This window comes from Lycorma delicatula, chromosome 6 (assembly GCF_047948215.1).
Source record: "Lycorma delicatula isolate Av1 chromosome 6, ASM4794821v1, whole genome shotgun sequence".
Lineage (NCBI taxonomy): Eukaryota > Metazoa > Arthropoda > Insecta > Hemiptera > Fulgoridae > Lycorma > Lycorma delicatula.
Window position 1 is genome coordinate 31,941,677 of NC_134460.1, and position 72,089 is coordinate 32,013,765.

Sequence of the window (72,089 nt, forward strand, 5' to 3'; positions counted from 1 at the left end):
TTTATTAGAAAAGTATCACTTTCTCAGTTGGCAGCATTGTTTTTAAATTATTTACAGCTGTTTGTTTGGAAGCTTATGTTGAAGACTAAGTATGGATAAGAGGTTAGTTTTTAATTTTCATTATTTTTTAAATTTACTCTAATTTTTATTTATTTCATTAAAAAAAAAAAAAAATCTGTCAATTATGTTTAACCAACAAGTATGCTAAAAATGTTGAAATTATTAATTTAATACTGTGTAAGTTGTGTATGATACGATACATCATATACTGAGCAGTAATGTGTATTTTTGTTCAAATATTTTGTCATCATAACTTTTTAAAACTTTTGTATATTTTATGTTATTTTACATTACTAATCTGTTAATTCTCTATAATTTCAGATCTATTGTTGAATATATTCTTTTGTGTCGTACTGAACTAGATAAGAAGGAAAACACAAAAGTGATAGAGCAAGTGAACAATGGCACAACACAGATGTTGATGTATTTTTGCTACCTCCCAAAGATGAAGATGACAGTGACAGTGATGATGCTGCAAGAGATGATGAAAACAATCCCAGTTTATGAGTTTAGGTAAAGATATATTGGTTGAGTCAGCTAAAGTCAGGTTAGTGACCAAGTTGGTTCTGAGTTCTTGTAGAGCACGAATGTGTTTCGGCAATGCTCTGCGATTTACTTCCGTTAATGTGATTTTTTTTAAATTATCCTTATTGTTCAGTGTTTTGTTTGTAGTTATATTTTGTTGCTGTGTTTGTCATTATGTTTTTTGTTGTTTTATTATATTTTTGAGGTTTTTTTAGAATAACCTATATTGGTCACCATACTGGCCATAGAGGCTATCGCCTCTTTCATTGTGTTTAATATACAAGGTGCGTCAATAAAGTAATGAGACTGATTTTTCTTTGCAAGATGTGGCAACCCTGCAGCTTGCGTAGGCACACCATCTTTGACCTTGGTCTATAAGCTACTTCTAGTCCAAGCGGCACATTGATGCAACTGCTCAGTCGTGAGTTGTGCTGTAATAAGTGAACACGTGTTTGTGTCTTGTCACAGAAATGAAACCGCAAAATATTGCGCAATGGTATGCCATTTCTTTTTGCGTTAAATTGGGTGAAAACGCGACGACAACTTATGGTAAGCTTCAGAAGGCTTTTGGAGAGGAGGTTATGTCTGGCATAACCGCATAAGGGGCTTGAGGCCATGGCACCTCCCAAGGCTGTGTTAATGTTTAACTGCGGGTCTGGCCTTGGGAAGGAGTAAAAAAAAAATAAGGTCAGTTTTGTACATGTGAAAAGAGCGAGATGCTACCATCCTTTCAAAATGGTTTCTTAGTTACACTGCCCTCTGATGCAATTCAAAATAATAAGGCAGATAAAAGAATGTCTATTCATTGATGTGTCTAACAGTAATAATGAGTTAATTCCAGGACCATCAACCAATTAAGTACAGATGAGAATAAAGTAACAAATACAAAAAGGTAACATAAATGTAAAAAACCCTTAATGAAAACGGAAAATCAATTTTACATAAAACAAGTAAGAGAACTGTATTAAATTAGTCAAGTGGCAAGACAGCCAAGCTACTTTCACAACAAATATAAATAATCCAAATATTGTACTTTCACATGGATCCTGTGTAAAACATACAGTTGCAAAGAAAAAAAGAAAATCAGCATTACCCAGTCTATAGTAGTGAAATATTATAACAGGGGGATGGGAGGAGTTTACCTTTTTGATCAACCAGCAAAGGATATATCGCATAAGAATACGGCCCAGAAAATAGTATCGGCTCATATTTAGATTTTGTTTAAACGGAGCAATTGTAAATATTTGGATTTTATACAAAAAGATATTTAACTCAATGCCCCTATTGCAATTCATTAGACGTATAATTCAAGCTCTCCTTGGTGTAACTAACATTGAAAAATTACATGGTGTGATATCAGTAAAATATCATTTGTGCTAATAGAAAGTAGATTTGACAAAATAAATCACTTAGTTGATAAGAAATCACCCAAAGACATTGAGGCTCATATGATAAATGCACAAAATAGGTTTGCATCCAGAAACCTATTTTGTGTAACATCATTGTAAGTACTTACTTTTTTAATGAGTAATAAAGAATATTTGGATATTTTGTGCCACACTTTTTTCATTTTGTCAAAAGATCTGTTTTTTATTTGTTTAAAATTGGGTTAGTAAATGTGAGCTATATCAATAAAAAATTGAGAATTTGTTCTTTATGCTGCTATTCCCAGCATATGATATATCATAAGCAAATAAATCTGTTAGGAGTGTATTCCAATGCTCAGTGTATGATAAATCATATGGACTGAAATCGGGCTAAAAATTAATTTTTTGTCTAAATTTTAAAATGGCTTCATTAAAAAAAGTTATTTTGGTCCTTAATGGGTTAAAAAAAAAATCCTTAAATAGGAAAAAATCTTTAAAAGGTGTACATCAATCTCAGACACTGACAATTATCATAAAAATTATCATTTTTAAAATAAATACCATAAAAATTTAGACAATCTGTCTTCTGAAGCTATTACTTTAAACCTTTGGGTTCAGAAAAGTGTTTCATTTCATTGAGATTTTGTTATTCATATCATAAAAACACAATATATATCTAGTAAATAATTTCTATCCAAATACGCTTACCAAAGTGATATAAGTTTTTTATTTATTTCAGAGAATTAGATAAAGTGCTAAATTTAAAATGTGGCTAAGTAAAAATTACACATTTAACAGAAATAGAAAATTAGTTCAATAGATAATGTTCTTTAATAGAAAATTAGTTGTAAAAATCTTTTATTTCAATAAATTATAAAACAAATATACACTCCATTGAACTCTGTGGTGCAGTGGTAGTGTCTCGGTCTTTCATTCAAGAGTCCCAGGCTCGAATCCCGGTCAGGCATGGCATTTTTCATATGCTATAAAAATTCAATTTCCATATCATATTGTAAGCACAAGCTTCAAGCCTATGTGGCATATCATCAGCCCAAAAAAAATTTTAAAAAATATGTTCTGAAAAAACTAACATGATGTGTTTTTGATGTTTTCCATTTCCAAGTTGTCTGGGATTCTAATTTTCAAGACAGTACCAAAAAACTGGTAAAGGATAGGTTGATACAGCTAACTGATGTAGCTATAAGCATGTTAGCTAGGTAATCCTATCATCTCAGGTTTACTTCTTGGCTGTTACCTTTTTTTTCTTTTTCCTGTTAAGCCTCCGGTAATTACCTTTTAGATAATACTTCAGAGGATGAATGAAGATATATATGAGTACAAATGAAGTGTAGTCTTGTACAGGTCTCAGTTCGACTATTCCTGAGATGTGTGGTTAATTGAAGCTCAACCACCAAAGAACACTGGTATCCACGATCTAGTATTCAAATCCGTGTAAAAATAACTGACTTTACTAGGACTTGAAAGCTGGAACTCTTGACTTCCAAATCAGCTGATTTGGGAAGATGCATTCACCACTTGGCAATTACCTGGAATTTTTTTTATCTAACTTTTCAGTCACTTAAGCTTTTCTGTTAATAAAACAAAAATCCAAAATCATAATGTATTATTTCTTTCTCTGGTAACTAATAGGTTTACACCCGAGTATAGCTACTAACGCCCTTTTTTACGATAAGAAATAAGATTTTAGCAAATAACAATTACCAAGCCCAAATGAATGGGATTCAAACCCTGAACCTTCCAGACGAAAGACAGAGATGTACTACTCAACTGCTACAGAAATCAACATAGAGGTAATAGTAATAATTATAATAATAAAAATAAGATGTAGAGGTATAAAGAAACTTCAGCATAAGGCAACAATGAGACTATAAAAAGTTAAGGAAGACTTTATGGAATATAATGACAGAGAATTAAAAAATGTAATCATAGATAATCAGCACAGGCAAAAGATAAGGAAAAATTCATTTTTTTGGTAATAAATCTCTCAAATATATGTGACTTAAACTTCAGTAAAATGAGAAGAAAATAAAAATAAAATCTGTTAATAGTATAATAATGATAAAAGACATCAACTACTTTGTAATGTAATAAGTAAACAGATTGTATAAAGCACAAATAAAAATCAGTATGAAAAAATAACAAATAAAAAACACTAAGACTGCCTGCAAATCAGAAAATTTTGTATAAAGAAACAGTAAACTTTAAGGTATCATTAAACAATGCCTAAATGAAAATTCCATCAATGCCAAGCAAACATTATAAGGCTGTACTTAATTAGTTTCACATAAAAATGATTTAATAACAAAAATAAACATTACAAAGGTAAAGCAGCAATTACTGTGGTCAGAATAACTATTAAAAAATATTTTAAATGATGTCATGATACAGCTTTATTTTTACTGTTTCTGCTTTACTGATACCAGTTAATAAAGAAGTGATTAGAATTTGCTATAAAAAAAAAAATCTAGATGAAATTTTTATAAGTACAGGATTCATTTACCTGCAAATTAATAGCATGGAAAATGAACTTTACACCTACCATATAACAGTCTAGTATTGTAAAAAGACATGTACAATAAACTAAATTCACTTTTTTCAAAGCATTTAAAAAGCCGATAGCCCTGCAAGTTGACCTGAATGCAGCTTCAACTCTGGAAATGATGACTACTCAGATACAGAATGTTATTAATTTATACCATTAAGGAATTCAGACAAAAAAAATTTTTTTATGATATATAAACAAATTTTTGAGCACAGAACCATAACTTCTCTAAGTAGTAATATGAGATCATGGACAAGACAAGGAAATAAAATTATTGGTACAACAAAATAAAAAGAAAGGAATTGGCATAATTTATAGATGATTGCCTAGAATAGGATACTACTTATGCAATGGCTGAAGGAATGAGATACCTAGCAGCACTAAGGGGGGAAAAAAGAATTACCTGCCGATTCAGTAAATGGCTAATTATAACTACAAATAATTAAATTCAAAGCTTGGGAAACACATTTACTAATGCAAAGTTAATAAATATTATGCAAGCTTCACTTAACTACTAACAGTTTTATCTTAATAACTATATTACTCACCTTTGTAATAGCATATAAGTGTGAAAGAAATTGTACAATAACAATCAACAACAAATATATATTTTTAAATATTATTTAAATCCATGTCTGGAAGCGCACACACACACACACACACACACACACACACACACACACACACACACACACACACACACACACACACACACACACACACACACACACACACACACAGACAGACACACCCAAGCACATACACATTGATAGATACAACATTCTGTAACATTTAGATACAATTATAAACACTTATAACATCATTAGCCAGCAGTAGAGTACACTGGATTAAAAGTTAATAATAATATAAAATAATAATAACATAAATTACATAAACATATATAATAAATTTTTTTTAAATTATTAACGTTTAGTACTGATTAGTACAACTAAAAATACATTCATGCTATACAAATATCATACATAATATAAGCTCATCATAATAAAAGTCTATCCCCAAAAAAAATTTAATTAAACAACTTATAAGTTTTTTCATACTTATTAATCTGAAAGCTTCAGAAGAAATACATAAAGAATCTTTAAAAATACAATTTTTTTACTGATTATTAAAGTAAATCAGTCTAACAAACTGTAATACTGAAGATGATAATATAAAAGAGAAATTAATGATTCTCCTACTTTTAATACAGAATTATTATAATAAATATTTCATGCATTATTTAGTAATCTGAAAAGGAAAAATGAAATATTAGTAACTTCATAAAAATAAGTTTATAAGCAAGTGCTAAATTTTTTTCTAGCATTTTCTAGTCTAGATAACCTAGTAGTATATATTTATTTTGGGTGAGAATAATTTATTTTGACCAATGAAATCTACACCCTTATCTGATGCTGTTGATGAATACCAAAGATGATATGGATAATTTTGTAACTAACTGTGCCAGCCAGTATGTTAGTGGAAAAGAAATGAAAAAAAACAATTTTTTCTGAGATGTTGTCAATAGAAATTGAACCTCTTCCCAAATAGAAATTTGCAGAAATCAGTACATAAAAAAAAATCTATATTTCATAAAAAAAATTGTTAAGAACAAAGTAAATGAAGTATACTTCGTAACGTTTTAAACGTCACATATTTTTATATAAAAGAAATTTTATTTGTATTTAACTATTGAGATTTAAGTACAGATTTTATTTTTCTTTTAATTTTAATCTTCTAACTGATAGTATAAATTTGTTGCTAATTAATAATTAAGGTACTTACGTATTAATGCCACCACAGCTACAGCTTTATTTAAAAACAAAGTAGTCAATCGGATTTCGGTGGAAAATGAATAGTCTCTTTATTAATTTTAATAAATGGTTATTATATTTATTTATTTTATAAATAAAATTTAACCATACTTAACCTACGCTCGCTTCGCTTGCTAACCTTGACTAATTAACACTGTAATTTTTTGAGTATTTATTTAATAAATTCAGTAATTATTGCAATTATTTATTATTTAAATAATCAAAACACTCCTGTTAATTAGTCAAGGTTAGGGAGCGAAGCGAGCGTAGGTTAAGTATGGTTATATATTTATAAAATAAATAAATATAAATAACTATTTATTAAAATTTAAAGAGACTGTTTTTAATCTATGTTAAACTCGATATCACCCCATTTTCCACTGAAATCCGATTGACTACTTTGTTTTTAAATAAAGATGTAGCTGGGGTGGCGTTAATACGCAAGTACCAAAATTAATAATTATTTGTTAATAATAACTGTACTGAAGAGAGACACTAAATACAATAAATAATAACATGACAGAAAAATATATAAAATTTACTGCTTTATACTATTTGTTCCAGTTGATTATAGATTAATCTATGCAAATCACCTGTGGTATAAGAGATGAGCCATGAAAATTATGTTCTCTGAAAGTAATTTCATTCAGCACAAAATCTGTCTTTGTGATAAACAGAGAGATGTCATTTATAAAAATACTACTTTCATTACAATGGACTTTGCAAGCTGATATTCAACAGTATATTTGGATTAGTGAAATAAACAATGGGAAACTAGTTCACTATTTGCTTTATATACTGAACCTGGCGCGGCATGATTCTATTCTGGGGAATGACGAGTGACCGAAGTCTCACATCTAAACCTGTTTGGTTACGATACCTAAATAATATTGTGTTTAAGTCAAACTGCCAACAGAAATAATTCAAATTAAAAAAACTTCAATGAATTTTCACATTTTAACACAGATAAATACATTAGAGATGTAATATAGTGATACAGTTATATAATTTGATCAGATCACATTAGGAATGAACAATATGCTACTCCATTGATAACAAAAAGAACTGTCCAAAATTTGCCAGATGGATCAAGGAAAACTGTGATAACAGCAGCATCACAACATAAAAAATTAATTACAAAATAGAAAATAAATGCGATTCAAGTGCATATATGATGGTACTAAACAAACATTAATTGAGCACGTATTTGTGTACATGTTGACTGGGTTGCAGAAATTTCAAAATCTTTAAAAAAAATTGTAATTAGAATTATTTAAAAATTTATTAACATATTATTGTTTCTGTAAAAGAAAATATATTTTGCATAAACTGGTGGTAAAGACTTTTTAATAATTCAGTGATTTATTGAAAACGGCAACAGAAGCATAATAACGCCCTTTTTTTGAAAGCTGAAGTATTATGGTACTGAATTACATAAAAACAATTCTGTTGTCTAATTGATATGGGTGTCTATTATTATTTATTTAACACAAAGTGACTATTCTTTTTAGCAATGACTGGAGATTGAGAAAAATATTAATGTTTCTACATATTGCTCTACACAACTCATATTAATGGGCACCAAACAGTATCATTGTATCTTGAAAACTAATTCAAATGAAGTTTTTTTCAGTTTTGAGGAAAAGAAGACTTTATGCTTCAGATGGGAATATACATAATATATATTTAAAAATTACCATATATCAGGAACTGATTTTTCCCCATTTTATTTTATACAGTCATTTATCAAATCCGTACTAATCATATTTATGATCTAATGAAAAAGGAACCCTTAATGCTTAAAAACATGCTCAAAAAATATTTGGAAAAAAGAATTAAAGCTACCAATACCCATATTACAAATTCTTGCAGTTCTGAAAATAGCCAATTTACTAAAAAAATTTACTGGTACTTTAAAAAAAAAATGGTTAACATAAATAAAGATACTACAAATACTAAAATATTTACCTTTAAAGAATCCATTAATAATAAATTTTCAAATTCATGGTATTAATAAATGGGTAATAAAAAACCTTAAGATGAAAGTACAATTAAGGTATTTAAGATTATTTTTATATTGTATTACATAGTTTTCAATAAAAATCAAACTATTCCAAAAACACATAACATGTCAAATATTATAATACATTTCTTCTTAACTTGCTATATTATTGCAATTATCTTCCATTTTTTCCATATCATTAGTGGTACTAGTAGCATTACTGGTTGTTGTGGTTGTAGCAGCTGTTGCAGTCGCAGTTACAGTATTAGTGTTAGCACTAGCATTACTAGTATTACTGCTCTTCTTATATTTTCTATAAATTTAGGCAAAATAAATTCAATATAAATTACATGGCCAATAAAATATATAAGAACATAGATTACAAACAAAACAAAAGAACTGTTTCCAAAATATACTGAATAAAGATTATCTACTAATTTTGATGTATAATTCTAAAAAATCATTATAATTTATACTGTAAGGAATTATTTATCAACAGATGCTGCTCATTCAACATTAACAAACTATAAAAACAATATTTTTAAAGTATAATTTAAAAGCAGCATTAATTATATATTCTCATATGAGAATATGTGTAAATTATACGTAAAAAATATGAATAGAGATTACTTCAAATCGTTTAATTACTTGAAAGAAGTCATAAACCAAAATTATTATTGTGGTAAAACCACGCAGACATATGCACATTTTGTTCTGTCCAACATACAAGTATACTTTTACTTTATAAATCAAAGATGGTTCATTTTTTATTTACATAATTCTACATTTACAACGTTATGTTTCACTATTTATAAACACATAAAGTACGCATTATGATTTAAAAGAAAAACCTGAAGGTGGGGTGAGTTTACCAAATACATGAAAATAGTCACATCAGTAACCAAACTAGATTCAGATGTTATAGTGTACATTTCTAAATCATACATCGGGTACTAATGTAATATAAGTTTTCCAATGAGATTCACAATTACTCTGCATCATATAAAATCATCTACCACTACTTGATACTCACACTTAATTCTTCTAATTTATTCTTTTTTTTTGTGTATACTTAAAAGTAGAATCTTCAAAAAGAGATGAAGAGAATCTTCAGTTCCAAAAAGAGATGAGTTACCTATATCTCGGCATACAAGAAACAAACCTCAAGAGTCCTCAGGAATACTAGTATAATAACTACAAGTAGCTAGGGCAGAAGTTTCGCAGCTCTGCTACGCACCATCTTTTCTGACATTTCAAAAGGATGTAGTTGATGTAAGAACTGTATTATTCTTCAAAGAGATAAAATGTACCTAACACTAATTGTTAAACATATCCATTTATTGGTGGATTTTATATTTTAATTATTATTGTATAATCATACCATTGTTAAACATATCCATTTATTAGTGGATTTTATATTTTAATTATTATTGTATAATCATACCAATGTTTGATAAAATTATAACAAAACAATCTTTACAAAAAAAAAAATTATATATATATATTAAAAGCAAAAACAAAATTCAGCACAATCCATAGTACAGAATCAAATAAGATTTCTTAACTTATCTTATTATTTTTCTTTTTTTATTTATACACCAATAAGCTTTTGAGCTTTTGAAGAATTCCTCATAAACACTTAGTTAAAATTAAAATTTTTTTAAAAACTACAAAATCACACATTAAAATATTGTTACACATATAATATATATATGCAGTCAAACAAAAACTTGAAATTCTTTAACTTATACATGTTTTGTGGCCAGCCATTAACACAGCACTGCATTAAAATAATATAAATTTTACCTCACATTGACAAAAGTGCTGGTATCTGTACCAGGTTTGATAAGAGAATCATTATCAAACTCTGTCTGCAGATTGATCAAACTGAATTTCCGTTTGTTTATTTGTATATATGATATTTTTCTAAAATGTCAAATAATAAATAAAATTTTTTATTATTATTATTTCCTTTCTCAATTATTTTCGAATTAGTATTTAAGTCAGTAATGGAATGTTTATTCATTATTAGATGGTCAGCAACATTAGAGAATCCTACTTTATTGTTTTTATAATATCTAAAATGTTCTGCAAATCTTCCTCTAAATGATCTATTAGTTTTCCCAATATAAATTTTAATCAGAGTCATTGCATATTATTTTATAGATGCCACATAAACTATTAATATCATAATTATCATTATGGTTTTTTGAATGTCTTATTAGTGATTGTTTGGGTTATATGCTGGTTTATATTTTTCATCATTACAAACATTAATTACATTTTCAAAAATATTATTAGTGTAACAATATTTTATGCACATATTGTCAATATTGTGTGTTTTATTTATAGGTTTCAATGTTGTAATGTTATTAAATTGTAATCTTTGTTTTCTATGAATATTATCAATTATTGAGGTATTATATCCATTTTTACTGCAATACTTTTTGTAATATTTATTTCTGCATCTAATTTTATTCTTTTTAAAAAACTTGTTCTGCATTTGTCTGTTTGAAATGTAAATTTTTAATTATCACGGTAAGAACTGAGTTTTTCAATATTATAAGATGTTCATCATTTATAACAGTCAAAGATTACCAAAATGTCATCAAAATATTGAACCCATAATAGAAATTTGATGATCTCTAGGAAGGTACGTGTTGGTTAGAACTTATCATTCTAGTATTTTCATTAATCGTTAAAATTTCTAATCAAATCATACTCAATTTTTACATTATATTTATATGGTAAATCAATCTGAAATCTAATTATCTTATCAATGATTTTGGTAATAAAGTAACAACATACAGCTACAAAGTTTATTAACATACGCATTGGGCTACCTTGCTTACGTATTTTAGGAAGACCAGTAAGTTTAGGGGCAAATGTTTTAAATGGATATAACCTAGTGTATCAATTTGTTATCATAATCAAAAATAAATCTCCAATGTTGCCGACCATCTAATAATGAATAAACATTCCATTACTGACTTAAATGCAAATTTGAAAATAATTGTGATCACAATAAAAAATAATAATAATAAAAAATTGGACATTTTAGAAAAATATCATATATACAAATAAACAAATGGAAATTCAATTAGATCAATCTGCAGACAGACTTTGATAATGATTCTCTTATTAAACCTGGTACAGGTAACAGCACTCTTGTCAATGTCAGGTATAATCTATATTATATTAATGCAGTGCTTTATTAGTGGTTGGCCATAAAACATGTTTAAGTTAAAGAATTTTAAGTTTTTAATTATTTGACTGCATATATATATATATTTTGAAGTTTTTAAAAATTTTTAATAATAAAAATTTTTTTATTTTAATCGACTAATGATGAGGAATCCTCGAAAGCACTATTGGTGTATAAATGAAAAAGGAAAATAAGATAAAGTAAATCTTATTTGATTCTATGCTGTAGTAGATTTTGCTGCATTTTGTTTTTGGTTTAATCAATTAATAGATAAGAAGATACGAACAACAAAAGAACTGATTTTACTAAATTTAATACACACACACACACACACACACACACACACACACACACACACACACACACACACACACACACACACACACATATATATATATATATATATATTTATATATATATATATATATTTATATTACTTATATATATATATATATATATATATTTTTTTTTTTTTATTAAAATAATCCTTTTAAGTAATACTTCAGAATTAACTACATTTTTCATTTCACAATGAATTTATTTTAAAATCATACCTCACCATCCACAAAAAAAGACAAAACACCTGATAAATTAAAATTAAATAACACAGAAAATGTTTCTTGAGAAAGAATTATCTTAAACAGAACTATTAAAATCCATTTTGTAATGTTAATTTTCATCCTTTTTTTTAAATTATTTTTTGTTTTCCACTAAAAAAAATATATGCAAGGAACCCTACAACAATAAAAATACTGCTTCAGAAATTCCAAACCACAACTATACAAAATTAAAATCATATCAATTGATAAATAAATTAATTCAGTTATTGGTATAATTTAAATTCTAAGACTATCACTAAATATTAAAACATACTTTTGATTTATTATTTTATACACATTTTATAGTTTTATATATATAGTGACTGATACAGCGGAGTGTACTCGTTTTTGAATGAATATTACACAGTTAATTTAACATCAAACTTTATTTATTTTTTTTTTGTATGTGTGAACTAATGCCATTTATTTTACATTTAATTCAACCCGTGCATTCATCCAGTGAATGTGGTGACAATGGTGTGCAATATCCATGCAATGCTATTCATCATTATTCTTTTCTTTCAACCTCCCCTTGAAAAAGTGAATTCCATTGTAAGAAGTAAATGATAAAGACCTTTTTTCTGCTAGAACTACAGATGTTGAACTTGAAACAAGATATGTGGCTTCAACAAGATAGCTACAGCCCACAATGCCAAACATTCCATGGACATCCTATGAGGATTGTTTCCTGGTAATTTTATTTCCAGGTTTGGATGTGCCTTGGCCTCCTCAATTTTCTGACCTCAGTATGTCCAACTTCTTTCTGTGAGGGTATTTAAAGGAGAAAGTTTATGTTGATAAACCATGTTCTTTAGACAAACTGGAGATGGCTAATCGTAGAGAGGTGCAGCAGATCACTCAAGAGACATTGGAATGCGTGTGGGCAGTTTCACTTCTTGACTCAAAAACTGCATCATGTAAGATGGACATCATATTCCAGATGTGATTTTTTCTATAACACAAATTACAATCGTTCCTACAACTATTCAAACAAAAGTAATAAAATTTGGTACATAATTAACTGTACAATGTTCATTCAAAAATGAGTACACTTCCTTATCTCACCCTGGTATAAAAAATTATAATATATATTATCATGGCCCCAGCCTAACACAAAAAATTTACTTTTTACTTTTTAACTAACCATTTAGATAGATTTCATCTAGAATTAAATGAATTAAAAATCGATTAATTGCTGTAAGTATGGGATATGTAGATAAATTATATTATTGCATCATTTTACTTTCAATTTTTTCTGCATGACAAATGCAATTAAAATTCTTTTTAAAAAATATTCTTCTAAATAGTGGAACTGTGCTTACAGAAGATCCTTTATGAATTAATATGCAGCTCCTTTGTCAATGATATTACAGGTAGCACTATTACTGAAAGAGCCTTCCTTAACCTTCTCTACTAACTGTCCTCACACAAATATTTCTTGCACATGTAAGATTCTAACATGCATTTTTTTTTGTAAATGGAGAATCTTTGATAGAAAAGATGTTGCCCTTTACACTTTTTATTAAATATTAATTTTCTTGCATAATTATAAACATTTTTTTACATGAATAAAAAAGAATATTTGTATATATATATATAAATACTCAAAGAATCCAATAAAATACTGACCACTTTATTAATAAAATTCAAAATTATATGAAATATAAACTACCAAAATGCAGTAATTAGATAAGTTAAACTTACCATATTAATTTCCAATAACTAATTTTCAAGGTATGCTATATCTTCAGTTTGTATTAAATTCGATATCTGTTGTATTAAAACATTATGCCATTTTATTTGAAATTATTTAAAAATTTTGAATAATATAATGAGTGTATATGTAAATTTTGCTGCCCAGTACTGGAGTGATGTAATCTTTAAAATGCATATTTATAAATACAAACAGAAATATAAAATGATGAACCAACAGATCACATTTGAAGATGATGACTTAATTAAAAACATAATAAAAATACAATCTAACAGTTGACAATAAGGAAAATACTCTATAAAACGCAAGCTACAGTAACTGCATTACATAACCAGGGTGAAAACACAGTCTAAATAAATTTGCTTCAGTTAATATATAAAGAAGCAAAAGTTACCATCTGTGTCAACGAACATAAAGGAGAGATAATGTACAAAAAGTATACACGATGACATATATCAGCCACGCTCTTCTCAGCCTGCCACAAGGAGGTTTTTAGAAAGTTGGAATGGGAAAAAGAGTATATGAAAAATGGAGCATATCTAACCACCTGAAATTCACAGATGATATAGTTCTCTCATCAGAAGAACCAGAAAAACTACCAAGACATATACAAAGTTGCAGGTGGCTGGCAAACCCTATGATTTAAAGATGAACCTTAAAAAAGCCAGGTCATGTTCAACAAACTCACCAGGTTGGTCTAGTGGTGATCATGTCTTCCCAAATCAGCTGATTTGGAAGTCGAGAGTTCCTGCATTCAAGTCCTACTAAAGGCAGTTATTTTTATATGGATTTGAATACTAGATCGTGAATACCAGTGTTCTTTGGTGGTTGGGTTTCAATTAACCACACATCTCTGGAATGGTCGAACTGAGATTGTACAAGACTACACTTTATTTACACTCATACATATCATCCTGTGATGTAAAACCTGAACAGCAATTCCCGGAGGCTAAACAGGAAAAAGAAAGGATCATGTTCAACAAGTTCACTGAGGAAAGAAACATTTTTCTCTTTGGAGAACTTGAACAGGTAGATCATTACATGATCATTGGTTATGGATATCAAGTGAAGGTGATACAATCAAAGAAGTTGAACAAGTTTAATCTTGGGCGGCAGACATTCAGAAGACTTACAACAGCTTTGAATAACAAACTTCCACTTTGCCATAAAAACAAAGTTTTTGATAAATACATCTTACCAGCCCTTAATCATTAAATAGAAACTTGGACATTAACTACTCAATCATTAAAGAAGATGTGGTAGCACAAATAAACATGGAACGAAGTATGCTTGGAGTTACCAGACGGGATAGGAAGCCTGTAAATGGATCAGAAAAAAGAATAAAGTAAATGATAGCATCATAAAAGTTTAAGAATTAAAATGGTGGTGGGTAGACCATATAAGAAGAACTAACTGATGGCAGATGGACTAAACTAGTACTTGAATGGACACCACTAGATGTTAAAAGCCCGTGAAAAAGACCAGACTGTAATAGTTGGAAATGTGCTGAAGAGGTCTTTATCCTGCAGTGGATTTATAACAGCTGAAATGATGATACATATTTATTTATTAATTTTTTTTTTTAATGAATTATTTTTATCTTTCAATTATGCATTTTTTTGAAAATGCAATTCTTAATTCAGCATTAATTCTTAACTCAACGAATAACATCTGATCACATCAAGTTATTCAATAAAATGTTATCTTTACATTTTTAAAAAAAATAAATCAGGAATAGATATTTACATTATAAGGTATATAAAAATGACCTGTTTAGCCAAAAATATCAACAACTCTTTTCAATTTTTTCATACATTACAATCAAAACTTCATAAACAAAGCACAATTTTTTTTTCAAATTTTTGGATAAAGAAGCACTATAATAATAATTACTAAAATAGTATATTTTGCTGTCATGATTGTTCATTTAATTTTATTTTTTTTTTACTGTTCAAACATGTTAACTAAGTTTTCATTTGCAACATGTCAAACATTTTCAACATTTTCATATATGTGAGTCCTAATTAATTAAAGTTTATTCTGTTGTAAGTAGCCCTGGTATGTATTGGACAGTAAGTATATGTAGAGCAGTCAGAGCAACTTAATTTGTAAACCCCCTCCTTTGCAGTGTTTATCAACAAATGTTTTGTTGGTTATATACTACTGTGAATTTCCTTGATAAAAATTATATACATAACCTTCTTTAATGAAAATATTGAAAAGTTTTTATTAATCACTATACATCAGGTTTGATGATATTGGGCAGTATAATTGTTGGTTGAAAACACTATTTAGATTAATGATGTATGGAAAAACTGCATTTTTGCACTGTAGATGAGTTCCTTCTTGCTAGTGCCACCTGGAAACTATAGACAAAGGAACTGCTCCAAAAAACATCTAAAGATTCAATGAATTTCAAAAGTGAGAATATTTTTAATTACGGTTACTTTACACCTGAACAGAATGTAGAACAGGCCTAATCTAACATAATAGTTGTACCTACAACTACGTGTAGTTGAATGAAATTCAGACTTCAAGCATTTTCAATGCAGCATAAAATAATTATTTTCACAACTGTACTACAGTATAAACAGTGAGAAATTTAATATAGTGAATATTCCTTTATAACACAAAATCCATTATGTCGACAGATTTTCCATACACTTTCAGTTTTAAGTAACATTACTTCAGTAAGATTGGGTTATTATGAAAAGTTTGGATTGCTCAACTGAGCGTGAAAGTACCTTTAACTAGACAAACAGAAACCAGTAATATGATTTCATGACGCTTGTCTAAATGTAAATAAGTTTAGTTATCCGCTGAATTCAAAATTTGATGAGAAAAATACAGACTACAGACTAATTTATATATAAATTAGGCATACAGAAAAACTATCAACTTTTTATTTCACTGTATATTAAAAATATAGACAACATTAATGATAAAAATGAACTTATGGAAGTTTCTGGTCTGATTGCTTGTGGAACTGATTTAATCATTATTAAATCTAATTTATGACTTCTGCTGAAAGATTTAAACAAATTCAAAACGTAAGGAATGGATTTTTCTATTATACAGGTCAATAATTATTATATCTACAGCTTGTAGCAACCATGTAATGATTACTAAACTATTTCTTATTTTATACCCAAAAACATGAACATTTTTCAATAAAATTAAACATTTTAATAGTTTAAACATAATATGTTTTATTTTAATTTTATTAATCAGTTTTACTCAATGGAATTTTTTTTTTTATTAAAATGAATAATTATACCTTGATTAACAATACCCAGTAAAAGAGAAATCTATACATTACTTATAAAGTTGTTAGTTTAAAAATATATATATAAAAAATAATTAAATTGGATACAATTCTTTTTGATTAACTGCTACTTGCAATTCATAACAACACTGACACCAGAATAAGAATACATAAATATTAGAAAAAAGATTCTGCACAAAAATATACACACAATATCTGAAATAAAACGTCTGTATATAACGAAAACATTACAAACTCACCGATACCTCATTCATATCAATCAAAACGCACAGATTAAAGGATTCATAGTTTCACAAAAATTAGATGTGTTAAGAAGTTTATAAAACTATTACAGTCATTCATTAAACATACTGATTACAAACAACACTGTTTCATTAGCTTTTGTAAATATCAAATATCACAAGATTAAACTTTTATCTAAAAATAAAAAGTACAAGGTTATAGAAATGCTAACTAATCCATTAACAAACAATCCACAATAACAAAATACACATATTATTAATCTGCTTTGCGTACTGTAGGCACCTTGTTTTCACATAAATTCTCCAACCGACCAAACATTTTTCTGTAAAATTAGTTAAAAAAACAGAGATTTTAACTAACATTAAAAAAAAGAAATGTATCAAGAATTGTTCATTTAAAATAAAAAACCTGAGAAAGTATAAAATAAAAAAATTAATAATAAATAATAACGTTACAAAACTTTAGTTGCTAATGAAGCCAGTTCATAAAAAATAAATTTAATAAATCCTGCAACATGTGTTCATAAGTAATTAGCAACTGCAATCATCTATTTCATGAACCACATATTGCACAGTCTACTGTGTCTTTTCTTCCAGGACTAATAAACATAATTCCAATAAAATAGTTTGTTTGAGAGCTAATTAATTTTCAAATTGATTTTTAACAGATTTTTTAATCTAAACTACTGCTGCAAAATAAAAATTAGAACATCATTAAACAATACGCTTTTTCAACGCTTTTAACATGCCAGAGGCATGTTAAAAGGAAAAGAATTCATAAAATGCTACTTAAGGGTCAATTCATTTGAAGTGAACCAAGGGTGGCTTTGCTTGATCAACTCAAAAATAAATTGAAACCTATTCACCTGGTTCCTACATGTCTCAGAACCTTAAAACTATTTTTCTTTAATTTTTTATTTAAGCAGTTTTGCCATTTTTGTTATTGTGCGCACACTATTTTTGTGATTGTAAGGGTTTATGGACAAAATCATAACTAAAAAATTGGTTCTGGAAGGATGAAACAAAAAGCAATTTATTCATATTTTCTCAAAGAAGATTGGTCCATGGTTAAAATTACCAATAAAGTTAAAAAAAAAGAAAATTACCAATAAAGTTGAACATGAAAAACGGTGAAATTTCACTCTTGGTAATTTCTTTCAAGAGGCAGGGATGGCATACACAGTTTGAATTATTTTTTTTTATATGTAAGTATATGTTAGTAGTTTTACCATAAATAATATTAATGGTGATATACTTACCCCTAAATTTTTATGAATTTTTGAAAACTAATTTTAAAAAAAAAATCAAATTTTAGCTTCAAATAATTCTGATGAGACTGGTGATAAAAATCTCAAATTCGCATAACTTACAGTGTTTTTGTAAATGTTTATGGCAAATAAAAAAGTTTCTTGTGTATTGTACTAATAAACAAGTTATAACCTCTCAAAAAAAAACATGAAAAACCTGTTAAAAGCGATATCATTTTGACTCATTAAACAAATTTTCCAAGAGGGTTTCTTGTCTTCTTGGAACTTAATATTTTTTATACTTATTACTATCGTTGAATTAGATTTATTTGAACCATTCAACTGCATGTTCATGTTATAACAGGCGCTAGAAAACTGACTGTTTTCCAGTCATCAAGAAAATTCATGTTGCAACATGCTCATTTATGCTTGTTGCATCATTTAGCTTTGCAGTTACAGACTGGTCAATCTAACATTAGTCAGTGACCTGTTCACATCTTTATGGACTGTCTTAATTTCATCCTGTGTTTGGAAGTGTTTATTAAATAAACAACTTTTACTTAATAATACTATATTTTTCAAATTTTAAAATCGGTTAAATTTTTATATTATTTTCAAGTAATTTCAAATAAAACAATGTGGAAGAACTATGTTCCATAGGAATTTATGTGAATGAAGTGTCATAAAACACTGTATGGTACAGTGCCAAAAGAACTCGTTAAAGTTTGTGAATTTAGTGATGAAAACCAACAACTTTTTTTTTACGTGTTAATCTAGATGTCCTCCTCTATGAATCATGAGACCTTGCCGTTGGTGAGGGGGCTTGAGTGCTCAGGGATACAGAGTAGCTGGACCGAAGGTGCAACCATATCGGAGAGGTATCTGTTGAGAGCCAGACTAAGGAATGATTCCTGAAAGAGGGCAGCAGCTCTTTCAGTAGTTGTTAGGGGCGTGAGTCAGGACGACTTAAACGGCCGTATCAACATCACTCAGTCCTCTGAGTACTGCGCAGCTGAAAGCAATGGAAAACTACAGCTGCTTTTTTTCCAAGAAAATGTGGCTCTCTGCATTTTCACATAGCAATAATGGAGGCGCCTTCCTTGGTAAAATATTCCGGAGGTAAAATAGTCTCCCGTACGGATCTCCGGGTGGGGACTACTAAGGAAGGGGTCACCAGAAAATTAAAAAATAACATTCTACGAGTCGGAGCGTGGAATGTTAGAAGCTTAAAAAAGGTTGGTAGGCTAGAAAATTTAAAAAGGGAAATGGGTAGGACAAATGTGGATATAGTAGGAATTAGTGAGGTTCGGTGGGAAGAGGAAGGCGACTTTTGGTCAGGTGATTTTAGAGTAATTAACTCAGCGTCAAATAATGGGCAGGCAGGAGTAGGTTTCGTGATGAACAAGAAGATAGGGAGGAGAGTGGAGTATTTCAAAACGCATAGCGATAGAATCATTGTAATAAGGATAAAATCAAAACCTAAACCGACAACGATTGTTAACGTCTATATGCCTACAAGCGCCCATGATGATGATGAGGTAGAGTGTGTATACGAAGAGATTGATGAAGCAATTAAACACGTAAAAGGAGATGAAAATTTAATAATAGTTGGAGATTGGAATGCAAGCATTGGAGAAGGCAAGGAAGGCAATATAGTGGGTGAATACGGGCTGGGCAAAAGGAATGAAAGAGGGGACCGACTTATAGAGTTTTGCACGAAGTATAATTTAGTAATTGCCAACACCCAATTTAAAAATCATAATAGAAGAATATACACTTGGAAAAAGCCAGGCGATACTGCAAGGTATCAGATAGATTATATCATGGTTAAGCAAAGATTTAGAAATCAACTCGTTGACTGCAAAACTTACCCTGGAGCAGACATTGATAGCGACCATAATTTGGTGATAATGAAATGTAGATTGGGGTTTAAAAACCTGAAGAAAAGGTGTCAGATGAATCGGTGGAATTTAGAGAAGCTTGAGGAAGAGGAGGTAAAGAAGATTTTAGAGGAGGACATCGCAAGAGGTCTGAGTAAAAAAGATAAGGTAGAAAATGTAGAAGAAGAATGGAAGAATGTTAAAAAGGAAATTCTTAAATCAGCAGAAACAAACTTAGGCGGAATAAAGAGAACTGGTAGAAAACCTTGGGTTTCAGACGATATATTGCAGCTGATGGATGAATGTAGAAAATATAAGAATGCTAGTGATGAAGAAAGTAAAAGGAACTATCGGCAATTAAGAAATGCTATAAACAGGAAGTGCAAACTGGTGAAAGAAGAGTGGATTAAAGAAAAGTGTTCAGAAGTGGAAAGAGAAATGAACATTGGTAAAATAGACGGAGCATACAGGAAAGTTAAGGAAAATTTTGGGGTACATAAATTAAAATCTAATAATGTGTTAAACAAAGATGGTACACCAATATATAATACGAAAGGTAAAGTCGATAGATGGGTGGAATATATTGAAGAGTTATATGGAGCAAATGAATTAGAAAATGGTGTTATAGAGAAAGAAGAGGAAGTTGAGGAGGATGAAATGGGAGAAACAATACTGAGATCTGAATTTAAGAGAGCATTAAAAGATTTAAATGGCAGAAAGGCTCCTGGAATAGACGGAATACCTGTAGAATTACTGCGCAGTGCAGGTGAGGAAGCGATTGATAGATTATACAAACTGGTGTGTAGTATTTATGAAAAAGGGGAATTTCCATCAGACTTCAAAAAAAGTGTTATAGTTATGATACCAAAGAAAGCAGGGGCAGATAAATGTGAAGAATACAGAACAATTAGTTTAACTAGTCATGCATCAAAAAACTTAACTAGAATTTTATACAGAAGAATTGAGAGGAGAGTGGAAGAAGTGTTAGGAGAAGACCAATTTGGTTTCAGGAAAAGTATAGGGACAAGGGAAGCAATTTTAGGCCTCAGATTAATAGTAGAAGGAAGATTAAAGAAAAACAAACCAACATACTTGGCGTTTATAGACCTAGAAAAAGCTTTCGATAACGTAGACTGGAATAAAATGTTCAGCATTTTAAAAAAATTAGGGTTCAAATACAGAGATAGAAGAACAATTGCTAACATGTACAGGAACCAAACAGCAACAATAACAATTGAAGAACATAAAAAAGAAGCCCTAATAAGAAAGGGAGTCCGACAAGGATGTTCCCTATCTCCGTTACTTTTTAATCTTTATATGGAACTAGCAGTTAATGATGTTAAAGAACAATTTAGATTCGGAGTAACAGTACAAGGTGAAAAGATAAAGATGCTACGATTTGCTGATGATATAGTAATTCTAGCCGAGAGTAAAAAGGATTTAGAAGAAACAATGAATGGCATAGATGAAGTCCTACGCAAGAACTATCGCATGAAAATAAACAAGAACAAAACAAAAGTAATGAAATGTAGTAGAAATAACAAAAATGGACCACTGAATGTGAAAATAGGAGGAGAAAAGATTATGGAGGTAGAAGAATTTTGTTATTTGGGAAGTAAATTACTAAAGATGGACGAAGCAGGAGCGATATAAAATGCCGAATAGCACAAGCTAAACGAGCCTTCAGTAAGAAATATAATTTGTTTACATCAAAAATGAATTTAAATGTCAGGAAAAGATTTTTGAAAGTGTATGTTTGGAGTGTCGCTTTATATGGAAGTGAAACTTGGACAATCGGAGTATCTGAGAAGAAAAGATTAGAAGCTTTTGAAATGTGGTGCTATAGGAGAATGTTAAAAATCAGATGGGTGGATAAAGTGACAAATGAAGAGGTATTGCGGCAAATAGATGAAGAAAGTAGCATTTGGAAAAATATAGTTAAAAGAAGAGACAGACTTATAGGCCACATACTAAGGCATCCTGGAATAGTCGCTTTAATATTGGAAGGACAGGTAGAAGGGAAAAATTGTGTAGGCAGGCCACGTTTGGAGTATGTAAAACAAATTGTTGGGGGTGTAGGATGTAGAGGGTATACTGAAATGAAACGACTAGCACTAGATAGGGAATCTTGGAGAGCTGCATCAAACCAGTCAAATGACTGAAGACAAAAAAAAAAAATCTAGATGTCACTAGTGTTTGTAAATATCATGAAAAAACGTTTTTGTCAAAATTCAGTCATCTGTATGGACAGTTCTATATAACCCTTTGAGAACTCATAAAAAACAGTTAAGAAAAACTTACGGCAAATAACATTAGAGCAAGCTCTTAAAGAACACATTCTTCAAAATTTGAATTTAGTTCCTCGAAAGTCTCTTTGTGTTAACTATTTCAAAAGTATTTTTTAAAGGCCATTAAACAGTCAGATACTAAATGTTATGAAATGTGTTCATTTTGTAATCACAAGCTGAAATACATCAAGTATTTTTTGATTAAATCAGATGAAATAGCTAAGATTTCATAAACTCTAAAATCCCGTTTTTACTGCTGTGAACGAGTTGTTGGTACTAGAAGCTAACACAAGTATGTTCCTGTGTAGGAAGGCATTGTAAGATGTTATTTTACTTCAGACTCCAAGGACTATGAAGACCATCTGTATCAAGTATTGTACCACTTTCACTTAAGGAAAAATACTACTGATTGTGTGTATGATAATCAGTGGTGGATAGGAAAAGTGGTAGATATTAGCCTTGAAAATGATGATGTGCAGGTTAATTTTTTCCATCCAGCTTGGCCACATAATCATTTCAAAAGTCTCAACAAGACAAAGTGTGGGTACCGATCTGCAAAATCCTGAGAAAGTTGACATCACTTGAACTTACTACAGTGACGAGTTGTTCTCATACAATTTCAAGAGAATTATCAGAAGAAATATCACAACTTTTGGTTAATCACACTAAATAATAAACTTTCATTCCTACAAAAACAGGCATTTCATTGAAAAATAATTAAAATTTTGATACAATTTATTTATTTTTTGACAGTGTTTACAAAAATAAACTAATACAAAAATAAAAATGAATTCTTGAAAAAATAAGTATGCTACTCATTGAAATCTCAGTTTGGGTAAGTTTTACAAGCATTTTTGAATCAAAATTGGATTAGGTGACTGGTATTGGTTACGTTATCATTAAATTACGACCTATCATTAATTTAAAAAAAATTATTTTAAAAATACTGAAAATGTCAACTTCATCAACATAGTGGCTAAATAAAAAAAAAAAAAAAAACATATCAAAAATGTAAAATGCAAAGAAGACAAGAAACCTTCCCTTGGAGCACTTATTTAGTGAGTCAATACGGAATCGCTTTTAACAGGTTTCCATGATTTTTGAGAGGTGATAAAGTTTTTATTAATACAATACACAATAAAGTTTTTATCTGCCATAAACATCAACAGAAACGCTAAGTTATGCAAATTTGATTTTTTTTTTTAAATTAGTTTTCAAAAATTCATAAAAATCTAGAGGTAAGTATATCACCATTAATATTATTTATGGTCAAACTGCTAACATATACCTACATACAAAAAAATAATTCAAACTGAGTATGCCATCCCAGCCTCTTGAAAAAAATTACCAAAAGTGAAATTTCAGTTTTTAATGTTCAACTTTATTGGTAATTTTCTCATAGAAAGAAGAGAGATAGGTAAATCAATCACCAGACCAATCTTTTACCTTGAGAAAATATGAATAAATTGCTTTTTGTTTCATCCTTCCAGAACCAATAGTTTTTTAGTTATGATTTTGTCCTTAAACCCTTACAATCACAAAAATAGTGTGCGCACAATAACAAAAATGTCAAAACTGCTTAAATAAAAAATTAAAGAAAAATAGTTTTAAGGTCCTGAGACAAGTAGGAAAAAGGTGAATAGGTTTCAATTTATTTTTGAATTGGTCAAGCAACCAGCTTATGTTTTTTTGGGACATTTCTAATGAATTGACCCTTAAACAAGATGCATAGGGCCCACCAAACTACTTTACAGATGAAAAATTACATAAAATAAGATGACAAAAATTTTTTAAAGTATTTTAACTCTCTAAATTTTATTATATCTGTTTGTGATAGACCAAGAACATGCTTCTAAAAAGTATAACTCAAGTTCTTAACAAAAAGGATTGACCATAATAGTTTAATTCAAAATGTAAAATTAACCCAAAATCTTTAATTTACTAAGTTTCTACCAGTAATTACTAACATAACTCTAACCATGACAAGTGAAGAACATATTTATTAAGTCAATTCACAATAGTTCATGAATTTTTTTTTAACAAATTCTTTTATCATTTATAAAAAAATTTTTTCACCATTAATTATAACAAGAAGCAGACAAAAAAAAAACTAAAATAAAACATCAACTCCAAAGCTGTAACTAATTGGAAATATTTTTCAAATTTTGAACAGAGGCTACACTCCAGTCAATATAAGAAATTGTTTCTGTTAGTTCATTTCACTTTAAATTTTAAAATACGCATACAAAAGATTTGCAAAAATTACACAGATATGATTTAGTTCAAAATAACTTTATGATAAGAGCAATTTTATTCTTCAAACCTGCGAGAAACCACACTACCATAAACTAGAGTATATTACATGATCCCATATAAAAACTGATACAAAAGTTAAACATTTCACACACAGAAAAAAGAATTAAACATATGAAAAAAGAAGATATTAGATATTCTGAATCAAAGAAATATTAATAAGAATATTTTCAGCCCTAAAACCCAGTTTACAAGGATGTAAATTTTTAGATAAGCAATTTTAAATATGCCAAAAAAATGCCTTAATTTAGTATTATTATAGTCAGGAAATTGAAAACTCTGTAACCAGTTAGATTAGCTGAGTACTTAAGTGTATAAGTAATTAAGTAGTCAAGCAAGGATTAAGCAAGTACAACTATTTAAAAAAATATATATCCAGTTGAAATTAACTCAGTATCTTCCAATCAAAAATTAAAAAAACAAAAAAAAAGCGCAGTACATACATTAAACAATAACAATTAATAACAATTTTATCAGGATTAAATATTTTATTAAATTTTCTTACAAGATATTTTCATAAATTTTTAGTCTGAATAGAAAACAATTCGGTGAATAATATTATGTAATTTAAATTTTACATACTGATGCATAACAAAGTAAAAAAGAAAATGTTGATGAACTGCTAAAAAAGGAATTCAATTCTTTCCTATTTTGAGACAAGTTAGAATTGTCCTAAATGAGATGTTTATTTCATTGCAGTAAAATTGGCTTAACCAAAACATAATAGAAAATTCCAAAGATAAAAATTTTTAAGAATGTACATTTTTCATTCTTTTTACGAAAAAATTCTGTCAAATAAGTAAGTATATTACAACTAAATTAAAAACCAACAGTGACCTGGCAATGAAAATAAAAATATTATTCTTTTCTGATAAAAACCATACACTACTTGTAACATCAGTGACTAGGTACCATCCAGCTGGTGAAAAGACAAAGAAAAGATGCAGTCAGTTACTTAAGTATAAGGAAATAGGAGTAATAAAAGTTCAAATGTACCAACTTTAATGTTTAAATTAGTCCACTTATAACTGAAGATTACTCACCAGTTCTAAAATTATAATACCAAACCACCAAATTATACACATGCACATCCCTTTTAATTAAGTTATATCAAAAGTAAACACTGAAGAAATATATATAAAGATAACAAAAATAACAGAAATAAATAAGTATAAATCCCACAATAATAATCTATATCAAATTAAACAAAGTTAATTACCATTAGATGTCAGTAACTTTCAAAAATATATTAACAAATATACATGTATTTGTTTATCTAACCTGTGTTTATCCTCATTTTTCCAGCTACTAACAGCAATATGAGGCGGAGGTAGAAAAGATCTCAATGACTGTACTAACTGAATTGTGTCCATAAGAGCTGAAATTAAAGCATTAATAAGAAAACTTATTATCTCTGTATCTCTGTACTTAAAGAATGATATACAAAAGAACTAAACTTGAGATATATAACTAACATATAATAATTCTACAAGTGTGCATTATATATACGTACAAATTATCTTTTATTTTATTTAATTAACATAAAGTTATCTTTTTCAGAAGTTAATAATATATAACAGAAGGATAAATGAAATCATAAATAATCAGTATGTTAAAAATTACAAAAAATCCTGCTTCACAAACTCATCTACAAAAAGAGTAACAGAGTTATTTTAATTACAAAAATAGGAAGAAAACTGTATTCATAATTATCTAAAAAGATATTACAAAGAAAATTATATGTTGATGCATCACATATAGTAGGTTAAATAATAGACATAATACATTTTATAATAGGCATTATTCTTTGATATTTTTTTTATACTGCATCCTTTAAAATATTTTTCAGTATGTTGATTAAAATAAAATTATAAACACAGACCTATATTACTAAAAAAAATTGAAAATTTTTAAACATATGTTTTTATTTTATTTTGAAAATGCATTATTTCCTTTTTCTCGGTGCAAAATTAGAACAATTTCTTCAAAGAATTTCTACTAATTCATTTTTTATTAATAATTCATAATCACTTACTTATAAGGAAGATTAAAGAAAAACAAACCAACATACTTGGCGTTTATAGACCTAGAAAAGGCATTCGATAACATAGACTGGAATAAAATGTTCAGCATTTTAAAAAAATTAGGGTTCAAATACAGAGATAAAAGAACAATTGCTAACATGTACAGGAACCAACCAGCAACAGTAATAATTGAAGAACATAAGAAAGAAGCCGTAATAAGAAAGGGAGTCAGACAAGGATGTTCCCTATCTCCGTTACTTTTTAATCTTTACATGGAACTAGCAGTTAATGATGTTAAAGAACAATTTAGATTCGGAGTAACAGTACAAGGTGAAAAGATAAAGATGCTACGATTTGCTGATGATATAGTAATTCTAGCCGAGAGTAAAAAGGATTTAGAAGAAATAATGAACGGCATAGATGAAGTCCTACGCAAGAACTATCGCATGAAAATAAATAAGAACAAAACAAAAGTAATGAAATGTAGTAGAAATAACAAAGATGGACCACTGAATGTGAAAACAGGAGGAGAAAAGATTATGGAGGTAGAAGAATTTTGTTATTTGGGAAGTAGAATTACAAAAGATGGACGACGCAGGAGCGATATAAAATTCCGAATAGCACAGGCGAAACGAGCTTTCAGTCAGAAATATAATTTGTTTACATAAATAATTAATTTAAACGCCAGCAAAACATTTTTGAAAGTATATGTTTGGAGTGTCGCTTTATATGGAAGTGAAACTTGGACGATCGGAGTATCTGAGAAGAAAAGATTAGAAGCTTTTGAAATGTGGTGCTATAGGAGAATGTTAAAAATCAGATGGTTGGATAAAGTGACAAATGAAGAGGTATTGCGGCAAATAGATGAAGAAAGAAGCATTTGGAAAAATATAGTTAAAAGAAGAGACAGACTTATAGGTCACATACTAAGGCATCCTGGAATAGTCGCTTTAATATTGGAAGGACAGGTAGAAGGAAAAAATTGTGTAGGCAGGCCACGTTTGGAATATGTAAAACAAATTGTTAGGGATGTAGGATGTAGAGGGTATACTGAAATGAAACGACTAGCACTAGATAGGGAATCTTGGAGAGCTGCATCAAACCAGTCAAATGACCGAAGACAAAAAAAAAAAATCACTTACATATTAAAATGTGTATTGTTTTTCATGCTATATTTATTAATTTATCTACAAATTTATATTAATTATTCTTGTTAATATCTTAATCATTACAAGTTGTTTATAATTCACGACTTGTATAATATATATCTACTAATAAACTAACTTGCAAATGTAACTTATAATTTGTACATAAAGCTTATTAAAAATGTTATTCCCCAGATTCAAAAAAGTAATACTTAAAATCATAAAATTCATTTAATTAACACTAATCCAAGCAATTATTTTAACAATACTTATAATAAAAAATTAGGAAATAACCTTTTCAGTTATAAAAGTTCAAATTACTAAAATTTAATTTTTTTTTAAAGAATTCTCTGTTTTTTTAATTTTTTTTATTTTTAACTGTTTTCATACCTATCTTATATTATTTTATTGAATATATTATTTATATTTATATTTATTATTTTATTTTATTGAATTAAATAATATTCAACCTTTTTTAATAATTTTCAATAACAATTACTTCTACTAATGAGTTTTAACATTTTGCATATTGTTATACAACTTACAAATGTATCATTTTGAAATTCTCATTTCAAGAACTTTAATAAACCATAAGAAATTACTTTAGTTCAGTTCAAAAACTACTAATTATTAACTTCAGAAAAATTACCATCAATCATCTGTTGTTTTGGATTTTTCAAATCTTCACATACCTAATTCGTACTTGTCTTGGTACCCATTAGTGACAGACACATAATGTCATTATTTTATTTTAAGAAAAAAATGCCTTTTAATAAAACATACCTTCGAGTTAAAGGGGACTAAAACAGATGAATAAATACATTAACCAAATCTATCAATCTTTTCTTAGTGCCATTGTAAATAAAAATTAACTAATTTATTTACAAAACAATAATTAGGTACTGGAGAAGAAGATAAACTGAGTCAAAACTAGGCAGTCACCCCACAACAGGAGGAAGTATCTTCTCCCAGGAAGCAGCATCTTGACACTCAGTTCATTCAGGCTTCTCTTTCTCCTCCACAACACAACTCGATCTATCAGTCCTGACAATAATTAGAAAATTGTGATCTGCAAACACTATTCCCACTATATGATATGAATAGTGAGTTATGTATTGAGTAAACAATACATAACCCAACAAAATCCAGGATGCCGTAATATTCAATCTCTACAATCAATATTAGCACATGAGATGGCTATTAGAAAATGGACCAAAAGAAAACTGTACAAAAAAAATAATATAAATAAACAAGAAATCTTTATGTAGGGAATTGCCCTAAAATAATATAAAAAATATCTATGATATAAAAGAAGCAGATGCAATCTTTTCGGTCCATTCAACAGCTTTATCTATTACTTCAGATCAAATTTCAATTACCTCACTTCATTAAATATCTACTAGTCATTACTAAAACCATAGATAGTAACAGAAAGTTTCATAGAGCCCAGAGGTTCTCCAAACTCAAGTAATATATACATCAATTTTATTCGTGTACCAAACAATTGAACATATATCACATAATATAAATAAATATATTTCAAATTTGACTACAAAAACCACTCAGTACAGAGTATTGGAATAAGAAGTGTGTTTGTGTGTGTTATAAGAGGTCAGAAAAAAACCTCTTTCTCAACCAGCTTGTTAAAAATTATACCTACACACAAAATGCATGCAGATACATTAAATAAAAGACTGTTTGATAAACATAAGATAGAATTAGAAATATATTAATTAAATGAAACAAAATCTTACTCTTCTGTAATGCTTCAGATTGTTTACCATATGGTTTACACATAGCAGGTCTTACACAAGTTTTCATTCGAGTCATGTTTTTCATTATCTCTGCAAATGCTCTCACTATTTTTTCTTGTCCCACTAAAGAAAACAAAAAACAAAGCTAATACAAAATTTCAATTTCTAAAGCAAAGTTACATTCTTTAACCAAATGCTTAATTTAATAATCACTTTTTTGATCTTTTTAATTCCAATTTTTCTTGGAGTTAGGAAAAACGGTGACCAAATCTATACATCCTTTGTTTATGGCAAAAATTAAATTGATTAGAGCAGGCTGAATTTTTCATATACCTGAATTGCAAGTTAGCGTTGATGATAGATTGGATGAAATGACCAGTAGATTGGCAATAATGGTAGAGGCTTTATCATGTTGGACATAAAATTTGATTTTTCAATGAGTCAGATAAGTGAAAAAGGGATTGACTATGGGAAAGTATTTTACATTTCACTGATCTAATCAAGGCCTACAATACAGTTCTGTAAAAGCAGTTATTGTAAGTAACGAAGGTCATGATAATCATTAAAATCTGATACTGGCAATTAAAATTTTTTATTCAAACAGTACAAATAATGTGAGAACACAAATGTAACAGTTTAGCACTACATCAGTTATCTGAAATAAAATATTTTATATTACCTTTGTTCATCATTCTTTCAACCGATGTATTAAAAAATAATTGATTAAAAAAGGCATATTTTATTTGGTATTTGGAGCTGAAATCTGTATTTATATGTGTATTTATTTGTGTATGTCATATGTATATACACATATATTGTAACAAGACTGGTATAGCAAGCCTGAGTAATGGATTACAACCAGTTATGAAAGTAAAAGAAAATATAATTGGAGGAATCCAGAAAGAGACTACAAGGAACCCTTTTTAGTAACAGTAACAGGTTTGCTTAACAATCTTCTTTTGTTATACCGCCCACTCACACACACTGAAGAAATATTTGTACCATGAGAAAAGCTACCAAACCTGGAATGCTACTATGGAATTCATGGGAATGAAAGCCAAAGTCAATTGTTCTAACACTTTGGGTTGGGTCCGGTCGGGCAGGTAAGGAGATAGAAGTATAAATACCTCTGGGAAAACCACCTAAAGGGGAGTTGTTAGAAGTCCAGCAAGATGTTATGACATCAGTTATGCGAGATAGTAGTTGTATGAATTTGGTGGAGGTCTGCGAACCAGTCCAGTGAGATGTTACAACATCAGTCCAGCGAGGAGAGTCTGCAAGACATCAGACAGTGAGAGCATTCTACAGGGAAGGCAGTGAAGGAGCGAATTTCTAGTGTGAATTAAGTTCGATATGATTAAGGTAACGCCACGACTAATTCCAGTAAACAAGAAATACTATCAGTGAGTTACTGTAAAACTATAAGTGAAAGAAATAATGTACTAAATTTCATTCATAAACTGTTAGGGTAGTTTTATTTGTGGACAGCTAAGGTATTTGCAGTGAATTTTATATTCACACATAATAACGGATGTCTTCCCTTATGGGGGTTCAGGATGATGATGTTTGGGTATCGGTTTATATAAGAGGAGAGAAATTTAATGTAGTACAAGATTTTACAAATAATAGCAACAGTGGATGGAGAGTTCTGTTCCTCAACACCTAATAAGTAAATAAGTATAAAAATATACCTTCTAAATATTTGAAATTATAATTGCAGATTATTTTTAAAATGATGAAGATCACAGTTCTTTTTTGATGCATATTTATAAAGAAAGTTATTTTAAATTTATTTTTATAATATCTCATCATGCCAATATAATTTTTTTTTCATTATTAAAACTAATAAGGTTTTAAGTTGCAATGAAATTATTGGTTAATGAGCCATCAATCTTATGTTTACTAAACCATCATGTTTGTGACAAACATAAAATAAATATGTACAAACCTTCCCCAGCAGATGCTTGATGTCTTTTTGATTCATGAGGGTCATGATGACTTGTCCAAGAACCGTTATGTGCAGCCAATAAATCCTAAAAATAAAAAAAGTTTAATAAAGAAAGGAAAATCCAGAAAGAATAATGTAAATTTACAATTTGTTAACCTTACATTTAAAGAAACCTTATAAACATGTATTCATTAAACTATGTTGTCTCTGCATATTTGACACTGAAAAGAATCTATTTAAACAGTTAACAATAAATATTATTTTTAAGAGAATGCGCTGATTAATTTACTTAACATTTTACAAAAAATGTAAGCACAATTTTTATTAATATTTTTAGTCCTAATATCAAAAGCCAAAAGTATTTGGCTTCTGTTTTTTGCCATTATGAAATTTAGTATTTATTTTTTCCAATTTCTAATGCCAAAAATATTCTTTTACAATTTTTTATATCTTCACTGACAAAGACGGATTGTGATATGTAATCAATTATCATACATAATCCAAAATAAATGATTTATAAGAGCTTATTGTGAATGGGTAGATCAATATTTTTGCGTCATATAAATAGTTCAATCTTCTTTTATTTCTTTTTAATTGTCCCTAATCTTTTAATATTAGAGTATTTTCTACAATCTATACCTTCAGTTATCTGTTTTGTTTATTTAAATCATCATCTTTGTTCAGAGTTTACATCCACAATGTTTTTATACAGGATCAGATTTAATAATTTTGTTAATAATACTTTTTGAAATCAAAATCAATTTGTTTCTCTAACAAAGCATGAGATAATTTTTCCCTCTCTGTATAACCCTTGCTTTTCATTCTGAATATACAAAGAGCACTAACAGTTTTGCTGTATGACAGAAGAGATCATTGCAGGTGGTTACAAATTAGTGCATGTTTATACTATCACTATTCTTCATTTTGATGATATTTGGTTTGTGATAACTACCGACATTGTAGTGGCCAAAATGTTTTATTTTATTTTAAAAAAAATTTTCTTGAGAAATAGACTATTTTCTAACTCGACAACAGGTAAAAACAGCCATTTTCATCACTTCTTCCATGAGCTGTAGCATTCTTATTTTACATCGTACAGAGGTCAAAGAGGGCTTTTTGGAAAGAGTGAAGATGGAACTTCAGTTTCAAAATGTAAAAATTATGTCTGCTGCATGTAGGATGGCAAGTGGTAGTTAGGCAAAGTCATTGAAGTCAAAATACATGAAAATGAAGAGGAATGTCGAATACACTTTTTCCATCCACAGGGTCCTGGTACTTCAGTCAGGAAATCATTCAAGGATAATCAAACATGAATTCAACTGGAAAATATTTTAAAGATTCTCACGCCTTCAGAGTTTTTCTATCGATTGGAAGAAGACACAACATTACACCAAAGATGAATGAAGACCTAACAGTTCTACTCAGTAAAAAAGTGGCAGGAACAACAAGTTATGTTAAGTTTGTTATCAAAAACTGTAAGATTTTTTCACAACTTCCATTAGCAGGAGTAAAATAAGGTAAAAGTGAATTGAACAACTTGTTAATGTGTTTGAATTGTTTATCATTCTGTAATAAAAATAGTCAATTCTGTAACTGACTATTTATATTAATTATCAATTTATTCATTCTAATGAGTTAGTTGTAATTTTTATAATCTGAAAAAAATATATAACAGTATTTTTGGATACATTGTTTACAGTTAGAAGGAACAGTATTTTTAGCAGTTTTGTTGGCTTCATTATTCATCGATCCCTTTGAGTAACAAAATAAATTTTATATGGTTTTAAAGTACATAAAAAGTACTTACTACTGTAAACATTTCAAATTTTTGCCACCTGTCCCATATGTGGTTTTTGAGCCCCCAAAATGAGACATTTTCAAAATCTTACGATTTGGTGACCATTTTTTTTAATGAAGGGCACTTGCTGACAGTCCAATTTTTATTTATAAGTACTACTAGTACCTAAAAGGTAAAAAACAGGTCTGTTACCCTAAGCCCTTGATTAGTTATTTTGGGCCCAAAATTTGAAAAAAAAAAAACACCAGCAATTTGTAAATGTAAATTCAGTAAACATTACAAGATTTGGTTATGAAACAAAATTAATTTTGTGCACACTAAGATGAAGTTCCATCTTTACTCTTTCCAAAAAGCCCTTTTTGACCTCTGTATGATGTAAAATAAGAATGCTATAGCTCATGGAAAACGTGATGAAAATGGCTGTTTTTACCTGTTGGAAAGTTAGTAGAAATTGGTCTATTACTCAAGAAAAACATTTTTTAAACATATAAAAATATTTTTTTTGCCACTACAAGGTGGGTAGTTATATACAAAATATCAAAAAAATCAAGAATAGTGATGCACTGATCATTTGTTGAATTAAAATGGAATACCTCATTAAGAAAAAGTAAAACTAGCAGAATATAGTCAGAATGAAAAATAAAGAAAATATAAGAAGCAGTTAATAATAAATCAATAAATAATATCTCCCTAATAAGCAAATACAATAAAAATGCTATGGATGAATTTGACTTATAGCAATTATTTTCAATTATAGTTTAATTAAATCAAAGCACTATCAGTAAAACTCCAAAAAAATGTTAATAATACAAAAATAAGTAAATTTACAACATACTTTATTAGCACCACTCAAGCTGTCAAGAGATTCTAAATTAGCCTTTAAGAACTCAGCTAATTTTGCCTGCTGCTGTTGTTGTGGTGAAGGTTGTGGTGGTGGTGGTGGAGGAGGTGGTTGTTGCTGCTGCTGCTGCTGTTGCTGTTGCTGTTGTTGGGCTTGCTGTTGCTGCTGCTGTTGTTGCTGCTGCTGCTGTTGTTGAGCTTGTTGTGCTGCTTGCTGCTGTGCTTGCAATTGATGTTGCTGAGCTTGTTGTTGTGCTTGTTGTTGGGCCTGCTGTTGAGCCTGTTGTTGTGCCTGCTGTTGAGCCTGTTGCTGTTGTACTGCAGCTTGTTGCTGCTGTCTAGAACTGCTTATTGAAGCTGCTATTTTACTTAAACCAGCTTCACTCATATCAGTTGCACTACCAGAATCAGCAGTTCCAACTGAAACTGTGAAAAAATAAAAACAGTAAAACATGTTAAATAAGAATAAAACAATATTCCAAAAAAGTAATTCCTAAAAATTATGAAAAAGTTTAAAATTAATCACAGGACTAGAAGATTAATTGATGCCTTTCACAAACCAATTACTATTCAAACAAACTGACATAAGAAATAATATAATTCAATAACAGTGTAATGCGCTGCAGACAAAGTAACAAACTGTAATATCACAAGTTGGAAAATGGATGTGGTAGTAGTCTCAGATGCAAGTTAAGGATATAAAATTTTAATTAGAAGAATATAAGAATGTTACAACAATAAAATAAACTGAGATTACTTATACAAATTTCATTTTAGAAAGAATAATTTTAAAAATAACTATTTTATTGTTGCAAAAATTGAAATCCTTCGATACATTTTTAATTTGACATTGATTTTTATAAATTAATATGATGCATCAGATAGGAAACTGTACCCAGAGTTCTTTAGGAGTTTTCCAAAAACATATCACCCCTTATGAAAAAGAATTCCACTTACTAAGATCACTGCTAACTATGAGACTGAATAAATCTGATTAACTGGTGACATACATACAAAGCAAAGCACAGGAACAAAAGTTAATGTTCAAATCTGTTGAGCTAGCAAAGTAACTGAATTAACAGGAACCGTATCTCAAATGTCTACATCATGATTAAAAATTACCTAGCAAAGGTTTAAGAACTAATTTATAAAAACTAGAAAACAATAAAATGCTCAAAAATCATTTACAAAGAAATTTTTTTAAATAAAACTTTGACTCTATATAGCTATTACGGTTGTAGGATGTACAGTAGTTGTATTGTACAGTAGGATGAAATATGTAAAAGCAGTTAATTATTATTTAAACGAGAAATGATAAAAAATTAATAAATAAATAGTACTTATAAAACACTAAAACAATTATTTTTTAAAAGTATTAAGTAAAAAATAGAAACAACTATTGTTTTAAGCAATCACAAAGTAAAGTTTACTTAGCTTACATACATCTAATTCCCTTGAACCAGCGTTCAAGTCCTACTAAAGCCAGCTACTTTTACACGGACTTGAATACTAGATCGTGGATACCGGTGTTCTTTGGTGGTTGGGTTTCAATTAACCACACATCTCAGGTATGGTCGAACTGAGAATGTACAAGACTACACTTCATTCACACTCATACATAACATCCTCATTCATCCTCTGAAGTATTATCTAAACGGTAGTTACCGGAGGCTAAACAGGAAAAGAAAGAAAGGTCAACAATTCCTAAGACATGTGGTTAATTGAATCCCAACCACCCAAGTACACCGGTGTCCACCATCTAGAATTGAAATCCGTACAAAAGCAACTAATTTTTAGTAAGACTTGAATCTCAAAAGCTTTAACTTCAAAACTCGGCCTTAAACAACTGATCTACTGTGACAGTGAGTTAACCAGTACACCAGTCTGTGGGCTTACATCATAACTGATAAAGTAAATTTTCCCCAAGTATCTAATTCCAGCTTATTAGAGACTTTTGAAGTCTGTATCATGACTAATATAAATGATTTTTATTTATAATATCTAAGTATTTAATGTAATATTGCATTATATATAACAATACATAAAAAAAAAGTATGTCAATATATACCACCTAACACATTACACAAAATTAAAATGTTATAGTAAAATTTATCTATTTTTTATCAGCCTTACAACATTTAGAGTTTTTTTTTGTCTTCAGTCATTTGACTGGTTTGATGCAGCTCTCCAAGATTCCCTATCTAGTGCTAGTAGTTTCATTTCAGTACACCGTACATCCTACATCCCTAACAATTTGTTTTAAATGTTCCAAACGTTGCCTGCCTGCACAATTTTTTCCTTCTAACTGTCCCTCGAACATTAAAGTGACTATTCCAGGATGCCTTAATATGTGGCCTATAAGTCTGTCTCTTCTTTTAACTACATTTTTTCAAATGCGTCTTGCACAACACCACTTCATTTGTCACTTTATCCACCCATCTGATTTTTAACATTCTCCTATCGCACATTTCAAAAGCTTCTAATCTTTTCTTCTCAGTACTCCGATTGTCCAAGTTTCACTTCCATGTAAAGCTATGCTCCAAACATATACTTTCAAAAATATTTTCATGATTTTAAATTAATTTTTGATGCAAACAAATTATATTTCTGACTGAAGGCTCGTTTTGCCTGTGCTATTCGGCAATTTATATTGGTCCTCCTTCGTCCATCTTTAGTAATTCTATTACCCAAATAACAAAATTCTTCTACCTCCATAATCTTTTCTTTTCCTATTTTCACATTCAGTGGTCCATCTTCGCTATTTCTATGACATTTCATTACTTTCGTTTCATTCTTGATTATTTTCATGCGGTAGTTTTTGCGTAAGACTTCATCCATACCATTCATTGTTCCTTCTAAATGTTTTTTACTCTAAGCTAGAATCACTATATCATCAGCAAATCATAGCATCTTTATCTTTTCACCTTGTACTGTTACTCCGGATCTATATTGTTCTTTAACATCATTAACTGCTAGTTCTATGTAAAGATTAAAAAGTAAAGGGGATAGGGAATATCCCTGTCAGAATCCCTTTCTTATGTTCTTCAATTATTACTGTTACTGTTTGGTTCCTATAAATGTTAGCAATCGTTCTTCTATCTCTGTATTTGAACCCTAACTTTTTAAAATGCTAAACATTTTATTCCAGTCTACATTATCGAATGCCTTTTCTAGGTCTATAAATGCCAAGTATATTGGTTTGTTTTTCTTTATCTTCCTTTTAATATTAATCTGAGGCCTAAAATTGTTAAGATTTTTGATGCATGACTAGTTAAGCTAATTGTTCTGTATTCCTCACTTTTATCTGCTCCGCTTTCTTTGGTATCATGACTATAAAACTATTTTTGAAGTCTGACGGAACTTCCCCTTTTTCATAAATACTACACACCAGTTTGTATAATCTATCAACCACTTCCTCACCTGCACTGCACAGTAATTCTACAGGTATTCCGTCTATTCCAGGAGTCTTTCTGCTATTCAAATCTTTTAATGCTCTCTTAAATTCAGATCTCAGTATTGTTTCTCCTCTTTGACTTCCTCTTCTTCCTCTATAACACCATTTTCTAATTCATTTCCTCAGTATAACTCTTCAATATATTCCACCCACCTATCGACTTTGCCTTTTGTGTTATAAATCGGTGTACCATCTTTGTTTAACACATTATTAGATTTTAATTTATGTACCACAAAATTTTCCTAAACTTTCCTGTATGCTCTGTCTATTTTACCAATGATCATTTCTCTTTCCACTTCTGAACATTTTTCTTTAATCCACTCTTCTTTCGCTAGTTTGCATTTCTTGTTTATAGTATTGTTGACGTTTATATGCCTACAAGCGCCCATGATGATGATGAGGTAGAGTGTGTATACGAAGAGATTGATGAAGCAATTAAACACGTAAAGGGAGATGAAAATTTAATAATAGTTGGAGATTGGAATGCAAGCATTGGAAAAGGCAAGGAAGGAAATATAGTGGGTGAATATGGGCTGGGCAAAAGGAATGAAAGAGGGGACCGACTTATAGAATTTTGCACGAAGTATAATTTAGTAATTGCCAACACCCAATTTAAAAATCATAATAGAAGAATATACACTTGGAAAAAGCCAGGCGATACTGGAAGGTATCAGATAGATTATATCATGGTTAAGCAAAGATTTAGAAATCAACTCGTTGACTGCAAAACTTACCCTGGAGCAGACATTGATAGCGACCATAATTTGGTGATAATGAAATGTAGATTGGGGTTTAAAAACCTGAAGAAAAGTTGTCAGATGAATCGGTGGAATTTAGAGAAGCTTGAGGAAGAGGAGGTAAAGAAGATTTTTGAGGAGGACATCGCAAGAGGTCTGAGTAAAAAAGATATGGTAGAAAATGTAGAAGAAGAATGGGAGAATGTTAAAAAGGAAATTCTTAAATCAGCTGAAGCAAACTTAGGCGGAATAAAGAGAACTGGTAGAAAACCTTGGGTTTCAGACGATATATTGCAGCTGATGGATGAACGTAGAAAATATAAGAATGCTAATGATGAAGAAAGTAAAAGGAACTATCGGCAATTAAGAAATGCTATAAATAGGAAATGCAAACTGGCGAAAGAAGAGTGGATTAAAGAAAAGTGTTCAGAAGTGGAAAGAGAAATGAACATTGGTAAAATTGACGGAGCATACAGGAAAGTTAAGGAAAATTTTGGGGTACATAAATTAAAATCTAATAATGTGTTAAACAAAGATGGTACACCAATATATAATACGAAAGGTAAAGTCGATAGATGGGTGGAATATATTGAAGAGTTATACGGAGGAAATGAATTAGAAAATGGTGTTATAGAGGAAGAAGAGGAAGTTGAGGAGGATGAAATGGGAGAAACAATACTGAGATCTGAATTTAAGAGAGCATTAAAAGATTTAAATGGCAGAAAGGCTCCTGGAATAGACGGAATACCTGTAGAATTACTGCGCAGTGCAGGTGAGGAAGCGATTGATAGATTATACAAACTGGTGTGTAATATTTATGAAAAAGGGGAATTTCCGTCAGACTTCAAAAAAAGTGTTATAGTTATGATACCAAAGAAAGCAGGGGCAGATAAATGTGAAGAATACAGAACAATTAGTTTAACTAGTCATGCATCAAAAATCTTAACTAGAATTTTATACAGAAGAATTGAGAGGAGAGTGGAAGAAGTGTTAGGAGAAGACCAATTTGGTTTCAGGAAAAGTATAGGGACAAGGGAAGCAATTTTAGGCCTCAGATTAATAGTAGAAGGAAGATTAAAGAAAAACAAACCAACATACTTGGCGTTTATAGACCTAGAAAAGGCTTTCGATAACGTAGATTGGAATAAAATGTTCAGCATTTTAAAAAAATTAGGGTTCAAATACAGAGATAGAAGAACAATTGCTAACATGTACAGGAACCAAACAGCAACAATAACAATTGAAGAACATAAGAAAGAAGCCCTAATAAGAAAGGGAGTCCGACAAGGATGTTCCCTATCTCCGTTACTTTTTAATCTTTACATGGAACTAGCAGTTAATGATATTAAAGAACAATTTAGATTCGGAGTAACAGTACAAGGTGAAAAGATAAAGATGCTACGTTTTGCTGATGATATAGTAATTCTAGCCGAGAGTAAAAAGGATTTAGAAGAAACAATGAATGGCATAGATGAAGTCCTACGCAAGAACTATCGCATGAAAATAAACAAGAACAAAACAAAAGTAATGAAATGTAGTAGAAATAACAAAGATGGACCCCTGAATGTGAAAATAGGAGGAGAAAAGATTATGGAGGTAGAAGAATTTTGTTATTTGGGAAGTAAAATTACTAAAGATGGACGAAGCAGGAGCGATATAAAATGCCGAATAGCACAAGCTAAACGAGCCTTCAGTAAGAAATATAATTTGTTTACATCAAAAATGAATTTAAATGTCAGGAAAAGATTTTTGAAAGTGTATGTTTGGAGTGTCGCTTTATATGGAAGTGAAACTTGGACAATCGGAGTATCTGAGAAGAAAAGATTAGAAGCTTTTGAAATGTGGTGCTATAGGAGAATGTTAAAAATCAGATGGGTGGATAAAGTGACAAATGAAGAGGTATTGCGGCAAATAGATGAAGAAAGAAGCATTTGGAAGAATATAGTTAAAAGAAGAGACAGACTTATAGGCCACATACTAAGGCATCCTGGAATAGTCGCTTTAATATTGGAAGGACAGGTAGAAGGGAAAAATTGTGTAGGCAGGCCACGTTTGGAGTATGTAAAACAAATTGTTGGGGATGTAGGATGTAGAGGGTATACTGAAATGAAACGACTAGCACTAGATAGGGAATCTTGGAGAGCTGCATCAAACCAGTCAAATGACTGAAGACAAAAAAAAAAAAAAAAAAGTTTATAGTATTTCTAAATTGTTGATAGTTCCTTTACTTTCTTCATCACTAGCATTCTTATATTTTCTACATTCATCCATCAGCTGCAATATATCATCTGAAATCCAAGGTTTCCTACCAGTTCTGTTTGTTCTGCCTAAGTTCGCTTCAGCTGATTTAAGAATCTCTTTTTTAACATTCTCCCATTCTTCTTCTACATTTTCTACCTTATCCTTTTTTACTCCAACCTCTTGTGATGTCCTCCTCAAAAATTGAGTTACGTTGAAATGGGCGTTTAAATCATCCTTATCTATGCCCTTAACAACTACTGAAAGAGCTGCTGCTCTCTTTCAGGAATCATTCCTTAGTCTAGCTCTCAAAGATACCTTTCCGATATGGTTGCACCTTCGGTCCAGCTACTTTGCATCACTGAGCACTCAAGCCCCCTCATAATCGGCAAGGTCTCATGATTCATAGAGGGAGACATTCAGAGTAGAAAATACCATAATACTGGCTTACCTAGCAAATTAATCTTAAAAAATGTTTCAATGACAACTTAAAAATATTATACAATAACTTTCACATGTTAAAAAAAAAAAAAAAATTAAGTGACATAACTTAAGATCAAATTTAAATGGCTAACATAATAGTAAACCATGAAATAACATGTAATGAAACTCCACCCAACATTATTAAATTCAGTGATCTAAAGTAAGTGGTTAAATGAACTTGGCTTGACTGTTGGCAATTTCATCTCGATTCACACTCTTAATTCGCAGGATGTGACTAACTGAGATATTCCAAGTGTGCAGAACTACCACTACTACTGTTGTTGGTTTGCCTCTTGGGTACATCCAAACATGTGATGCAATTTCTTTCTGGGCATGGTGCCTTGAGAGACAGACTGCAGAGATTCAGCCTGGTAGATTCAGGAATGTATCCATAGTATGAACAGTTGGATGATGCCTACGTGTACTGCATGAATGCTCTAACTTCAGTTAATGTGCACAGAGACCATTTTTTGGCTCGACATTATTGGGTCGGTGTTGGATCTCCATGTAAATTGGATGGACCAGGCTGAGTGGACAATTGTGGAAAACTTTATAATCTATTTAGCAAAAGAGAGAATTGCTGAAGGAATTTAGCATTCTACTTGGGTTTTTCCTTACTTGTATTCTTGTTGTTGTTTTGATTTAAGGTTATAATTTTGTCGTCATTTTGTTTTATGTTTATAATTGTTTGTTTTTATTGTGAATTGATGTTGCATATGAGTTCTTTATAGATAGTAGTAAACCGATGGGATTGTCACTTGTGGCATTCGCATCAGTGGCATCCTGGCTGAGATGGACTGAAACATGTCAAATGCCAAGGTTTTGAAGACGATTTCCGGTAAGGCCCATAAGGTCTAGGTACAGAGGGAGTGAAGGTGGATGCTACCCCTAAGGGGTCAGGATGTGCAGAACAACCAGCTACACAAATTAATTGTTTAATGAATAAGACTTTATACATAAGAACTCTTAGAATAATTTTAATTTTATTTTTAAATTATTCACATACACAAATTACCCAAACACCAAAGGATCAATCCACCCGAAATCATCCAAAGGTAGTTACCAATAAAATTTATTAATTCTTTATCATAAAAATAAAGATTAACCTTCAAGTTTTTAATAATCACTAAAGTATTCAGTAGGCTTTGAATATATATAGCGCCTAATTTCAATTGTGCCCAAAGATACAAATCTATGATAAGGCCTTGTTTATGGAAAAACTCTTCTCCAGTTTCAAGCTTTTTTGCTTGTAACTGTTACATTGGGACATTAAAAAATTATCCCCCAACATATTGTCATAGCAAAAAAGTGACATATTGCCACTTTCTAGCAATAAAATCTGGCTACTGTATGACCACCACAGGCTTGCCTTACTTCTACTCTCTTTGTTGAGCCAGCAAACATTTTTCAATGGAAGTGAAAAAGTTCCAATTGGTTTCACAACTTAAATCACTTTAGTAGTAGAGTACATTCATTGAAAAGGTTTTTTAAATTGTTTCTTCCCAACATTATCAGTTTCACTGCTTAAAATTTCAAGTAGGAAATCTTTTCCTGGACAGGGCTGACATTCACTGAACATACATTTTTCCAACCACAAACAAATCCTTACAATCAGCATTAAGTTTGATCCCTATAGTTTCACATTTGATGAAATTTGCACACATAAACTATTTTTATTCAAGATGCATCAGGAAGTACACACCAGTTAGGTCATATATTTTTTTCCCAAAATAAATGTGAACCTCTACTTCAAAATTAACTTATAGGTTTTTAATATTGATTTGTTTTTATACTGAACTTGGCTTTGGGTGTCCACATATTTTCCGACTTTATACTCTTCAATTTTCCAGAATACCAACCCCTGAGTCATTCAAAGGTATGTGCCTCAAATTTTTGAAAGCTTTCAATTGAGGAAAACTGAAAATAAAGCATATAAAATGTTAACAGGTTACAAACCAAATAAACCAATTAACAGTATAAACAAACCTGGAGGTTCTGGTATGTACGTTGGTTTATTATGTGAGAGTTCCAATTGATTTTTATAATATCGACAAGCTGGATTTGGACAATTTTGAACAACTTCAATAATGAATTCTTTTTCCATTCCAAAATTTTCACGACCAATTGTGTATGAATCCATCACCTAAAATGTAAAAAATGATCTTTTTAAAAAAAAATTAACCACTTATACCAGGTGATATTAAAGTATGAAAATAGCTTCATAATTCAAAAGTGAGAGGTACTAGGATGTTGAAACAAGTGCGGATCTACATAGTTTCAAATTTATACTTCATAGTGTTTGAAATTTTTGTCTGCCATCTTGAATTAAACTTTTTTTTTTTCAATTAGTAAGGTGGACATGTGAAACATGATTTTAATACAAAATTTTATAAGAAAAACGATGGAGAAAACCTTTTTTTAAATCCCTTCATTTTTGAGTTATAAGCAATCAAAAAGTTGTAAAAACATAATAATTTTGGTAGTAATAAAACAAGGTAAAAATGCCATGCAGTTTATATTTTGTACTACCTTCAGAATTACATCCAATAATAAACTTTAAACAGTTAATGTTGGAATTAATGACCCAAACAGTAAGAAGTCTACACAATAATAAATAATTTGCAACACTACCACAGATTAAATGGCTAGGAGGCCATCAGGAAAAGTTTTTGGCCTTTTTCAGGCTGAGAACTTTCTGAACAACCCTCATAACACTTAACTAAACATGTTTGTCTCAACACATGATCAATTAACCAAAGAGATAAACAGATTTTCTCATCACCTATTCATCCAAAGAGCTCTTCAGTTGGAATTTTATCTACCCACTGAACTTTCAACATCCTTTAGTAACAAACATTTCAAACCCTCTATTCTTTACCTTTCTGTTTCACCTAGTGTTCATGCTTTGCCTATGGGTTGAGGGATGCAATTCAGTATAAACAATACTTCAATTTAGGTACAAGTTCTCTAACTCACATACCTCTTGTAAAGGCCTTATTCTATTGTTGAATCTGTACATCATCAATACAGTTAATCATTTAAAGAGTGACCTCAGAGGTTTCAATTAAAGGATTCATAATTATTTAATAAAACTAAATGAAGACAATAATAAAATTTGTATTACATAACAAATATTTGAACCATTACAACTTAATTTTCCAATACTTATTTAATTTAGAGAAAATCAAACACTGTACTTTTATAAGAACCTAAAATGAGAACTTGCATTGTTGTAATATAATACAAATTGCATTATTCTAAAGTAATGTCAGAATTACTACTCTTAATCTGCAGTACATTTTTAAAATTAAAAATTGTTTTTTAAGTTGTTTAAATCTTTTCAAAATTACTTATTATAATTTAGGAACAAAAAATTTAATTAAATTTTAAATTTAAATACAATGATAAAAGTAAGGTAAATAATATTAGTTGACCTAGCCAATTAATTTGTAACAGTATTGTAAATTATTAATTATTGTTTTATATTATTATTATTATTATTAGCACTATCTATTATTGTGAAGGCTGTTATTAGTACTTGGGCAATTAACTCCCAACAGTTTAAATTTGTTACCGGATGTAATTCTGAAGGCACTATGAAATAAAAAAGTTATAGAACTATTTTACCTCCTTTTATTATTACCACAATTTTTTTAATTTTTGCAACTTTTGATTGCTTATAAATAAAAAATAAAGGCATTTATCAAACAACAGTTTTCTTCATCATTTGTCTTATAAAATGTTACATTAAAATCCTGTATCACCTGTTCACCTTATTAAAGTTCACTAGTTAAAAAAAAAGTTTGATTCAATATGGACAAAGATTTAAAACATAGGAATTTTGTACATATATTTGTGCTTGTTTCTACTTCCTAGTATCCTTCAGTTTTAAAAAATGATTTAGTTTCCACACTTTAATATCACTCCATACTGGACACAAAAAAGGAAACAAAGTGACATTTAAAAACTTAAATCGGAGAATAATAACAATACGATATATAACAATAACTCATTAACATTAGCTTTATTTGTTACATGATATTTGAATCGTGATTTCATATACATTATAATCAAAATTAAAAAAGCAGCCTCAAACACATAAACTAAGAATAAGTTATCAATAGAATATTTTTACTTTAATTCTAAAAAAGAAAAACACATAAATGAGTTTTACAAATCTACAAATAAAAATTAATGTTACTATAATTATATTAACAAAAAGATACTTACAGCACGAACAGTGCCTTCAATTCCCAAGTGAAGTCCATGAGGTCCATTCATATGTTTTAGCATTACCGCATTCGCAAAGTGTTCAAATGGTAGTATTATTTTACCATTTTCTCTTAGCACAAGACGACCTTGTGAATCCAATGTAACTCTGTTTGCCATCATTCTAAAACGTACAAAATTGACAGTAATTACATATTCAAAAACAAAACTGTTAAATACAAACAGTTTAATAGTTTAACCTTCCGCCAGTAACAGGGGCGTTTCATCACCCCAGTGAGGGATAATGTTGCATTGTTTGTTGGTATTATTGCTCGTTTGAATATGTTGTTCTACAAATTCTATTCTTAGAATATTCACTCTTAGTTAATGTCCTTCATACTAGTTGTGTGTACTTATTTCTGTTTGTTTTACTGTGTTTGGGGTGTTCATCACCCCTGTTACCATATTAATGGAGTTTGTCAGCACGTGTCTGTTAAAAAAATGAAATTTATCAATGTAAACGATGCAAATTTTTCAAATTTTGTTACAAATGAGTTAAGTGATGAAGAAGATAATGTTCCTTCATTATCTTCTCTTTAGATGACGATTGATCATCAATCGTCATCTAAAGAGGATAGCGTTAAAGTATTGAATTACTGTGAAGATGAAATAGAACCTGATTCATCAGATCATGAAGTAATAATTCCATCCACTTCAAATATAATAAAAGGTAAAACTAGTAATAAATGGTCATTTACACCAGTTCAACCATGTAGAACACAATTAAATATACTGGCACACATGTTGGTCCAGGGATTGAAAGCCTATGTACCAACATTTTGCAAGCATTGGCCTCTGATACAGGGAAATTAAATTGTCATTTTTTATGTCTTTTGTGGTATGGTAACATATAAGATACAGGTTTCATAAATTTGTACTAGCGTATGCAATTGTTGAGTTTTATTCTAAATTATATACTGATGTTGTGATCTAGGCCTACTTCCTGCTGAATAGCAACTAATAATGGTAGAATCATTCATGACTCTACATGACTAATGTGCTATTTATGGATTGTTGTAAACACAACATGCAATTCTAAGAATTTCATTTTATTATTTTTAATCAAACTCTAATCATTGCACTGCGAAGAATCATGTCACACATCGCTTGTAATTACATTCTTGGTTATTACAGAAACATTTATTGCGGTGTACATTTTACTTAATGAAGTGAATAGCTGTTAGTGATTTATTTTCACTATTTGTTGTGTTGTTTACATCTAAGGCTTTGGCATAAATTCAGTAATTTAAATTTTTAATATTTCAATACAATTATTTTATTTTAAAATGCTCAAGTTGGGAGGAAAAATGCAATACTCATAGTCAGGCGAGGGAAATTATATTTAATGTTTACAATTTCTTTTTACAAAACAATGCTGGAGCTGGAATAGTGCGGAAAACTGAAGTGCTGAATATGGTTGCTCAAGTGATAAAAGTATCAAAACAAACAGTCCAAAGAATTACAGCAGAAGGGAAATCAAAAGAAACTAGGAAGCCATTCATGTTCATTTTGCTGAAAAAACATGTAAATCGCCCCAGTATCGTGTGCAATTTAGATTCGTTTGTCACGGATGCTTTGAGGCGTTTAATAAATAAAGTTTATGTAACCGAAAAATGCGTTCCTACTGTGAAGAGAATTATGCAAAAAGCTCATGAAAGTGAAATTAATTTCAAACGGAGTGACAGACCTTTGAGGAGAATGTTACGGAAAATGGGATTTAGATGTGAAAAAACAGAAGACAACCGGAAAATACTGATAGAATGGCACAACATTAAAATGTAAAGAATAAAATTTCTATGAAAATTTCCCTTTTTCGTGAAGAAGGAGCACCGATTTGCATACACAGATGAAACCTACATTCACAATACTAACGCGACACCAAAATTGTGGGTAGACACAACAAATCTTCATGAAGAACTGAAAACACCAGTATCCAAGGGCTCACTATTAATAATTGTTCATGCCGGCTGTAATAAAGGATTCATTAACAATGCTTTACTTATGTACGAGTCAAATAACAAAGGAGATTATCACAAATCAATGGATTCCGAAAAGTACATGAAATGGTTATGGAAAAGTGTTTCCCAACTTGCCACCTTGGTCAGTCATTGTAATAGATAATGCATTGTATCACAACAATCTGGCAGCCAATTAACTAACTCTAACTCTTTAAAAAGCAATATGATAAAATGATTAGCCAAACAAAAAATTAACTGAATTGTTATCCTGCTATGATAAAAACTGAATTATATGATATTATAAAATTACACAAAGAAAATCAAAAGTAATTTCTAATAGATGACATTTTCAAAAACTATAGTCACACAGTTCTACGGTTGCCACCTTATCACCTTGACTTAAATGCCATTGAAATGATTTAGTCAAGTGAAGAGTTAAGTAGCTAAAAGAAATACAACTTTTATGTCGATGTTCTTAAGTTAACCGAAGAGGAATTTCATGAAGTATCTGAAGTTGAGTGGAGCAATGTCTGCGAGCATGTTGTCAACGTTGAAAAAAAAATACATCGAGGATGAACATTTATATGATGTGCATTTTGACAATTTTGTGATGAATGTGAATTCAGAATTGGACATGAGCTCTTTAGAATCTACTGACGGCAGCGACTTCGGAATTTGCGAGCAATAAAGTAATACAACAATAAAACGAGTAGAAAAAATAATTATTTAAAGTACTTTAAAATAATTGGGATACTAAACGAATTTTAATAAATAGCATCTTATGCATTTTGGTTTATAAATATCATCTATATTAAACTGACAATGTTTTCAGTCAACCTAGTACTGAGCAAAATGTTTGTTGAATGCTAGTAGCTTTTTGTGCCAACTTATGTGCTGATAGTTCTAAGGAATTTAGTGTAAATTCCAAACACTAAATTGCATGCAAATATTACTTCAGAAACTGATACTCTAAACTTACTTATTGATAAAAATTTTATTGATATTGTAGTGCAGTACAAATAACAAAATAGAAGCAAGACATGCCAATTATGCTTATCAAAGATTTGTACGTAACAATCGATATCAAAATAAAAACACTCTTAGGTTTATTGTACATGGCAGGAAGAAGAAAAGATGGCCATTTGAGTACTGAAGAAACATGTGTATGCTCTTCCAAAAACAAACTTATTATTTCTGCAATGCGATTTAAATTTTTGCTTATTTGTTTAAGATTTGACAACAAAAATACTAGAGATAGGGCTGATAAGTTTTTGCCTATCCGTAACCTGTGATCAGCTTTCATAAAAAATTGCAGAGAACAATATATCCCTCATGCTTATCCGACAATTGGCAAACAGCTTCTCGATTTTTGAGGAAAATGCCCTTTCCGAGTGTACATTGCTTCAAAGCCAGATAAGTACAGCATTAAAATTGTTACAATGTGCAATGCCAGAACATTTTATATGATTGATGCCATACCGTATGTGGGGAAGGAGCAGTGAAATAGGCCTACTAAAGACAGCCTTCCTAGATACTATGCAAAAACACTCTCAGAATTAGTATGTGGAAGTAACTGAAATATCACTTGTGATAACTGGTTCACGTCGGTACTCTTGGCAAATGAAATGCTAAATGATCATGGCTTAACATTTGTTGAAATTTTGCACAAAAACAATGCAGATATTTCACCATGTTTCCTTCCAAGCAAATCAAAAAGTATCATATCGTCTGAGTTTGCTTTCAATGATAAAACAACTATGAATTTATTTACTACAAAAAAGAAAAAATCAGCTATTTTAATCTCTACAATGCATAATCAAAAAGATGTAAATGAAAATATACAGAAACCCAAAATTACTGAGTGCTACAACTCAAAAACAGGTGGAGTAAACGTCTTTGATAAAATGGCTCACACATATAGCATTTCACTAGTACTCATTGCTGGCCCCTTCATATGTTTATCGGCATTCTTGATTGAGCTGGAATTAATGCTCTGAATCTTAATTGTTAATGAAACAAAAATTAAAAAAAAAAGTATTTTTGAAAAATCTGGCATATCAGTTCTGCAAACCACATATTTGATGATGTCTTGAAACAAATTTGCCTTTCAATTTAACAAAGACTTCTCTAAAGATCAAAAACAGAATTTCCCAGCTAAATTGCATAAGCAACCAAAGTCCTTAATTTGTCCTACAATAAAACACTGGAAAATTAAAACAGCCTGCACAAAATATGGAAATCCAACATGTCCAGACCATCGGAGAGAGATTAGTATAAAGTGTTTTTGTATGTTTCTTTTTATTGTTTCAATCTAAAATATTTTCTATACATGTAGTTTTAGTTTAATAAATTTCCATTATTAAAATTTTGTTTTTTTGTTATTTAAACAGCTTGGAGAAAAATGTCTTTATTGCACAAATAATCTTTTTTTCAATTAAAATTAGTATAAATCAAACCAAATATTATATTTATTTTTATAAGTGGGTTAACTAAATAGTTACATAATAATATAATACGCATTATAGTATTTATAAAAATGTTGATACTAACCCTAACCTCATAGTTTTGGTATGCTGACATTACAGATTACATGACGAAAACTTGCTATACCAGTTGCTATACCTAACCCAGTTCTTATTTATGTTACCAGTGGAAGGTTAACTATTTAACAGTTTGTTAACAACAAACTGTTAAATATAAAATGAAACATTTAACATGAAAATAATTTAATTAAAATAAATATGATTCAGATCCCAGAGTAGCAAACTATTTACTGTTATTTATTATGATTGATTTACTGGAAACAGAAAACCTTGAAACCAGTAAAACAATAAAAATGTCTTTATTGCACAAATAATTTTTTTTTTCAATTAAAATTAGTATAAATCAAACCAAATATTACATTTATTTTTATAAGTGGGTTAACTAAATAGTTACATCATAATATAATATGTATTATAGTATGTATTAAAAATGTTGATACCCTAACCTCATCGTTTTGGTATGCTGACATTACAAATTACATAACGAACACTTGCTATACCAGTCCACACGTACATTGTTAAGAAACAAAAATGAAAAACATAAACAGTACAATTATTACTGAATGCCTATAATTTAACACATTTAGTATATCTTTTCTCTACTAAACCACTTACTTTAGCATAGATATTGTATACTTTTACAAGATTTAGATATCTTTCATGATAAAGGTATAAGCATTTGTAAATGAAGACATTACAAACTGACAGTCTAACTACATTTTTTAAAGATGCATTATCATAGAGAGAACGAAACAAGTATAGTTGAAAAAAATAACTTGACTTATTATGTTTCATACACAACCTTTGGATCTATAAAAAACATACAAACACGAGATAAAGGACTAATACCTTCATTATTTTAAATTGATGAATATAATGTTTGATTAAATATACTTCTATATGTAAATTTATGAGGGAATTTTATTTAAGAATATATCACTTTATTGAAATGACCTTTTCGGATTCTAAGTTCCAGTTGTATCCTTTCTGGTTGATTCTATGCTGCTAAACTGTATAACACAACATAATAACAGTAAAGATATGTATGGACAGTTTTATTAAGCCTCAAACTCTTATGTAAATATTTTCTGCACTGATAGCAATAGGTTTTCAATTATTATTAAGTAATAGATGAGATACTTTAATGGTAAAATCTGTGACATAAAATAGCAATTGTAAACAAGAAAATAATTTTAAAAACTAATTCACTAAAACTAAATCCATTAACACAAAATTATTTTAGATAAAAAATTGACCATTTAGATTGTCAAAGAATTATCATCACTGGTAAATTATAGGAAAGTAAGAGAAAAGAATAAGATTGTACAAAAGTATGATGCTACTATAATATGCAGTCCACAGTCATCATAAGATTTAAAGTAGCACTGTCCAACCTAATTTATTTTAAACAGTAAACTAATGTTATAAATTATATACGATTTGTATATTTAATGTAAATTTGATGAGGTTAGCAAGCAAAGCAAGTATTATGTTAAGTTTGGTTATATAACATATTTCCACATGCTGAACTTTATACAATATCAACATAACTTAACCACATTTAACCTTTCTTTCTTTCTTTCCTGTTTAGCCTCCGGTAACTACCGTTTAGATAATTCTTCAGAGGATGAATGAGGATGATATGTATGAGTGTAAATGAAGTGTAGTCTAGTACATTCTCAGTTCGACCATTCCTGAGATGTGTGGTTAATTGAAAACCCAACCACCAAAGAACACTGGTATCCACGATCTAGTTTTCAAATCCATGTAAAAATAACTGGCTTTACTAGGACTTGAACGCTGTAACTCTCGACTTCCAAATCAGCTGATTTGGGAATACGCGTTAACCACTACACCAACCCAGTGGGTCAACCACATTTAACCTACACTCGCTTTGCTTGCTAACCTCAGCTAAACATTAAATATACAATTGTTTACATAATGATATAGTAGAGCGCATGTACCGTGGTCTGGCAGACCTAATGATGATGGTAGACTGCATACTAAAGTAGCAACCAAAATATTTATATATTAAGTATCATGTTAAACAATCACAACCATAAAGTGTAAAAATTTGCCTAAAATCAGTTCAAATTAGGGAACTTCCAATTCAGATTGTCTGCTATGAACTCACATAAATCCCTACACAGGATGTTAAAGTTAAAAAAGTATCTTAACATGATGGAGATATTGTAACTATTAAACAATCACGTATCAAGAAAGGTTTTGTTTATTCTTCAGAGCATTTATGGGCATCCTCTTTCTTAAATTTTGACTGAATATTATGTTACAAAAACATACATCAGTGGTTTATATCATAGCTTTTAATTCTGAAATCATTCTGGATTCATTTGTATTTCTATTGAAAATACAAACATTGGGTAAATAATGTATATGACAATGTGAAAGCAGATGGTAATGTTTTTATGGATTTACCAGCAACACAGGGCAGATTGATATGTACATATTGATCACCAGTAAAAATTTTAAAAATCTTATGTAATTGTATTGATATCAGTGGTATTGTAAAAACCTTAAATCTTTACTGAACCATTTTGTACAGAATCAGTTTTTTTTTAAAGTGGGTAATTAATCTTTACATAAATTTAATTTTGACTAATATTTTACTTTAAGAATTATCTAGGCCTGTTTTTTATATAATTAGGCATACGTAAGGAATCAATAAAGTGTAACTTCATAGTAAAATTTATTAAGATATTAATTTAGCTCTTACAAATTAACTATAATAAATGCAATAGTAAATAAAAAAAGTGTTGGATGGTTTTAGACAATATAACAATTGATATTGTGTTAATGTGATAAACAAATGTATTATAATGATATTATAATGAATATGTCTATCGTTCAACCAAGCTAACTAGGATTAGATACTACTAAGAGACAAACAATATTTATATTGTTTATTCTTTGGGTAAGACCGTAATAATAAAGAAGTACGTAATGGAGCACATACAAATAGCATAGTATAGTTTGCATTATGTAACTGTATGACAATTAAATCTTCAAATCAGCAAAAAATTCCAAACAGTATATTATTAGGCATGGAATTAAGGCATTCTGCAACCTAAAAAATCCAGAAGATACAAAATTCTATATAACTACCTGTAGGTCCTGAATATTACCCATGGAACACAGACTAATTTAAATTACTCAAGATTATATGTATGTGTAATTAGATAGTTTTCAATTGAAACAAATGCAGATTTCAGGTAAATATTCATTGAAACATTGTGAAATATATCAAAAATCATTTAATACATACAAACACGGAAATAAGCTTCTATAACAACGAAAACAAAAACCAATTAAAATGTCAATGAACTAACATACTCATACTCGTTAATTACCAACACTTCCAATCCCATATTATTCGACCGAAATACTGGTAAGTTTTCTGGAAAAAATGCGCTAGTACTTTGATTGAGGTAAATTTGTAAACAAAAAATTTTTACGTAAATACGGCCTTCTCTCTATCACTAAATTAATAAAAAACAAGAAAAATATTAAATAAATTGTTACACTGGCTAATTCCTACAATCTACTTCATCAAAAGAGTAACCCACCAATTACGTGAAAGTTATTACGTAAAGTTACTTACTGCAAATAATTAGCGTTTGGCAACATAGAGGCTTCTTTCAATTCGGTAAAGCATTGCAACAACTCAACTGAAGGGTTCCATCCTTTATTTTGTAAATATAACTGAAGCAACATATACAACTTTTCAGTAACATAACCTGTGTTTGGATAGGGAGCACCCATTTCAGTCTGAATTCCTTTGGCAACAATATTTTTCATAGTTTCGGCTAGGCCTAGGCCTAGATCCATATTATTAAAGTAAAAGTGCTTACTTAACCCAACAGTTTGATGAGTCTGTTACGTTAAAATATCAAACTTCAGTAACCAATAAGCTCCCAAACTCGGTCACGCCCACTCCATTTTTCTTCAGGCATCCACAGGTCTGCCAATGTACATTTACTGTTTTTTAAAAGTATAAGTAGTAAGGAAAACAAAGCTGAAAACACAGTCTACTTCTACGTATCATTTATGAAACACATATTACTGTAGCTCTGCATCTTTATTTGTTAAGTGAGTATGTGTTTCACCGTTTACGTGCTCGAATAAAAGTTTAACTTATCAGCATATTTCTAAAGTCATTTGATATAATGCGTATTTCTAGTTAATGATTTTTCATTTTGGTTTTACTACTTAATTTCAAGAAAAATTCTGGATTGGAATATATGTATGATGCAGTTGGTAAAAGAACTGTCAACGAAGCAGAGCAATTTCATCAGCTGTTTTGTAATATAGGTTATGCTGTTCTGAAATCCGTATCATGGTAAATTTCTGCTGTTATGTTAAATTTATAAAGCTTACTGTTTACATAATTTTTTTTCTTCAATAAACGATTTGTTACAAAAATGTATTGCCTTCAGTGGCTTATACCAGTGTTATTAATACCGAAACCTGTGAATCCAGCACTTCTGCAAACTCATGTGATGTTTATGGTGTTATATTTAACAGGATTTTTTCTTGAACGAAAACCGTGCACTATTTGCAGTTTAGTATTTCTTGCAGCAGTATTTCTTATTTGTTACAGTGGTGTCGGTAATTGTTTGTTTTGGAGCAGCAGCTGTGATACTGTGCAATGTGAAAATGGTTGATGGTTGAATATACATAGTTAAATATTTTTATGTTGTTATTGTTAACAAAGGTTGTTGAACTTAAAATGAAACTTTTAATTAAGCCATAATATTTCATGAAGAATTTAATTAAACATAGACAAATTTTGTATGTGTCGTTAAACTACAAAGGGATTAAAATAAAAACAATCTGATCTGTAGTATTACATAAAGAAACCAAATTGAATTTAATTTTGTTTGTGTTTTAATTAAAACAAATCATAAATTATTGTGTTACTGAAATAAAGTGAGTATTACAAATTATACTAAAAATATTTTTAATAAATAAATTACTCACAGAATTTTAGTATGTTAACCAAATAATAATGTCATCTGACAGCAATTTTTATTGCATTATAAAGTTTCTCAAAGAATTATTGAATTAGTTACTGCAATTTAAGAATTTATGATCAAAATTTTAGTTATGCTTAATCACTGGTATCTAGATATCATTAAAAGTAGTGCTAGTACTTAGTTATTCTACATTTATGTAGGATAAATTTGTTTTATTGAATTAATATTGATAAAAGTCTCATTTTTATCCTGAAATGAAAATATAATAAAATTGCATCATATCTTAATGTATGCAAATTGAGAAATTAGTGTATACAAATCTTGGGCAATAATTCCTTTTCAGATTACTTTTAATGGTTTTTTTTTATATTCATATCTAATTAATTTATTTAAATAACGGAATCTGAATATTAATAAAACTCAATAGAAGTATATTTTATTTTATATAAAATTCACTTCACTGGTTATTCCGTGAAACCACTGGTTATTCTTGTGAAACCAATTTTTTATTAAATTTTCTATTTAAGACTGTTTTTACTTTAATATTACTTATTACTCAATAGACTTTGGTTGTGCTAGTCTGTAAAGCATCTAGTTATAATGTTGATATAGAAATATGTACCAGTAATTAATGTATCATGTAATTAATTATCATTGTTGTCATCAGCGTTATTTATTTTCAAAGATGGAACTTATATTTAAGTACATTATTTATAAAATACATAACTGATTTTACTATGTAAACAATTTTGAAAATGAAAATTGATTTTCTATTGTGGTAATTTCTAAAGTTTTAGAAATAGCATACATTATTCCACTTAATTTGGCAAGGTATATTTAAATTTTTATTTGTTGATTTGAGTTCTCGTTGTCTTAAGTAATTTTATCCATAAACTATTTTTTATGGGTTATCTGATAAATTAAAATTTTCCTAATCATTAAAAAATTTATACAGCTTAAAAGTAGTTAATTAAAAAAACTTATTTAACATCAGATTATTAAAACAATCTCGAAAATGTTCTCAGCCTGCTCAAATGATGATATCATTTGCATCCACATGCAAGAAAATTGATGGGAAGGAGTCATTTAACATTTTTCACTTTAGTGTCTACATTGGCTTGCTAACAAAAAATTTACTCCAAGCATATGCGGGCTTATGAATAATTTTAATAATAGCTGTTATATTTACTACTCAAATAATAGTTATTATGTAATAACATGTTCCTTTATACTTGTCTCATCAACAGTTGTCGTAGTAGGTTGTTAGGCTCTCTGTTGCAGTTAGGCCTAATAGAAAAAAAAAAAGATTAAAGAAGTAATACATTTTCTTAAAATAAAAGACATTAATAAATAATAAAAAACTGAAATAAATGTTGTTTAATCATATTATTAAATCTCAACATTTAAATGTAAATTGTTGTAAAACTACCAATCAATTTTTTAACTAGAAAAAAATTCTCAAAATATAATATTACAACAATATAAATATTATTATAATGTTATTTTTAATAACATTTGTTGGTGTTAATGTAGTAGGTGATCTATCAGTGTAGTTAGTTAGTTAATTCTTAGATGGTGCCACTGAAACACTATATTGAAATAAGAAAATAAATAAATGAAATTATAAATATAATCTAACCAAACTTAACCAATGCTCGCTTCGCTCGCTAACCTTGTCTAGTGAATGAAGCGAATGTAGGTTAAGTTTGGTTAGATTATATTTACAATTTTATTTATTTATTTTCTTATTTCAACTAGCTTTTCAGTGGCGCCATCAAAGAACTAATTAACTACAGCAGTAGATTGCCTAGTACATTAATTACCATTTTTTCCTTTAGTAATAAATGTCAGGAATGTTTCTCTGTTGATTGAACTTATTTTTATTTTGTTTACCATTTTGTGTTTTTAGTAACAAATGGATATGGGTAAAATTTTATGTTGTAAAATGAAAGAGATTCATTCTTTATTTAATTTATTATGATTTAAAGCTGTAAATTGTTTCTTTTAATAGATGTATTAACAACTTATTAGTTTAATAATTTAAATTGTAATTTTATGCATGTGTATTTTATTGGTTTTTTAAAAGTTGTTCTTGAAAATGTAAAATGTTTAATGGCTATTCATATCGGTATGTAGTAGACCATTTAGAGGCTGGGTACAAATATAAAAAGATTTCATTGTATTTTTGTAGGCTGGAAGATGCTTTCAGCAGTGTCACAGGAGTTTCTAATAACATTGATAAATACATTTTTAATAAAGAAAAAGACTCATTTACTAAAAGAGAGCAGAAATTTTACAATTGAGAAAGTTAATAACTGCATTGAAAGAAAAGGATAGTTAGTTTTAGATAATTTTCTGAAACTGCAATTTAACACTAAGTACATTTGTTTTATTGCACTGTAATAAATTTAAACATTATGAAAACTTAAATATTATTGTATAAATCAGAATACAGAATTATTAATAATATCACCATCATAACATTCATTGTAAGGAAAAAGTAGGCTTTGAATTCTTGCATCTTCTGGAAATAGCAAAAAGAAAATATTACACCTTTCCTATCAGATACATTTGCTACATTTAATATGATTACTTATGAAAACATACTTAATTTTTAAAATTTATTCTATTACACTGATTCTTTGCTTGACATTGTGGTAGGCTTCAGCTCTTTTTTTCTTAAAGTATATATCACAGACTGATTTTAATAAATCAGGTATTAATCTGTGTCTTTTAACAGTGAAATAATGTATCCTTCAGTTACTTATTATGAATATGTATGTTAGTGAACATACATGTCAAATAATTATACTGGTTGGCTATCATTAGCACAAATGTCAGAAGCAAGATTATGCATTAGTATATTAAAGGAATTTGTATATAATTTATTTTGTAAAATTTAGTTTCGGTGTTAGTATTCAAAGAAACATACCATATTGTAACATACATATTGTGAAATTTACAAAATAAGAAAAATAGCTTAATTTTGATTTTTTTTTATTGCAATAAAATAAATGTGCTTTCAAATAAATTTCATTATAAAAATATGTGTTAGAAATAAATTATTTAGAACAGAAAAATTTATTAGTGGTAAATTTTAGAAAATACAAGTGCTCTTAAAAAATAAGTATCATATTTTATTTTATGTAACAAAACTTACTATATTTTTATATTTATTAATAATATTTGGTAATTTATCATACATTTTTACCATATATAATTCATATACACTCTTTTTCAAGAATTTTTATTTCGTAGTAAAGTAATATTTAGAAAATATTGCCGTTAGAAACTAACTTGCACTGTTGGTTCTTCTAAAGTTGTAATAATCATTTTTTTAAAAACATTTCTGATTACAGTGTGCTTTGGTAATTTTAAAAGCTATACATTGAATGTGAAGTAGATTATATTTTTCACATTTGTGCTAACTATAACTACTATTGCGTGTACAACTACACATTAGTGATAAGTACATACTAGTACTTAATCAGTTAATTAGAATTTTATTTTATTTTCATTAAAATATCCTCAAAAGATAAGATTGTGAATGTTTTTTTTCCTTTACACTAAGCAGGACTGTTTCAGTATATGATTACATTTCATTTAATGTTATTTAATTTTTTATTTATAGCTGTAAATTAATATTAGTTTTTACTTATTTCAAGTAAAAAATTAATTTATAAAAACAGTATTGCATGATTATTGTTATTATATTAAAAGTTTAATGTTTGTTCCTAATAACCGCATGTTATTAAACTTAATTCACATTTATATTTATAACAAAGATATAAATAACATAGTTTGTTATTTATAACTTAATTTATATTTACTTCTACATTGTTGTGGTAATTAAGTACTTTTTTAAAGCATACTTGAACTTAAGTATATCTATCAACTGTTAGTGAAGGCAATATAATTTCCATCCACTAACAGATTTATGATTTATTATGAAATCATAATTCCTTGATTATTGCAACAGTGAAGAGTGTTGTGATGGGGTTATGACAATGAATAAAATAAAATAACAACCATGTAGAAGTGCATATTTTTATAATTTAAAGTTAACTTTTGGATGTAATGGTTTAAATATTTACATCTACTTCTCATACCATTCATTCTTTTTAACTGACCCCTTCTGCAGTATTTTACACATCTATCTTTGTATTAGTTTTAAAAATAATCATCTCAGTTAAAACTAGATGAAACACAAGAAAATCAGTTACAGACAACTACGAGAACTGAAATATTGGCCAGGTAAATAGTATAAATCATAAAACTGTATTCATTTGTTGGCAATTTAAAATTAAGATGTGTTAAAGAAATCCAATATGTTTGATTTATTGGTACAATTTATATTTCCTCCATTTTGTTACTTTTTCATTTATTGATGTTTGCCTTTAATATTCAATATTATAAGAAAAAAATGACACCAATATTTGATCAGTTTTTTGTTATCGCTCAATAATTTCTACACCCAAAACATGGCAGAGGTTGTGTTTCATGTTTACCACCTGTAATAATGTGTCTGTGGCTGTACTTATTGTGTTTCTTTTTCAATTTTAAGATGATAAATATTACATAACAATGTTTTGTTATTTAATTTAAGAACTGAAAGTCTTGTTTTATCTTGTAATAATATTGTTTTATTTTTGCATTAACAAAAAAATAATTAAATTATTTAATTTCATAAACTCTAATAAATCATTTATAAAAATATAAATCTATGGTAGTAAATTGAAAAAAGAAAACACTGTATAACATAATATTTAAAATAGTTCGTTTTGAGCTATATAAAAATTTAAAAAATAGGACAAATTTACAAAAAAAGTGCAATTCAGTAGAAATTAATAAAAATAAATGATTAGTATACATTTATAATTTTGCTTTCAGTTAAAGAAATGTTGTACATATTACAATGATAAAATAAAAATGTCTTCTTATGTTTAATTGTAAAATATTTATACATAAATATTTATATTATGTATTTATAAAACATAAAATATGTTTGTTTTATAAATTTTTTGATTGTAAATAAATGTAAAAAAAAACTATGTACCATATTGGATATGATATAAATTGCCTGTGGTGTAAATATTGAATTTGAAAAGTATTTATTGTAATAAGATATATTTTAATAAAATTTTATTTTTATCATGTTTATTTTAATGCATATTTTAGTAAATAAGCACAGTATAAAAAATTATATTTTTCCCGTCTTGTCAGTTAAAATTTTAATGTGTTATTTTGTATGTCAATTATCTTCCTCTTTGTAATTATCTTCCTCAGATGTAATTATTATTATGTATTATTAATTGTTTATATATTATTAATTAAATTTTATATTTCAGATTATTTTTGTGTTTTTTTTTCATTTTTACCCTTTTATTAATTTATTTATAAGTTGTTAAATATAAGCTTCATCAATTTAATTATGTGTGATATTTAAATAAATTTATTATTTTTAAGACTATATTGCCAACAATAACACTATAATGCCAAAATAATTTGTATAGACAGGCTAAACATTCACTATATATATATATGTATGTGTGTGTGTGTGTAATAAATAAAATGGATGACTATAGTTATCCTTGCTATACTTTGCTTTTGATAGAAATAATTTTTGTCATTACTCTGTGGATGCTATTCCAACTTCCACAACTGATGGCAGTTCTTTTCACTGGATCATTTAAATTTCCACAATTAATATCATTTGATGTTCAAATGCTTTTTATTATCTTCTCATGCTGAACATGACATAAAAAGTGTTGTGTCTTCTCATGTTGGACAACAACACTTACTGATAATCTACATACATGTATATATCAGTATCCATATTTCTGCACCCCTTTTAAAAAACAAAAGGGAAAGTGCTTCCTATATGCTAATTTCTCAAAATGACATATCATTTTGAGAAATTTTATCTCATTTTGAGAACTGGCCTCTCCTTCCATCCATTCATACTTGCTATATATTCAATTATTTATAATTTGTCAAAATATTTTTAATTACATGGAAAATATGATTTGTCAAGCTTTAATTATAATAGTTGCCTTCCTTTGTTATGACTGCTGATGTCAACCTATCGAAAAGTACAGGAGGGTATTAAACTTAAAAGAGGTCCCATCACCTATTAATTTATACTAAATGCATACATTGGTGTGAGATGGGTAAAATAATGTTGGTACTACTGGAGCTGGAGTAGGGAGGACGTTTATTGCCTATACATTTTAGTATTGCTAGTCTGTGTCTTGCATTGGCTTTTGAACAAGGTTGCATGATCGTGTGTTGTTGTTTGTTAAAATGCAGTTATCTTTTGAAGAATGTGTATTTGTGATTGAAACTTATTTAGATGAAATCTCATGTTGTATGTTTGTGAAAATTAAGGAAGAGATTTGAAAACATAGCACTAGTGAAAAGTGCTATTCAGAAGTTAGTTAAAAAATTTTGTGAAACAGGTTCAGTGTTTGAATAAAAACGTGCCCGACAAAGGTCAGTTTTAATAATGCAGGTCACACAGGCCATTAAAATGGCAGTCACAAGATCTCATAAGTAGCGGAGACTAAGCCAGGAAAAGTACATTTCACTAGGTTCAGTTCTCACTGCTATGAAGAGAATGCTGAAATGTTATCCATTTATCCATATTGAAAACAGAATTTCTGTGAGCTAACTAATGCTAATTATGCTTCTATCAATGATTAAACAACTTCATTAGAGGAAACATTGGCATTTTAGATCAAATGTATTTCACAGATGAGTGGTTTCACCTTGATGGAGTACTGAAAACCTGCACATCTTTTTTGAATTTCCCCTACACCCACAAAAAATAGCTGTTTGGTGTGCGGTTTCAAGGCGACAAATAATAAGACCCTTGTTTTTTGAAAAACCTTGGATGTTGCCATCTACCAAGAAATTATCCCACAGTAATAGCCTTACTGCAATTGAATGACCGTGACTGCTGGTTGCAACAGGACAGCATCACTTGCAATACAGCTCACTCTACTATAATGCTACAGGATTTTTTCAGTGGAAGAATCATTTCTAAAGGTTTGTGCCCACCAAGATCCCCTGATGTGACTAGTATAGACTTCTTTCTGTAGGATTACTAAACAGAAATTGTTTACAGTAGTAATCCACACCACCTGCAGGAATTTAAGACAACATTACCAATGTCATCCAGGAAATAAGACAGGATACAGCTAACAAGAGTAGCCAGAAACATGGTCAAATGTGTTGACAAGTGCATAGAAGAGGAAGAACAATTTTTAACACCTGTAAATTATTATGCATGTATTTGTCAATAAACTATTACTTACAGATTGGTGGGCGCCTCTTTTAAGTTGAACACTAGTACTTTTGATGGGATGTAAAGTACATTAAACATTGTAGTTACATCAAAAAATTCTACTAGGAAAATAATTTCACATTTGAAATAAACCTAAAATAAATAAAATAGCTTCAAAGCGAGTACTATACATTTTTAAAAAAACGTATTTTTTAGTTTATTTTTATTTAATATGGATAGGCCTATAAAAAAACTGCCTGTTTGAAAACAAATAATTTATAAGAAACCTGTACCTTTATAAATGTATGTAAAGAGCTACCTTGTGTGATGTAACAAGCTAAAATACAAGAAAGTACATTACTTTTTATCCAAATTTTTTAATTAATTTTTATATAAAAATACTTTGAATACTAAGAATGTTTCATTCTTGACATTGTAAGAATAAAACCAGATTGTAGATTGTTATGCTCAAATTAGTACTTTAAGCAGTGATAGTAATAAAAGAAAGAAAAAAATATCTTCAGTTATATATGTAGAAATAGGTAAATTATATTTGTTGCAAAAATCTTACAGTTGAATTATGCGGAAAACTTACAACAGAATTACTAAGAGAACTGGTACAAAATTTTAAAAAAATACATATAATCAAATTGAGAACCACCTCCTTTAACTTGGCTAAAATGTAAACTTTTTTTATTGTTTCTCCATATATTTTTTTAATAACTTGATGAACAGAAATATGAATGAACTAGTGAAATGGATTGTGAATGGCAATCATCTTTCCAATGCCACGGCAGTACAACTGCTATAAAAAACCTAGAAAGTACTGTTGAGAAGTACTAGATCAACAATCAATTATTTTTTAGTGATCAATTTCTTCTATCATTACCATTATTATTTTTCCAACAGGTATGACATGCATAACAGAGAAAAATCATTGATATAAATTCAGACTCAATATACCAAAACTGTGTTTTAATTAATATATAGCCAAATCAAAACTATCTATGGAACTCATTAAATAATAATTTTAAACATTTATAGTATAATCAATAAATTTGAACCAGTAAGTTTTTTTTCTGTAATAACCAAAAATTGTGTGTGACATAATTATCTTGGAAAGAAAAATGTCTTTGAATTTATGTAGTGCAGCTTAATTACACTATCATTTATGGAATCACACCATTTTAATCTAATATAATGCAATTGTATGACATGGTACTTGCTAAGTTTAATTTTATTAAAATAAGATACTTTAAATTTTATTAAAAGAAGGAATTGTAAATTTTAAAAGTCCTTCGGACGGCTGCATTCGGCTCCCTATACGCTAAAAGCAAAGCTTACTTTACGCTGGCTCCTACTAGAATAGTCAGCCTAATACCAGCCTACAGAGACTGAACACGTATTTAACAGTAATGTATAATTAATTAATCCACGAGTATAGCAATGTTACACATATGAAGTGTAAATTTGAATGTTATAATAAAAATAATTTGGAATATAATCAAAACAAAGACTTTTATTTATTTCAGTGAACCAGCAAATAATATGATAATTAGAATAATTAAAACCCGATACTAAACAAAGGCAGGAAATTATTCGACACGGATATCATCTGCAATTTTGAAGAAACATCAATTTGGTATTCCAGAATCGCGGATAAAATCTGAAATTTGAAGAATCTTAACATTCAACAAATTACTGCAGTAGAAGGGCTTGCAACGATTAGATCTATATAATTTACGTAATATCTTTCATTAAACTTACATTGTTTGAACCGTTTAATTGTACAATTAACTGTTTAATTTAGATCGTCTCATTTATGTGATATCATTTGATTCATTTCACATTTAATTTACTTTGTTAATAATACACATTGTTAAGTTATTACTATTACTATCATGAAAAAGGAACAATTAATTTTAAAAAAGGGTCAGTAAAGGCCTCTGTAACTAGATTTCGCACTTTTACTGACAAATTTGATCCCTTCAAAGATGATAGAATTGACTTACAAATTAAGTTAAGGAACTTCCAATTTGCAAGATAAATGTGACATAATTCAATCAAAACTTGAAATGGAATTTGATGATGATTTATCTTTGGATCGTCAACAAGACGAGCAAGATTTGTATATTATAGAACGCAAATTGCAACATTTAATAAATGATACTAATAATGGTCAAAAATCATCTAATAAAGAAATGAATTCAAATACTATATTTAAACAAACCAATGCAATCCATTTATATACCATTTTTTAGAGCCAATGTATTAGAGTGGCAGTACTATTATAATATATTTAATGACTTAGTACACAATAGAGATGATTTAGTCAAGGCAAATTTGGTGCGTCGTTACCAGCAAAGATAATAAAATTCAACTAGGTTATTATTATTTTTTTTAATGCTAAAATGTCAAGTCAGGAATTAAATAAGTCAGAACAGGTAAACGTAATAATATAAATGAAGATGTATCTAGGGAGTTAAGGAGTCAATTAAAGAAAATTATTCTTAATAATTTGGTGAAAACGATTGTTAGCGAAATTAATCCGAAGAAATTGCGTAAAGGAATTTTGTTATTTAGTAAAAATGTAAATGAAGTCATTTTTTTTAAAAGTAATGAGAATAACAGTAATATTAAAATGAAATTCTATCAAAAAATATTTTTTAATGATGTTAATCCAGTAAAAGGGATTGATAGTAATAATAAATCAAACGAACTGCAAAATCCAAAACCGTCGTGTAGTAGTGATAAAAATAAAAATTTTGGTATTCCACGCAAAAAAAAAAAATAATGATAATAACAATATAAAAAAAATAAAGGGTCTTTCGTTGACATTGATTTAACTGGAAATAGTGATTATAGCAAAGTAAAAAAAAACAAAAACAAAATTGGATTCCTAATCATCACCTTCTTGTCAGAATAGTAGCAATACAGATTCTGATTCAGATACGAATATAAGTATAGCGGGCAGCGTGTGTAGCTGTGCTTTTTCAAAATTTGGAAGTCGAGAGTTCCAGTAAAGGCTTCCAGCAAGGATTTGGAAGTCCTAGTAAAGGCAGTTACTTTTATACGAATTTGAATACTGGATCGTGGATACCGGTGTTCGTTGGTGATTGGGTTTCAATTAACCACACATCTCAGTAATGGTCGAACTGAGACTGTACAAGACTACACTCATACTTATCATCCTCTGAAGTAATGCCTGAACGGTCATTTCCGGAGGCTAAACAGGAAAAGAAAAGGAAAAAAGGCGTATAGCTGGGCACATTGCGTGCGAGAGAGATAGATTGAAGGACGGATGGAACAATTAGATAGTTATTTCTTTACGACGAAATCTCGTATAGCTCCATATATTTACACAGTATGCACTACATTGTCAGAGTTGTTGGATAGTTAATAGCGAGGTAAGCCAGCCGTCAGCCTATGTGCATAGCAATTCGCCGCTCGCTATAAATCTACCGAAACTAGCTCAAGTAGTTCAGATACAGATATAGGTACTTGGAAGATATACAAAAAGTAAAATTATTATGTTACATAAAAAGGATGTGAACATGATAAAAAACAGAAAGAAGATAAAAAAGAATGCAAGTGTATGAATTGTAAAAAAATATTTGATAATAGAAATAAATTAGGCCAGCACATTACAAAATGTCGTGGTAAATAAACCTATAGTTGCAAATTCTGTACAAAGAAATTTCTTTCTGGAAAACAATTACATAACCATTATTGTCCTAAGAGAAGCTCTATGAACCATATATTTATAAATTTAAAAATCCTTGTTCAAAAATGATGTACACTTATAATACGTTCAGTCAAAAATATATTTGTAATTGATGTGATAAGAAATTTAAAATTAACATGAATTAGATATGCATATTAGTAAGCGTAATAAATCAATAAAATTAACTTGTGATATATGTAATAATTATGCGATTCAATGATTGAATACAATGAGCATAAATTATCGCACAACTTGGATTATAAATAGTAAGAGAATTATTTCTTCTATCATTCGTAAATGTATGATATGCTTTCGATATAATGCAAAATGCCAGGTACAACTTCTTGGACAACTACCATCTTCCAGAGTATATCCATCCCGACCATTCTCTACTTGTGCAGTAGACTACGGTGATCCAATTATGATTCGTCATGGAGGGCAGAGGTCTAAGACCTTAATTAAATCTTATATTGCGCTTTTTATATGTCTTTCTACTAAAGCTATTCATTTAAAATTAGTTTCTAATCTGACTTCACAGTCATTCATGCAGCATTTAAAAGATTTATTTCACGTAGAGGTATACCTATTCAAGTTTTGTTCTGATAATGGTTCCAATTTCCATGGCGCCAAAAATATTCTGTACGATTTGTATCAACTTTTAAATCAGACATTCAAGCATTTTCATCTATGCAAGGTATAAATTGGTCATTTATTCCTTCCTCTTCTCAGCATTTTGGTGGTTTATGGAAAAGAGCAATCAAAAGCGTCAAATATCATATGCACCGTGTAATTGGACTAACGATTCTTAAATTCGAAGAATTTACAGTTTTAACAAAAATTGAAGCCTGTCTCAATTCGCATCCTATGTTTGCTATTTCAACAGACCGTAGAGACCCAGAACCACTATCACCGGGACACTTTCTCATTGGATGTCCACTTCATTGTATGTCTCATTGGTTCTTTACCTGAACCTAATTATCAAAAGGTTGAAATTAATCGCTTAGGCCGTTAGTAACTACTCAAAAAATTTGTAAAATCTATCTGGAGACGATGGTCTAAAGACTATTTACATTATTTACAGCAACACAATAAATGGCGTTTTCCTTTTGTAACCTTTCTGTTGAGATTTAGTATTAATTACCAATGAAAATTCTTCACCTGTGCATTGGAAACATGGAATTGCCACCCACATTTACCTAGGCTCTGACAACATAGTAAGGGCTGTTGATTTACATACAGTTAATGGTCCATTAAGAAGACCTGTGCATTAGTTATGCCTATTATCAATCTTAAATGAATGATATAAATAATATTTTTTATAGATTTTTTTTCATACTATTGTTCTTGTAATTTCATTTGATTATATTCTTATAATATGACTGTTAGCATGCTCATAAATATTATTTTAATATTTATAACCAAATTTACGTACTTGTATTAATTTAATTATGATTTCACATTTATATTATATGATTATGTATAAGTTATACATTATTTAGGTGCAATAAGACAACAGTATTAATTGATTGATTTTGAGGATTAGTATTACTAGATTTATTTATTATTTAATATTAATGTGAATGTAATTTCAAACGATTATAAATTATTCAATTCAATTGTATTTAGGTGCAATAAGACACCAGTATTAATTGATTGATTTTGAGGATTAGTATTACTAGATTTATTTATTATTTAAGATTAATGTGAATGCAATTTCAAACGATTATAAATTAAATTATTCAATTGTATTATTATTTTAGCAGTATGTTGATTATTATTAATCAAAATACTATTTACCGATTATATTTATTGAGCTTTTAATTAATTTATTATAGATTTATATGAGTACCATTAATTTTATATCACAATGAATGTAATTACCATTTAAACTAATCATAAATATTAACAATTTCATTATATTATTGTTCATTTATTCACAACTAAATTTATTTGTTATTCTGTTGAAATGCTTCATTATGGATTGTATCATGTATGTAATTTATTGTAATTGTAAAAATCATATGATTCATGTTATTGTTTGTAATAATTTAATTTATAATATATATATATATAAAAAAAAATATATATATCATATGATTTTTGGCGGGCAGTTTTGCTAAGACTCAGGTTTCATTTCATATTCTTTAAATTTTATTATTATGAGGAACTTTAAATTTGATTAAAAGAAGGACTTTTAAATTTTAAAGATCCTTTGGACGACTGCAACAGCTCTGGATGGCTGCACTCGGCTCACTCCACGCTAAAAGCAAAGCTTTACTTTATGCGGGCTCCTACTAGAACAGTCAGTCTAGTACCAGCCTTTAGAGAGTCAATATGTATTTAAGTCATGTATAATTAATTAATTTATAACAATGTAACACATATGAAGCATAAGTTGAATATTATAATAAAAATAATTTGGAATAAAATCTAAACAGGAAATTTTATTAACTTCAGTGAACCAGCAAATAGTAGAATATTTAGAATAATTTAAATCCAATGAGGTATTAAACCAGGACGGCAAATTATTTGATTATTTATTTTACTATTATTACTATACTATTATTATTATTTTATTTTACTTTCATCTTTAAAGGTTTTGCATTTTGTAGCTATATTACAATAATGAAACATGAAATGTCTTTACAGTATATATAAGGAATTGTTGTTGATCTTATAATATATAAAATATTGTTGACCTTTCAACAATATTTTAATGTACTTTAAAACATTGTACCATTGTTGTGACCTTTCAACAATGATATATGTATCATTGTGGAATACTTACAAGAAGGTACAGAGTAATCATAAAAGAATAGTAGGGTTTCAGTAGCTCAGATCAAGGCATTAGGAAGAGTTTGGGAAAATAAAAATATTGGTAGCACTGAAAGCCTCCACTCAAAACGTATGTGTATCAGCCATTTCAATCGCTGAATCCTCTGTATTATGAGGTCTGTTTCTTTGTTTACTTTGTTTTCTGTTAGCAAAAGCACAGTATGCTTTGCGGCATGCCAAACTGAAGTCAATAATTTCAACTCAATGTGTATTTTGATGTACATACGAGTATGAAAGGGTGCCACCACATAAAAACAATATATGATGCTACTTAAATTGGTTTAAATAAACAGGATTTGTTCTTACATCGAAATCGCCTGGAAAGCTACCAGTATCTAAAGAAAGTGCTGAACAAATTATAGAATCTGCAATCGAAAGTCCTAATAAAGACATCCTGCATTGAAGCTTTGAATTAAGATTCCATCAACTGTTCATAAAATATTATGTGAAAGTTTGTATTTGTATTAACACAAAATTTAACAACTACAAGTAATAAACCAACCTAACAAAAAAAGCATTTCCAGTCTATACTGAAATTATAGACAAAATTAATGAAAACAAATAATTTTTAAATATGTAATTTTTATGAATGAAGTATTTTCACTTTAATGAATGACACAATTTATTTATTTTTTTTTTTTTTTGAGACACAATTTATGTATGGGGACCTGAAAACTGACCTGCCATTTCTGAGAAAACATATAATACACTTAAAATTAATGTTTGGTATGCTAATAATAAAAAAGCCAGTGGTTAAGTAAGTACTTCAAAACTAGAAGTCATTTTGAAAAACTTCACATAATAGCATTGAAATATGAAGTCTAATTAATACATTATAATTTATGTTAATTTGTCGCTTAAATAATTAAATACCAAACAATTTTTGTTAAATAATGAACTTTTTCTGCCAAATACAAGTATTTTGAAAGTAGTGTTTAATATTAAACAATTTAGGTCATTATGTTTCTCATACTGTACAAGTCAACAACTGTTGTTACAATATAAAATTCAGACAAGCATAAACTTTTTGTGTTTTTTTTATACTATTTAAATAAATTCACAAATTGACTTGTGCACAACTAATAAGTACTGAAAATGAATGATAAAATTTGTGTAGAAACATTACTTTTGACAGAACTCCAACAATTCTATTATACAGATTCCGGCATATAAACCTGACGATTTTTGAGGGACTGTGTTTCATACTATTAAAACATTTAATATATCAAATTAAAGATCAATTTTGCAATTTATAGTGAATTACTTACATAGATTTTTTTATTTATTTGAATATTATGTCGTCCAAATGTTTTCGATTACTCTTCACACACTTACTTAACCTTATTCTAAAATTTGACATTGCTCGCTCAATCATTACTTGTGGAACTGCTTCAATTTCTCGTTGAATGGCCTCCTTGAGTTCTGCAATTGACTGTGGTCGACTACTGAAGACTTTATGTTTGAGATACCCCCCCAGAAAAAAATCACAAACAGCCAGATTAGGTGAACGCGCTGGCCAAGGAATGTCGCCAAATCGGGAAATCAAACGTCCAGGAAAAGTTTCTCGCAGAACATCCATTGCGATTCTCGCCGTATGGGGGGTGGCACCATCCTGTTGAAACCAAATTTCATGTCCTTGAAAATCATTCGGTTTCGGTCGCAGAAATTCATTCAACATGTTTACGTATCGATGAGATGTTACTGTTACTCTGCGATTTAACTCCTCAAAAAAATATGGGCCAATTATGCCGAACTTTGAAACCGCACACCACACTGTAACATATTGACTGTGAAGTGGTTTTTCAAGAATTTGCCGTGGATTATGCGAAGCCCAATAACGGTAATTTTGTTTATTCACAAATCCTGACAGATGAAAATGCGCCTCGTCACTTAAAACATTTTTGAGGATGACCTCGCAAGCTGCTTTGCGAGACGCCCAATCATTTGCATTAAGTCGCTGCACTAACATCATCTAATACGGATGGAATTTCAGGTCGGCATGAAGAATTCGTCGTACACTTCGATCAGAAATGGCTAGCGCAGCAGCTTGTCTCGCTGCTGAACGTCGTGGAGACCGCGTAACAGCTAACCTTACAGCGTTAATGTTTTCAGGCGTTCTCACAGTCCGTTTTCGTCATGTTGGTTTCATTTTTAAAGCAGACGATATGTTCAAAAAATTCTTCACCCACAACAATATCGTATTCCTGCTAGGAACAGACGCGTGTCGATTTAAATTGAAATGTCGGCGAAATAAACGCTGTGTTACAATAACCGAGTCATTATTTTTAAAATAGGCTTCAATCACAAACGCTCGTTGTTCACCCGACCACGACATACTAGCTACTGAAATAGCATGAATAGACTTGTCGATGTACAACACTCCCGCCTTCTCATTGACAGTGGTGCCAACATAACAATTCTACAAAATTGTCAGATTTATATGCCGGACCCTGTAGAACTCCAACATATTTATAAATGCATATTATTATTTTTTATCTTCAATAATCTCTGCTTCATCATCAATTTAGCCATATAGGATTATTAGGAAGTGTAGGTTGGGGCCAATGACTAAAACTAATAGAGTGAATTCATTAACTCATCTTTGAACCATTGGTACAATTTAAAATAAATATCATTGACAAAAGGTATGATTAGATAATTGTGAAGTTTTATTTGAAATTTATATTTGGTAGATCTAAAAGTAATAATACTGCTTTGCATAGCTATATATTTATCTAAAATATAGCTATGGTGTTTGCAAAAGGTGTTTGTTTATTATTAATTTTGAGGGTACTGGTAACTTAGGTGATCAAGATGCAAGTTTATATGTTGGTTTTAATGTACTATCAAGTGTTGCACATGTAACAGCAACATTTTGTTGCACATTATTTATTTGTCAAAGTAAAACCGCAAGTAAACTACCCAGTAATTGTGCAGCAATAATAATAATAATAATTA

At 29.2% G+C, this 72,089-nt stretch overlaps 2 protein-coding genes across 3 annotated transcripts; one reads left to right on the forward strand and one right to left on the reverse strand.

Moving 5' to 3' along the window:
- Nucleotides 1-8,350: 8,350 nt before the first annotated feature.
- On the reverse strand, nt 8,351-54,263 carry LOC142326815 (uncharacterized). Of its 2 annotated transcripts, none has more exons than XM_075369529.1 (8): nt 53,913-54,185; nt 45,754-45,916; nt 43,510-43,666; nt 34,607-35,037; nt 31,974-32,058; nt 30,026-30,148; nt 26,384-26,480; nt 8,351-8,641 (listed from the first exon to the last, which is right to left on the reverse strand). In XM_075369529.1, the coding sequence occupies exons 1-8, from the start codon at nt 54,137-54,139 to the stop codon at nt 8,482-8,484; spliced, it is 1,443 nt and encodes a 480-aa protein (XP_075225644.1). In that variant the 5' UTR covers nt 54,140-54,185; the 3' UTR covers nt 8,351-8,481. The 2 variants fall into 2 exon arrangements, with proteins under 2 accessions (XP_075225644.1, XP_075225643.1); XM_075369528.1 differs by lacking the exon at nt 8,351-8,641 and adding an exon at nt 17,112-17,697 and having other exon boundaries at nt 53,913-54,263.
- A 92-nt stretch (nt 54,264-54,355) lies between these two features.
- bc10 (BLCAP apoptosis inducing factor bc10) lies at nt 54,356-60,639 on the forward strand. The gene has a single exon (XM_075369530.1). It carries the CDS (start codon nt 54,733-54,735, stop codon nt 54,973-54,975), a length of 243 nt encoding a protein of 80 aa, XP_075225645.1. The 5' UTR covers nt 54,356-54,732; the 3' UTR covers nt 54,976-60,639.
- The last annotated feature ends 11,450 nt before the right edge of the window (nt 60,640-72,089 follow it).

Coding starts and splice junctions, on each gene's coding strand:
- LOC142326815 (XM_075369529.1), bottom strand. CDS start 54,139: ATGGATCTAGGCCTAGGCCTAGCCGAAACTATGAAAAATATTGTTGCC. Junction 45,917..53,912: donor CCAAACGCTAATTATTTGCA/GTAAGTAACTTT, acceptor TGTACGTTTTAG/AATGATGGCAAACAGAGTTA. Junction 43,667..45,753: donor TTGAAGGCACTGTTCGTGCT/GTAAGTATCTTT, acceptor TTTACATTTTAG/GTGATGGATTCATACACAAT.
- bc10 (XM_075369530.1), top strand. CDS start 54,733: ATGTATTGCCTTCAGTGGCTTATACCAGTGTTATTAATACCGAAACCT.